General features: G+C 32.5%; 5 protein-coding genes across 12 annotated transcripts; 1 reads left to right on the top strand and 4 right to left on the bottom strand.

Annotated features, from left to right (window-relative positions):
- Window positions 1–25,150: 25,150 nt before the first annotated feature.
- On the bottom strand, window positions 25,151–27,480 carry LOC112772458 (superoxide dismutase [Cu-Zn], chloroplastic). Of its 2 annotated transcripts, XM_025817407.3 has the most exons (8): window positions 27,147–27,480; window positions 27,007–27,068; window positions 26,881–26,920; window positions 26,422–26,517; window positions 26,306–26,337; window positions 26,152–26,227; window positions 25,807–25,860; window positions 25,151–25,305 (listed from the first exon to the last, which is right to left on the bottom strand). In XM_025817407.3, the coding sequence occupies exons 1-8, from the start codon at window positions 27,334–27,336 to the stop codon at window positions 25,280–25,282; spliced, it is 576 nt and encodes a 191-aa protein (XP_025673192.1). In that variant the 5' UTR covers window positions 27,337–27,480; the 3' UTR covers window positions 25,151–25,279. The 2 variants fall into 2 exon arrangements, with proteins under 2 accessions (XP_025673192.1, XP_072082091.1); XM_072225990.1 differs by lacking the exons at window positions 26,881–26,920; window positions 27,007–27,068 and having other exon boundaries at window positions 27,147–27,460.
- Window positions 27,481–28,142: 662 nt separating this feature from the next.
- On the top strand, window positions 28,143–34,478 carry LOC112769323 (uncharacterized). 6 transcript variants are annotated; one of them, XM_029294990.2, is made up of 7 exons: window positions 28,177–28,978; window positions 29,268–32,165; window positions 32,363–32,416; window positions 32,878–33,209; window positions 33,466–33,563; window positions 33,668–33,762; window positions 34,041–34,478. In XM_029294990.2, exons 1-4 carry the CDS (start codon window positions 28,526–28,528, stop codon window positions 33,133–33,135), a joined length of 3,663 nt encoding a protein of 1,220 aa, XP_029150823.1. In that variant the 5' UTR covers window positions 28,177–28,525; the 3' UTR covers window positions 33,136–33,209; window positions 33,466–33,563; window positions 33,668–33,762; window positions 34,041–34,478. The 6 variants fall into 6 exon arrangements, with proteins under 6 accessions (XP_025669588.1, XP_029150823.1, XP_029150821.1 ...); XM_029294988.2 differs by having other exon boundaries at window positions 34,030–34,478; XM_072224494.1 differs by having other exon boundaries at window positions 28,311–28,978; window positions 29,268–29,487; window positions 29,572–32,165; window positions 33,466–33,762.
- Window positions 34,469–36,801, bottom strand: LOC112771854 (transcription factor FER-LIKE IRON DEFICIENCY-INDUCED TRANSCRIPTION FACTOR). The gene is made up of 4 exons (XM_025816671.3): window positions 36,159–36,801; window positions 35,607–35,810; window positions 35,340–35,513; window positions 34,469–35,232 (listed from the first exon to the last, which is right to left on the bottom strand). The coding sequence occupies exons 1-4, from the start codon at window positions 36,690–36,692 to the stop codon at window positions 35,128–35,130; spliced, it is 1,017 nt and encodes a 338-aa protein (XP_025672456.1). The 5' UTR covers window positions 36,693–36,801; the 3' UTR covers window positions 34,469–35,127.
- Window positions 36,802–43,767: 6,966 nt separating this feature from the next.
- Window positions 43,768–49,192, bottom strand: LOC112771907 (protein SOSEKI 3). 2 transcript variants are annotated; one of them, XM_072225522.1, is made up of 7 exons: window positions 48,402–49,192; window positions 48,214–48,283; window positions 47,803–47,918; window positions 46,825–47,701; window positions 45,394–45,682; window positions 45,216–45,301; window positions 43,768–44,282 (listed from the first exon to the last, which is right to left on the bottom strand). In XM_072225522.1, exons 1-6 carry the CDS (start codon window positions 48,628–48,630, stop codon window positions 45,233–45,235), a joined length of 1,650 nt encoding a protein of 549 aa, XP_072081623.1. In that variant the 5' UTR covers window positions 48,631–49,192; the 3' UTR covers window positions 43,768–44,282; window positions 45,216–45,232. The 2 variants fall into 2 exon arrangements, with proteins under 2 accessions (XP_072081623.1, XP_072081624.1); XM_072225523.1 differs by lacking the exon at window positions 43,768–44,282 and having other exon boundaries at window positions 44,313–45,299; window positions 45,393–45,682.
- Window positions 49,193–56,641: 7,449 nt separating this feature from the next.
- LOC112772940 (uncharacterized) lies at window positions 56,642–57,966 on the bottom strand. Its single transcript, XM_025817964.3, has one exon. The coding sequence runs from the start codon at window positions 57,784–57,786 to the stop codon at window positions 57,118–57,120; it is 669 nt and encodes a 222-aa protein (XP_025673749.1). The 5' UTR covers window positions 57,787–57,966; the 3' UTR covers window positions 56,642–57,117.
- Window positions 57,967–72,089: the final 14,123 nt, after the last annotated feature.

Here is a 72,089-nt window from a genome sequence, read left to right as displayed (position 1 = left end):
TAAGGACCATGGAATAACAAGAGTATATGTAGCATACAAGTATATGACATAAGCACTTTAATTAATTAGGATGTTTCCTATGCTTTGAATATTGTTTTCCTTATTAGCTTAGTTTAGTGGTTAGACTTAATCTTCTTCATAAAGGTATTTTTAGGTGATGGCTAATCTCTCATAATAACCAATTATTGCTAAACCATGTTAATGTTAATGATTAATAATATTATTGCTCATTAATTATGTAGAGTTTTGAAAGCTAGCGCGTGCTATACTACATAGTAAATTAAAGAAATGAAATAAAAACAAAAAATCACCGTACTGCATGCATGTAAATCTAAGATACACCTAAACCACAACTAACTAAACCCTTTACCTGTACCCAACCTTCTGAAAATTAGCCTAATTCATATGTATATGTCAATGAAAGTGAACCAAATCACACTGCCATGTGATGCTTATTCCAGTTATCTAACGAAAACATCTCAGCAGTTATATGGTATATGAGAAAATTAAAGGATAATTATATGGTAAAGATATAATATATATATATATATATTATGGAATGAAATAGTATTTGAGAAAATTATGACCTACATTTTGAACGATAATAATATGATAAAAGGACAAATAGGTCCTGATCTTTTGTCCTGCGAATATTTTCGTCCCTGACCATTGAAAAATACTTTTAAGTTTATGACCTTCACAAAATTTGGACGGATCAGTCCCTCCGTCCAAATGCCTCCGTCAGGGACTGATCCGTCCAAGTTTTGTGAAGGTTAGGGACTTAAAAGTATTTTTTAATAGTAAGGAACAAAAATGTCCGTAAGACAAAAAGATCAGGAATCTATTTATTATTTTCTCTAAAAAATAACTACAAAAAAAATTTATACTCTCTATACAATTTTAATATGTATAATAGAGTGTCCATAAAAAAAAATACTATATTAATATAAAAAATTCGCTGCTAAATAAATTATTATACATTTATATAAATATATAATTTAATTTATTTTTAATATATATTTTATATATTTTAAGTATTTTTTTATACAGTTCAGATTGAATATATGGTATATATATAGATCCTTCGAAAAAATATATTTGAAATATATATTTTGGGGATATAATAAAATATTAATTAATTAAATTATTCAAATTATATTACAGGGTAAAAATACTTTGTGAATCATTGAATATTCAAAATATATGTAAACTTATAAGGAAAAAAATGTTTAATTAATTTGTTTAAAAATTTCCCATTATTAAATATATAGCTAATGAAATCTGTATGGATTATGTTAAGCAACTTATGATCCATATGATTATGAGGATAAGTGGGTATGAATATTGTACATATATTGTTCTGATGATATCATTATTAATTAGTACATATGAGTTATCGAGATGAAGAAAGTCTTCTCCTTCTCATGCATGAAGTGGTCCAGAATGAATTTGATTAATAAAAAAATGTTAGTTACTGATTATAATTAGATCTCAAATCACTGAAATAATTGTCTCTACTAAAAGATGGTCCACTAGTAGGTGAGCAATATGTTACCCATTAATAAGTAATACCATTCGAAAGCAGAACATGCAACACAGACCACTATCAGTGAAAGAATAATAGCTCTTGGTCGGCAGCTCTATAGGGTTATCTCATCTGCTTCACTCAAACCAATAATAGTATTCAAATTTTAACAATATTATTTGTTAAATAAAAAAAATTAAATAAATATTTTTATAACTAAAGAAATTCGATAAAAAGAAAATTAAAGTATATTGAATAATAAAAATATTATCTGCAAACAAAAAATAAGTTATATATATATTATTTCACAAATTATTATATATTTTATATTTTAATATATATTCTATATGATGAGTTACTGATTTTTATATTGATGTATAGTAACATGTTGAATAATAAGTGGAATAAAAGTATTTTATAGAAATTATTGGCACTGTAATTTACAATCCCTTTATATTTTATTAGTACGTAGGTAGTAAATACCTATTTTATTTATTGACTTTAGATTTAGTGACATTTATGTTTTGGGGATCATCATTTGAACAATTTTAAAATATGTAAGAGATAATATATATAGATAACCAGGGACGGATGCATTCATTGAGTAGTGGGGGCAACTGCCCCAGTGGAATTTTAGAAATTACTTAATACTTCATAGTAAAATGTCTTAAATGCCCCCACTATATAATTTATTTTGACCCCACAACCCCAAATCAAATCCCTAACCCTTCTTTTCCCAATCTTCTTCATCTGCTCCAAGCCTCCAAGCTTCGCAGCCTCCAACCTTCGCACTTCGCAGCCCGCACAGCCGCACTCGACAGTCGGCACTCTTGTCTCCAGATATCAGAGCCACTCCGCCGCTCCGCGTCTCATCCAGTGTCACGGCTGACGTTTCTGGCTCTCCGGCCTCCGCCCTCCTGTCTCCAGAGTCACTGCCGTGTCTCCACATCTCCGCGTCTCCTTTTGCCTTCTTCTTCATCGATCGGTTCCGATCCGTTCGTCCTTCTTCTTCGAATACTGCAAATCTGCTATCTTCTTCTCTCTTTGGTTTTCAATCTTCAGTCTTCACTCTTCAGGCTTCAGCAGAGAACGCCTGGCTTTTGTCATGCTGCCGCTGAACGCCGCATAGATCTGTCACTGGCTACTGTTTACTGTGTTTTACACTTTTGCTTCCTAAAGTTCAACTGTTCAGATTCAATCTTGGATTTTTTTTGGTACAGTCATGAATCATGATTTACAGATCTACAATTCTGCTTATTCACTTATTTGCTTCATTGTTGTTTGATAACTGATTTAGTTGTTAATTGTGAATTTGTATTGAATATTTGATTTTGTTCTGATGTAATGCAAGTTTAGTTTGATTAATTTATTTGTTAATTATTTTTGTGCATTGATTTAATTATTTTTGAAGACTTAATTTGTTCTGATGTATAAATACGAGAAAACAATATAAATCAGTCAATAATCAACTAATAGTCTAATATTGATTTTGAATTTTTGGATGTCGAAAGTAGAAATCTTTTGATGATTCCTTTTAATGATCTGATATATATTTGTTGTCTTGTTGATTAAGATGAAGCATTCTATTTGTTGCATCAGATTGGGAATTTTTAATTCTTTCTTAGCAGCTTGATTACCTAATACGTTCCTCTTGATTGGAATTCACAAGCATGAAGCATCCTCTTTAAGCAATGATAAGGCAAAGAAATGAGTGGCTAACAAGAGAGACTGAAAATTATTTTCTTGTTGTTTTATTTAAATTATTTTGTTGGAATTCACAAATCACAAGCATTCTCTTTAAGCAATGATAAAGCAAATTCTCTTTAAGCAATGATAAGGCAAAGAAATGAGTGGCTGACAAGAGAGGCTAAATATTATTTTGTTGTTGTTTTATTTAAATTATTTTGTTGTATACTTGTATTTATAATTTTATATTGTAATTTTTAATTTGTGTAGAATTGTGTATTTATAATTTTATACTTGTATTTATAATTTTGTATTTATAATTTTATCTTATTAGTAATGGAGAAATATTTCAAAAGAACCTCATCATTGGAGATTGGATCCCAAAACAATTCATCGACATCTTCTAATAAAAGGAGGTTTTTAGAATTCGAAGTAGATAATCTTATAGCAGATCCAGGACAACGACCAAAGATTTCAAGTTATCACCCGAATGACAGAGACAAAGTTAGATGTGCATATTTACAAAAAGGTCCTTGTCAACCAAGGACTCATGATTTTCCGCAAACTGCTTGTGGTTCTTCTTTTCGAAGATTTAATCCTAATTGGTTTGATGACTATGGCAACTGGTTAGAGTATAGTATATCAAAAGATGCTGTTTTTTGTCTTTGTTGTTATCTTATGAAACCTGAGACTGAAGGTGGTGATGCTTTTGTAACTACTGGCTTTTCAAATTGGAAAAAAAAGGAGAGACTACAAATTCATGTTGGGATTCATGATAGCGCTCATAATCAAGCTTGGAGAAAATGTGAAGCACTTATGAGACCAAAACAACACATCACTGCTGCTATTGAAAAACAATCTGAGCAAGCTAAAAAGAATTATCAAATTCACTTGACAGCAACAATTGATTGTATTAGATTTCTTTTGCGACAAGGATTGGCCTTTCGTGGTAATGATGAGACAGATGATTCTGTTAACCAAGGAAATTTTTTGGAACTTCTAAACTTTCTTGCGCAACATAATGAAGAGATTGGTCGTGCTTTCAAAAATGCTCGTGGGAATCTTAAACTAATAGCACCCTCAATTCAAAAAGATATTGTAAGAGCTGCTGCAAGGGAAACGACAAAAGTTATTGTAGATGATCTTGGGGATGAATTATTTGCTGTATTGGTTGATGAAGCCCGTGACATTTCTATTAAGGAGCAAATGTCAGTTTGCTTAAGGTATGTGAACAAAGAAGGACAAGTTAGGGAGCATTTTCTTGGTCTTGTTCATGTTTCTAATACTAATGCTTTATCTCTAAAATTAGCATTGGAGTCATTATTAGAAACATATAATTTAAGTTTATCAAGAGTACGTGGACAAGGATATGATGGTGCAAGTAACATGCAAGGAGAATTTAATGGTTTGAAAACTTTGATATTGAAAGAAAATTCTTATGCTTTCTATGTACATTGCTTTGCTCACCAACTTCAGTTAGCTCTTGTAACGGTTGCAAAAAAACAAGTTGAAATTGCTTTGCTTTTTAATTTGTTAACTAATTTGTGCAATGTTGTTGGAGCTTCGTGTAAACGAAGAGATATGCTTCGTGATAGTCAAATGACTAAGACAATTGAAGCACTAAAAAGTGGAGAAATTTCTAGTGGGCGTGGTTTGAATCAAGAAACAGCTTTAAAAAGAGCTGGAGACACTAGATGGGGTTCACACTATGGAACTATACTTAGATTAATTTCTTTATTTCCTTCTGTGGTTAATGTTCTTGAATATGTTGAGGAAGATGGAAATAATTCAGAACAAAGAGCTGAAGCATGTCATTTATTGAATGTCATTCAATCCTTTGAATTCATTTTCAACTTGCACTTGATGAAAAATATCTTGGGAGTTACTAATGAGTTATCTCAAGCGTTACAAAGGAATGATCAAGACATTGTAAATGCTATGGCATTAGTCAAAGTGTCTAAGCAACGGTTGCAAAATATAAGAGATGATGGCTGGTCTCTTTTACTTGACGAAGTCTCACTGTTTTGTGACAAACATGATATTACTGTTCCAATCATGGATGATATATTTGTGTCACAAGGAAGATCAAGACGCAAAGCTCAAAAGATATCAAATTTGCATCATTTTCAAGTTGAGATATTCTATCAAGTAGTTGATAGACAACTTCAAGAACTCAATAATCGTTTTACAGAGGTGAATACTGAATTGCTTCTTTGCATAGCTTGTTTGAATCCAAGACACTCATTTTTTGCATTTGATAAGGAGAAGTTGATCCAGTTAGCTCAATTCTATCCATTAGAATTTTCTTCCACTCAACTTTTGGCACTTGACAGTCAACTTGAGAACTTCATACTAGATGTGCGTTCTGATGATCAATTCTCAGACTTAAATGGAATTGGTGCTCTTTCTCAGAAGTTGGTTGAGACTCGAAAAAATATTGTTTATCCATTAGTGTTTCTTCTTTTGAAGTTAGCTTTAGTTTTGCCCGTAGCAACTGCATCAGTTGAAAGAACTTTTTCTGCTATGAACATCATAAAGAGTCGACTTCGGAACCGTATAGGAGACGAATTTTTAAATGATTGTTTAGTGACATACATAGAAAGAGAGACATTTGATTGTATTGACAATGAAAAGATTATTCAATCTTTTCAAAATATGAAACCTAGAAGAATGGAATTCTAAATTATGTGTTATTATTTTGAATTATTATTTTATTTTAATTTATTGGTTAAATAATTTAAAAAATATTCCTATTTTATAACATTAATTATAAAAATTATTATTATATTATATATATTTTGCCCCCACTGAACAAATTTTCTAGATCCGTCACTGTAGATAACTGTTAATCCGAAATAACCAAATTTTATTTTACCAAATAAGTTAAATACCTTAATATGTTGCCTATTTTTTTTGTTGTACAAACAACACTAATTTTCATTTAAGAAACAACAACGTTGCTTACATACACCCAAATAATAACTACATTTAGTCACCAAAAAAAAATAATAACTACATTTGTTGTTTATATCATCAACTAAGTCAATAATTATGTTTGAGAAATACTAGGTTAATACGTTATTTTTATAAGGATTAAATTAATTTATTAGTTATTAGACTTAATTACCAAAATTAAATAATTTGATCATATAACATCACCGATTATATATATATATACACACACATAGCACTTGTACTATGATAAATTATTGGTGGATCTTATGGAGATGACCCATTTCACTACTCTTACATTATTGTTACCACACAAGAAGTAGCCAGTAGTCACCACCCACCATGGATGATGGATCTTTAAATTCATTTGGTGACAGGATTGTGTTTTGCTGGCTTAGATCTAAAGTAGTCCATTATCTTGTTCATGCACCGTTGACCAACATCTTATGATGCTTATAGCTTAGCGATCATATATATAGTACTAATTAATAAACTAGCAGTTGCTCAAACATCAACCAAATTGGTAATCGGTCCATGTAATTAGACAGTATAGCATAGAAATAATTGTGCATCTTTAAAAAATTGTCTTGTCCAAGACATAATACACTAACAGTATAAGTTTGACCAACATATATATGGCAGTAATTTTGCGACAATTTTTATATGCGAAATGCACCACTAAATTTTAGGACAATTTACCAAAATAAATAATTTGATTTTTAATTTTATCAGAATACACATTTTATAAAATAGATACTAAAATGTATTTTTTTCATAAACTATGTAAACTGCGATAGGAGACCCACGGTTTACAAATAATAAACGTAAATCACTACAGGAGTTTCGTGGATTACGTTTGAAGTCAAATTGCACATGATCTGCTGTAGAGAAAAATGCATTTTGGTATCCATTTTGCAAGATGTGTATTTTGATAAAATTAAAGTTAAATTATTTATTTTAGTAAATTGCCTTAAAATTTATTGTTTTTATCACAATTTTTAGTCATTAATTTAATTTTTTTAGTTTAATAATTTAACAATATATTTTAGCTTACAGGTTTTAACATTAATAACTAATTAATTAATGGCCAAAAATAATAAATTCGATGACCTATTCTAGCATATTTTTTATATAATAGTCTAATATTAAAAATATAACTTAACTTAATCTAATATGACATTGTAATTCAGATAATTTTTTAAAAGATAAATTTAAAAATTAGTTAGTTTTACTGACGTGATAATAATATACAATTGACTGTATATGTAAATTTTTTTTTATATTTATCGTACAGGAAATTTTTTTTTTTTTAAATAAGTTTTTGGTGAACCTTTTTTATGATATAGACATTTGTAAGTAGTACCAAGCATTTGGCAGGGGATGAAGGTTGAATTCAATGTACTGTGAAGTTTGGTTAAAAAAAAGTAGAGCAGGAATGAAAGGAAAAAGGTATATAAGCTAAGGTGGTGATGGTTCAAAAAAGTAACATGGCCTTAGCTTCTTCCTTATCCCTTTTGGCCTCAACTTGAGACTTGAGATGAGAGAAATAATGTGACTACGCAGCTTTTTTCAACCAAGACCATGCTGGAACTTTTTCTTTTTAATATTGTATTATTAGAGGTGAAATCCTTCATCATGAATTAAACTGTGTGTTGAACACAACTATGGCCATTTACAAAACGTCAATGACGTTTTGTGTTTCTTCAATTAAAATAATATTTTTCTAACAAAACGTCAGTAATGTTTTGTGTTTTAATAATTAAAATAATATTTTTTATTACAAAACGTTAGTGACGTTTTGTTCTTTGATGATTAAAAAAAAAATTTTATTGCAAAACGTCAGTGACGTTTTGTACTACTACCACAACCCTGTAGAACACCAAAATCATCAAATATTTTTGCATTTCACATTAAAATTATCCATATATAAAAATTTTAGCCGACCATGCTGCACCTCCATTATTATTATTTTCACTTTTTCAACGTAGCTTCTCATGTCATCATGAATCATTTTAGGTGGTGCACAAATTAAATTAAATAATTCACACCACCCATTATTTGTTTAGAGGATTAACAAAATTAAAATAGTTAAAAGTTACTTCACATATATATATATATGTTGGGCGAAAAGTTCTCGACTACAGGAAAAATTTTGGGGAGGAATCAAGTGAGAAAACATAAGATGAGAAGACACCACATTCAATTCAAAATTTTAAAATGTCAAGTTAATGAATTTCTCATATTGTAAACTCCTCACTCTTCCTTAATTTTTTTTATGTGAGACTAATTTTACTTACAACACTAACAATATGCATGTGATCGAGAACCTTATACCAAGTAATAAGACAAATATAGAGGCTCAAAATTAATTCCATCTTGTATATATGCATGATTTTCATGGTGTCCATGATATCCTCCTATTTCTATTTGCCTAATGAGATGATGACAAGGACTGCTCAATTGTACTTGGACACTGTTTTATTCAATATTTTATTTAATTTATTTATGACAAAATAGACAACAATATAGTTGGTGGAACACGCTCCTAAGACGGAAGTGGGGAGTGAATACAAGTGTATATGCATATATAAGAATTTGTGTATTTATTTATTTATATATTGAGTGATATATATACTAACTTGATACACTACACACTTTACGTGAATCTGCAGATAATGTTAAAAGGATAAAAAATAGTCTAAATTTATTTTATTTAATATTTATTAATTTTAATAATAATTAGTAAATATTAAATAAAATAATTTTTTTATTTTTTATTAATTTTTTGGTTATTAAACAATTCCAACCTAAATCAACATTACAGAAAACAAAAATATAATAAAGAGAGTGAAAGTAGTGGACTTAATACTCCAACTCCACTTTATAACACTTACTTCTTGACACGTCACCTTACCCAACGAGCTAGTGAACCACTCATCAATCATCATTAAAACAAAACTTACATGCATGTGTTGGTTCTATCTAAAGCACCCTCACATAAACTATATTAAAAAAATATATATTAAAAATTAATTTTTAATTAATTAATATTTTAATTGTAAAAAATCTCTCTTTTTTTTTGGATAATTTAAAATTAAAAATTAAAAAAATAATTTAGACTTATAAAAAGTCATATCCTCAGACTTTATTATTTCGAGATACAATTGTATATTAGTAAAATCTATAATTGACTAATACATTTTAACTCGAATAAAATAAGTGTGTTTGTTTTTACTCTAAGTATATTTTAAAATAAAGAGTTATTATGTATTTATAAAAAAATAAAAAAATAGTATATATAGTATATACACAAAAAATTAATTAACATATATATTTAAAGGATAATATTAGAAAGACAAAAAATACAGCCAGAATTTGTCTTATTTAGCATTCATTAATTGTCGCAATAATTAATAAATATTAAATAAGACAAGTTATGACTGTTTTTCTCTATTTTTTTTTTGTTAACAAACATTTTCGATATTTAAAAAATATTTCATATTCGGCCATATATTTTATACGATTATTTTTAATTAAAGTACATGATAAAAAGATTTGTAAATTTCAGATTATCCATACAGCATTAATTAACATCGCAAACGCATGCCATTGAAGGATATAGATAGTGACAGGACCAAAACAAGACACCTTATTTTATTTAATTTTAATTCTTCTTTTGTTGTTAAGCGAAATTCCCACTTCACTAGCTAGCATATATAGTTTTCTCTTTTTTTCTTTTCTTCTTTTTTTTTTTTTTTTTTTTTTCCGTGGGATAACGAGAAAGATGCTTGTTGCTAGTTGCAGAATGGTATTATTGAAGTAATTCAGAGAGCATTCTGTTCCCTCACGCATGATATGCTTCAATTTTATATCTGTAATTTTTTTTTTTCTTCCTCATTTTAGTTATTGTTGTTTCATAACATTATTCATGAAAAAAAATTCCTATCAATTGGGAAAATAATAGTCAAGCCACCTTCTTGCCTTTTTTAGGACTGCATTTAGCTCTCAAAACAGGAAAAAAATAGAACATTATTGAGAGCAAGAACAAAAAATAAAGATACAAATATTAGTGGTTTTGTATTTGTTTGATAATAAATTAAAATAAATTATAAAAATTTAATTTATTTTTATTTTTTTCATAAAAAAGAATTAGGAATTGAAAAAAAATATAACGATAAAAAATATAATTATAAAAATTTGATAAAAATAATAAAAAATAAAAAATAAATTGTATCTCTTGTTAATATTTTCGTTTTTTTTTATTAAAAAAAATACAAAATATACTAATTCAATATTTTTAGACATAATATTTATTCATATTTTATCCATTAAATATAATTTTATGTCTTTGTATTTCTATTTTAGTATCTCGTAGTTATAAACAAAGACAATCTAATGACCAAAAAAATATAAGCACATATACATATGTTACACAAGAGAAAAAAGACCTTACGTATATAACAAAAATTGCAGCCCTAACCTCTAACCGCTGCTATATGTGCCGCAGTTTGTCTTTTTGCGGCGCATTTACAAAACCGCCGCAAAAAAACCATTGCTATCTTAAAAAATTGTTGTAGTATACGAAAATATAAGCTACCAAAATTAATGTCTCTCTTTATTATCATTATGAGGATGAAATACTTGAGAATTGAAGGTCAACTTCTCTCTCTCTCTCTCACACAAAAGAAAGTCAACTTTGAAATTAAAGAATAATACTAATAATTAAGCTAGTGTATGGAGTTAATAAGTTAACTAATAAGGTGTGCAAACTATAGTATAATAAAAATTTTATGTAAGCTAGCACTAGTTGAAACTTTCTCAAGTGTAACCATTGCTTATGTACAAAGTCATGTATATGTGGAATGGCGCAAATAAATTAAAACTGGTAAACCTAATACTCACTCCACCTCAATTCTCCTGACACTAAAGACAAGGTTGTTTGTTGCAACTAAGCATATGAACCATTCACATTATAAGTTTATCAAGGACCATATCTTCTCTGTCTTTTTTTATTCAATTCATTATATTATATGGTGGCTTTAATAACACATACAACTTGTATTTCCTTTATCTAAAAAAAAAAAAAGATTCTATATATGTACATACGCATGTCCATGGAATATTATCTCATAATCTGCCTAAAACAATATTATAAAGCTAGAAGCAAATAAAAAGAACCAAAAAAAAGGTACACATGTAATCTCTATATATTGATAATAAAATGGTTTGTGAAATTTCATAACCTCTTTTAGTTGCCTGTGAATTTACAAGTAAAAGATTTTCTAAATGAAAGTAACGAAGTTAACTTTATAATTATAAAAAATATTATCTACATCCACATAAAAAAATCAATTATTAAATTAATCATGATGTATTTATATATAAATATATATATTAATTAATTTATTTTTAATATATATTTTATATTTAACATATATTTTATATTGATTGATGACCTAAATTGTATTTATTTACAGAGATATGACATTGAAATAGGGACACAGAAATACAAAATCGTGTTTGACAGAGGAGATATAGACAGAAACAATATGTCCAAAGACACTGATTTAGCGTATTTTGTTTTAATCCTGACAGAAATGACACAGAAATACTAACAAGAGATACAACTTATTTTTTATTTTTTTCTTTCATTATTCTTGTTAATTTTTTATAATTATATTTTTTATTTATATTTTTCGTCTCAAATTTTTTGAAAGAAAAAAAAAAAGAATAAATTGAATTTTCATAATTTATTCTAGTTTATCACCAAACAGAATATAAGAACATAAAATTTTGTACCTCTCTCCTTTATGTCTTGTTTTCAATGCCTTATTTTATTATGTTCTCAGAAACAACTGCAGTATTAATGACTGATTTTTGTGTATTTATAATATAGTTGATAATATAAATTATAGAATCCTTCTATTTTATATATTTAATTTGGTTTCTTGATTTTCTATGGCTTTCGCACTTTGCATTTCCTTTCCCTTTATTCATGTGTATTACAATGTAAAAATAATATATTTAAAAACTCATCATGATAAAAAAAAATGTTTATTCACACACCACACACACAACTGACATGAGTACCTTTTACATTTATATAATGATTTATATATATATATATATATAATAAATGAGTTTAATTTTGATAGACTAATAGTGTAAAACATTTTAAATAATCATTCACACGGTCAGTATAAAATATAGTTATTTTTGCTAGTGTAATATTACGTAATTAGATGCACTCACAGTGTATCAAAATTAAATTCATAATAAATACATAATTGTAAAATTCACTCATTAATTATATGATACGATCTTTTCATTTATTTTGTCACATACACAACCAGTTAAGGTAGTTTGGCGCTCAACAGTTAACAATTAAAGCAAATATATATATAACATGAACAAATAAATTAGTGAAGAAACTCTGGTTGTCTCTGGTAAATTCAGTAAATTCAGTGTTGGATTAAATGTGGAGGTTATAATAAGAGTATAGTAACAATAATATAAGATGATGGTAGCTAGCTTTAGTGATGTATACGTTGGAGTGGCACTTAAATGGTTAACTTAGTTGAGTGGATGGAGAAGTTTGGAGAGAGTGGAGACAAATTAAAGTTGGTATGGTCACGGCTCAGCAAAAAACAAAATAAAATAACTAAAATGACTTGGTGCCTCATCTACCTTTTCTTAAGTTTACTGCTTCCGCAAAACTATATCTATATGCATATATATTTCATGTTTCACTACATATGCTCCCTACTATACATTTCTTCAATGTAGTAACCCCTTTAATCTCAATTCTCACGCCAACCTCGTGACAAAAAAAAAAAAAAAAAAAACTAGTTTGAATTTGGCATCAAAATTCCACCACATCCTCTAACTGCAAATGCTAACCATCTACTTAGATATGCCGTCATGCAAATGCTTAATATTAATTTGCAACGTGTGCACTTTATTTTGTTGCTGTAGCTAGTTAAGAATCATACACGTGTATTAGCATCTTTGGGTGGCCCTTATCACATGAACTTGTTTGTTTCTTTCGTACTTGGAGGATCTAATTACCTCAATGCAAGTATATTTATCGTTGCTTTTAACAAATTAATATTTAAATTATTCGTGATGACATGGTTATACCTTTTTTTAATTGGTTAGTATGGTAGAGTGTAGTCACTCTGTTGAATACCTAATTGTTGGTTGTTGCTTCCATTCTAAGCCCAACCTCTAACTAGAGACAGGTTGCATATTGAGAAAGTAGCTTTGATGTATTATTGATAACGGATAAGGGGGTTAGCTAAGTTGAGTTTCTTAAAAGTTAGATACCTGTCTTACACAATATAGTGTCTACATACATCGGCAACACTATCCAAATTCGCGGGTATCCGTTCTACCTCGCACGAGAGCGGGTTGTCAATACCGCAGATAAGTACCATGAATGTTGAGTAAAATAAGATAGGACAAGATGAAGTTGAATAGTGCCAAAATTCGTCCCTACTCCAATCATTTTCATCCATAAATTCATATGAATCATTCTATAGTGCATTGCTGTCATGCTGAACTTACTGTACAATTGTATTTATAGTTGTATACTTATACATATGAATAATGAAATTCAAAAAAAAGGAAAAAAAAAAATAAACTTTTTATTTTTTTCAGGAGTTACCTGAACCTTTCAAATCCACATAAGATACTTTTTTTTTTGAAAGAGAAATCCACATAAGATACTAACATAGAAACAAGTTGTTTTCTTAAGGGCTTAGGCGAACTATTAGTTTGGTTGGGGCCTGGTTGTTCCTCTACCCACTCTTGATTACCATTGTTGGGCCTTTCATATCCTACTTCAATAATATTTGGTATAACATAATTCATCAATGTATCTTGATACGAAATTCTATCCAGCTTATACCTTAATAGTCAATACAATTAAGCTTAGTTTGGTAAAACTTTTAAAAAAAATGCTTATGCTGTGATTAGAATATGAGGTGGATACCTATTTATGATATGGGCGACTAAAGTTTTTAAGAGAGATTTGGGATTATTACGAAGACCAACCTTTAATAAAGGTTGAATTTGTACACATATAAATAAGACTTCATAGCCTGAGATACAACATACAACAATTAATAAAAATATTTTCTCTCTCTACATACAATATAAAGCTCTTCTTTTCTTTCTCTCTTCATACACTACAAATACAATATTAATATATATAAATTATTGTTATTATGGTTAGATATTAATATTAGTGAATATTAATATTAGAGTCTTCTTCTTATACTTTTTTATTTTATATTTATCTTCTTTATTTATTTATTTTACAACACGTTATTAGCACGAGACTCTAATCAAATTTTTAGGAAGACTCAGGTAACAAATTTTTATTATGTCGAATCTCTCTCATCTTAAATTTAATGCTCTTAATATATTTGGAAATAATTATTTATCATGGATACTAGATGCTGAAATCCATCTTGATTCAATGGATCTTGGAGATACCATTAAAGCTGAAAATAATGCATCCCAAAAGGATAAAGTCAAAGCCATGATTTTCCTTCGTCGTCATCTTGGCGAAGGATTGAAAAATGAATATCTCATATTAAAAGATCCTGCAGATCTGTGGAAAGGTCTTGAAGAAAGGGACAATCATCAAAAGACGGTGATACTTCCTCAAGCTCGATATGAATGGACGCACTTGCGCCTACAGGATTTTAAATCCATAAATGAATAAAATTCTGCAATGTTTTAAATCACCTCACGAATGAAATTATGTGGGGAAAAGATATCTGATAATGATATGTTAGAGAAAACTTTCTTAACTTTTCATGCCTCGAATGTGCTTTTTCAGCAGCAGTATCGAGAAAAATGATTTAAAAAGTATTCTGAGTTAATTTCTTATCTTCTTGTTGCTGAACGCAACAATGAGTTGCTCTTAAAGAATCACGAAGCGCGCCGCCCCATTTCCTGAAGTAAATGCAGCAAATCATTACCCAGGAAGAGGTAAATGGCAAGATTTTAGTAACAAGAAAAATTATGAAAGGAAAAGGAATTATGTTCACAAGAAAGGATCTCACCAGAAGTGGGATAAAGAAAAAAACTTTGGGCAAAATAAATCAACAGAGGATAAGTGTTTCCGTTGTGGTGGAAAGGGCCATTGGTCACGTACCTGTCGTACCTCAAGACACCTAGTCGATCTTTATCAAGTATCTTTGAAAAAGGACGACAAAGGAAAAGAGTCGAATTTTATTTCAAATGATGCTGAAAATTCCACCACTCATTATGATGTATCTGATTTCTTTGAAGATCTTGAAGAAAATATTGGTTATTTGATCAATGATGGAATAGTTTAATATGTGAGATTGTTAAGTATTCATGTAAATAAATAATGTAAGAAACTTATTGTTAAAATTTATTTTCTATATATTTAAGTTTCAAATATGATGTATATAAATAATGAAATATTAATGTTTATGTTTAAGAATTTTAAAATCATTAAATGTGTCAAATTTTAAAAATAATAATAATAATAGTGATAATAATAAAATTATAGTATATGGCATTATGTACCGTGTTTCTTAATAAAAAACATTCCAATCAAGAATTCAATTTGACTGCGCATGTATTACTACTCATTTTATTATTATTTATCTTTAAAGAAAATGATAAGGATATATAATGAAGATGTATGCCTTGCGAATAGTGCAAGTTCGCACACTATTCTTAAAAGCGATATATATTTTACCAATCTTGTGCCAAAATAAGAATATGTTAATACTATATTGGCTCAAACAATGTGATAGAAGGCTCCGGAAGAGCTATAATTTTGTTTCCCAGAGGAACAAAATTCATAATAAATAATGCACTATTATCTACGAAGTCTCTAAGAAATTTGTTGAGTTTCAAAGATATTCGTCGAAATGGATATCATATTGAGACAATGAATGAGGAAAATCATGAGTACTTATGTATCACAACTTGTAACAGCCTAGACCACCCGCTAGCACGATATTGTCCGTTTTGGCACACAAGGCCTCACGATTTTGCCTTTGACGGTAGGGATGATAGCCGAAACCCCCCACACTCACTCGTCAAAACGCGTCATGCTAGGGAGATGTATCCACACCCTTATAAGGCATGCTTCGTTCCCCTCCCCAACCGATGTGGGACCTTACAATCCACTCCCCTAAGGGAGCCCAGCGCCCTCGCTGGCACATCGATCTGGGCTCCGGCTCTGATAACATCTGTAACAGTCCAGACCACCCGCTAGCACATATTGTCCGCTTTGGCACACAAGGTCTCACGGTTTTACCTTTAACGATAGGGATGATAGCCGAAACCCACCACACTCACTCGTCAAAATGCGTCATGCTAGGGAGAGGTATCCACACCCTTATAAAGCATGCTTCGTTCCCCTCCCCAACCGATATGGGACCTTACACAACTCATGGTTTAAATAAAAAGGATATATTAAAAAATTTACCCTCACTTTCATCTGGGTTATACTATACCAAAATTAGTGCAATTGAATCACATGTCATTGTAAACCAGAAGTTTACTAACCCAAATGAATTCAAACTTGGCACGACCGATTGGGTCATCCGGGGAACAACCATGATGCGAAGAATTATTGAAAACTCCCATGGACATTCACTAAAGAATCAGAAGATTCTTAAATCTAGTAAAATTTGTTGTGCTGCATGTTCTCAGGGGAAGTTAATTTTAAGGCCATCACCAGTAAATATTGGATTTGAGTTCCCTGAATTCCTAGAAAGGATTCAAGGTAATATATGTGGACCTATTCATCCATCATGTGGATCTTTTAGATATTTTATGGTCCTAATAGATGCATCTTCGAGATGGTCACATGTGTGCTTATTGTCTTCTCGCAACCTGGCATTTGCGAGATTACTTGCTCAAATTATTCGATTAAAAACACAATTTTCAGAAAATCTAATCAAAGCAATTCGTCGTGATAATGCTGGTGAATTTACTTCCCAAGCTTTTGATGCTTATTGTATGGCTAATGGAATAAGTGTTGAATATCCAGTAGTTCATGTTCACACACAAAATGAGTTAGCTGAATCACTTGTTAAATGCCTCCAATTAATTGCTAGACCCTTACTTATGAGAACAAATCTTCCAACCTCAGTTTGGGGCATGCTATTTTACATGCCGCAACACTAATTCGTTTGAGGTCAACAATTTATCATCAGTTCTCTCCTATGCAATTAGTTTTTGGCCAGCAGCCAAATGTCTCCCAATTAAGAATATTCGGTTGTGCGATATATGTTTTCATTGCACCACCTTCTCACATCAAAATGGGACCCAAAGAAAATTGGGGATATATGTTGGATATGATTCTCCCTCTATAATAAGGTATCTTGAGATACAAACTGGGAATGTATTTAAAGTCCGATTTGCGGATTGTCATTTTGATGAATCAAAATTTTTAACATTAGGGGGAGAGAATAAGCTTCTTAAAAAGGAACTTAATTGGAATGCACCATCCTTAATGCATTTGGATCCTCGATCAGAGCAATGTGAACTAGAAGTTCAAAAGATTATATGTGCAAAAAATAGCAAATAAATTGCCTGATATATTTTCCAATACAAAGAGGATAACTAAATCTTATATACCAGTGGAAAATGCCCCAATTCGAATTGATGTCCCAGTTGGACAAATTGCCACTGAAACAAATTCACGCCAGAAGCATGGCAGGCCTGTCGATTCCAAAGACAAAAATTCTCGAAAAAGAAAAGAGGTAAATACTATTTCTGTTGAAAAAAACATAGTAAAGACACATGCAGTTATCCAAAATTCTGATATGATTTTAACGTCAGAAGACGTTCAGGTATCTGAAAATTATGAAAATGATGAGATCTCGATAAATTATGTCTTTACAGAAGAAAAATGGGACCGAAATAAAACAATTGTCAATGAAATATTTGTATATAATGTGGCATTGAATATCATACATGAAAGTAAGGATCTTGAGACAAGATCAGTAGAAGAATGTCGATAAAGGAATGATTGGCCAAAATGGGAAGAAGTCATGAAGGCTGAGTTAGACTCACTTGCAAAACGTGAAGTCTTTGGACCTGTAGTCCGTACACTAGAAGATGTAAAACATGTTGGATACTAATGAGTATTTGTGAGAAAACGAAATGAGAAAAATGAAGTTATACACTACAAAGCTCGACTTGTAGCACAAGGTTTTTCACAAAGGCCCGATATAGATTATGAAGAAACATATTTCCCTGTAGTGGATGCAATAACATTGCGTTATTTGGTCAGTTTATCCGCATATCATAAACTACATATGCATTTAATGGATGTGGTAACAGCTTATTTATACGGATCATTTGATCGTGATATCTATATGAAAGTCCCTGAAGGACTAAAGAATCTAAACCATCAAATGAATATTCCCAGGGATTATACTCAATTAAATTGCAAAGATCTTTATATGGTCTGAAGCAATTTGGACGAATGTGGTATAATCGTTTTACTGAGTATCTCACCAAAAACGGATTCAAGAATGATGATATATGCTCATGTGTTTTCATAAAAAAATATGCACTTGGGTTCATTATAATTGCTATATATGTTGATAATTTAAATATTATTGGGACTCCTGAAAAGATTCCAATAATTATAAAAACTCTAAAGGAAGATTTTGAGATGAAAGATCTTGGAAAGACTAAATTTTATCTCAGCCTACAGATCGAGCATACAAAAAATGGGATATTTATTCATCAAACAACATATACAGAAAAGATCTTGAAGAGATTTTATATGGATAAGTCACATCTATTAAGTACCCCAATAGTTGTAAGGTATTTGGATGTGAAAAAAGATCAATTTCGTCCTAAAGAGGTAAATGAAGATATCCTTGGTCCTGAAGTACCATATCTTAGTGCCATTTGAGTGCTAATGTATCTTGCTAACAATACACAACCTGATATATCATTTACTGTGAATTTACTTGCAAGGTATAGTTCCTCTCCAACCAAAAGACATTGGGATGAAATCAAACAAATCTTTCGATATCTTCATGGAGCGGTTGATATGGGATTGTTTTATCCATATGGATCCAAGTCACAATTAGTTGGCTATGCTGATACTAGATACTTGTCTGATCCACACAAAGGAATATCTCAAAAAGGATATCTGTTTACATATGGTGGTACAACTGTATCATGGAGGTCCACGAAACAGACGATTGCAGTAACATTCTCTAATCATGCTGAAATACTAGTGATACATGAATCGAGTCGCGAGTGTTTTTGGCTCAAGAGTTTGATCCAATATATTCTGTCATCATGTGGACTGATTGATCATAAGATAGCCCCACCTGTCCTGTTTGAAGATAATACAGCATGCATTGCTCAACTTAAAGGCGGATACATCAAAAGTGATAGAACAAAGCATATTTCTCCCAAATTCTTCTTCACTTATGACCTTCAAAATCAAGGGACAATCGATATCCAACAGATTCGCTCAAGTGACAATCTGGCAGATTTATTTACAAAGTCACTCCTAAAATCCTCCTTTAAAAGATTAGTACATGAGATTGGGATGCGCCGATTTCGAGACATTAAATGATGTCGGCAAGAGGGAGAGACTTACTCTTTTTTCCTTAATAAGGTTTTTTCCCATTAGGTTTTTCTTGACAAGGTTTTTAATGAGGCAGTCCCCATCACAAAGGATTTTGTACTCTTTTTCCTTCACTAAAGTTTTTTTTTCCCATTGGGTTTTTCTTTAGTAAGGTTTTAACAAGGCATAATCCTAAATGGTCATCCAAGGGGGAGTGTTGTGATAAGAATATGAGGTGGATGCCCATTTATGATATGGGCGGCTGAAGTTTTCAGGAGAGAGATTTGAGATTATTACGAAGACGAATCTTTAATAAAGGTTGAATTTGTACACATATAAATAAGGTTTCATAGCCTGAGATACAACACACAACAATCAATAAAAATATTTCCTCTCTCTAGGTACAATATAAATCTCTTATTTTCTTTCTCTCTTCATACACTACAAATACAATATTAATATATATAAATTATTGTTATTATGGTAGGATATTAATATTAGTGAATATTAATATTAGAGTCTTCTTCTTATACTTCTTTATTTTATATTTATCTTCTTTATTTATTTATTTTACAACAGCTTATACTTTTTAAAAACTCAAGTTCCTCATTTTGTATTTGGTAAATCAAAAGAATCATGTTCATGTGCTTGCAGCTTTTAAAAAATCAAAATACTTTTGAAAGCACCTAAGCAAAATTTAAAAGTCTAATATAACCTCATATGTTAACTAATTTTCAAATTTAATACTTACATTTATGTCTATTATAGTATTTTTATATTTTAAAAATTATTTTATTAAACGTAATTGTTGTTATTTGTATTTATTGAAAGCTATTTTTAATTTGATTTACCAAACATAAATGCTACAATTTTTAAAAAGTCATCTTTTAAAATTAATTTTTATAAACTACTTTTAAAAAATAAAAACTTTACCAAACTAAGTCTTTAATCTAACTATCTAAGGATGGAGTAATATTATGGAAAAATTATTATAAAGGACCATTAGGAAGATTTAATTATTAAAAAGGACCTTTAATTTTAAAATTATTTAGAAAGACTTATTTTTTAATATTTAAAAAAAAGGACCAAATCTTTTTTGTGAAGAGACAAATATATCCTTACATTATTTTTTTCATTTATTTCTTTTTCTTAACATAATTTTTTTTCTAATTATCTATGACACTCAAATCCTTATTCTTCATCTATAACTCATAGAGACATTTGTTGCTGCCAATCATAAAACTTAAGACTTGGGAGTACCTATGAGTATACTCCTGGCAGGTAAGTTGATTTTCTGGTATATCCTTGCAGAAACATTACTATTGAGTAATATATTTCTTTCAAACTCGTTTTTAGATTTTAATGTCTCTCCCCTCATTATTGGTTATTTATTGTTTTATATTTTTGCATAGACATGACAAATTTTTTGTTATTTTCACATTGGAGGTAATATTGAAGTTGTACCTAACCAGAAAATTATTTATCATGGAGGAAAAATCATAGGAGAGCTAATTGAAGAAGGATGCACGCATTCAAATTTAATGCATAAGATATGGCTTCGAACCAAGGAAAATATGCAGAATAAACGCATTACCTAGTCAAGTTTAACCAATCTCAACTCATAGATCTCATTGATACTGATAGTGTTAACCAATTGATCACATTCAATGATGATACAGCTCATGTATATATCATGGAGGTAGAAAAGACTAACCATGATATTGCACCTCATGAGGACAATGACGATAACGTTCATGACAGGTATGTATTCCAACTGGGTTATCTTTTTATAAATTTTCTTATATTAGTGATTAGTGAATTGTTATGAAATTAATTTAATTTTTTTTATGATTAGTACACTATCAAGTAATTCAACTCAAGAGTCGACGTCGTTACTAATATTGATGGTCAAAATCCATTAACACCAATTCTATGTACAACCCAACTTGTCCCTACACCTCAGATTATCAATGGCTCTGCTAAGTGAAATGATCTTATAAAGGAAGAAGGACAGATTTTTCAAAATGCAAGTAAGCTGAGGAAAGCATTGTTTGAATATGGTATTGCTCATAAGTTTACATACAAGTTCTTAAAGAACAGTCCGGATAAAATAATTTGTGTTTGCAAGGTTGAAGGTTGTCCGTGGAAATTGTCGGCTTATGCTATGGAAAAAAATACTTCGTTCCTCATGGTGACACATTTTATCAAGAATCATAAGCACTCAGCTCAAGATGTATTGGAGAGTACTCACTCTTTCAGATCTAATTTGGTGTCTTCAATTATTGTCGACAAGTTGAGATTAACTCCTGACAAGTTGCCTAATGACATACGAAATGATATTTTCAAGGAATACGGATTTTCACTAACATATTACCAAGCTTGGGCTGCAAAGGAGAAAGTATTAGCTGAAATTAATGGCGTACCTAAAGATTCATATATGCTAATTCCTTGGATATGTAATCGTTTAGTGAAAACTGATCCACAAACAGTTGCAAAATGGATATGCTCTCCTAGTTATCAATTTGAAAAGCTTTTTGTTGCATATGGGTGTTGTGTGACAGGTTTTCTTCGTGGAGCAAGGCCTATATTATTTATTGATGGTTGCCACTTAAGTGGTCCATACAAGGGAACTCTTCTAGCTGCCTTTACATGCGATGCAAATAATGATTTATTTCCGATTGCGTATGCAATTGTTAGTGCTGAAAATAATGAGAATTGGCTTTGGTTCCTATCTAATTTGAAAGAACTAACTGGGTCAATTCCAGTTACGTTAATATCTAATAGGCATCCATCAATTATTGCAGTTGTGGAGCAAGTATATGATAGGGATAGACATGCTTATTGTTATCGACATGTGAAAGAAAATTTTTGTGCAGAAACTAAAAAGTTACAGAGGGGAATACGCAGTGAAGTAAAAGAAGATGCAAAAAAATTACTAGACGCAGTTTGTTATACCCATTTTAGCACAGAATTTATAGAAGCTGTGGAACAACTTCGTGCATTTTCACCAGAACTTGCAAATTGGTTAGAGACTAAAGGAGATATTAACAAATGGACAAAGTCTCAATTCCCTCATCGACGATGGGATCTCATAACTACCAATGTAGTTGAATCATTTAATTCATGGATAAGAAAAGAGAGGACTCATAGTATTTGTGCTTTAATAACAGAGCATAGAGACAAACTTGCAAATCTGTTATATACTGCAAAGTTAGAGATGATTAAATGGAAGAATGAAGTTGGGCCAAAGATTGATAAAATATTGATGGAGCATGTAGTTAGAAGTGAGTTTCTTAAAGCAGTGAGATATGGAGATCATAATGTTATGGTTAGAGGGTCAAATGTTGATGTATGTGTGAATCTACTATGCAAAGAATGTACATGTCTTGAATGGCAAATGACTGGAATTCTATGTCCACATGCTTGTGCTGCAATTAAATTATTACATGGCAACATCTACACCTATGTAGAGGAGTGCTATCTGAAAAGTTCACAAGAAAAGATTTATGCGAGCAGTATGATCCCAATTGAAACTCATGACATGCCTGATGTCAACAACCTGACCCTAACAGACTGGGAGAATAATATTTTTCTTATGCCACCTACAACAACTCGTCCTCCGGGAAGACCATGCAAGAAGCGCCGAGAGTCATAATTTCAAGATGTGCATGTTTACAAATGTAGCCGATGTGATCAGAGTGGTCATAATCGTTCTAAATGTAGAAATCCTAATCCAGAAAAAATATGAATTTTTTTCAGGTAGTTCTAACTTTATAGATTGTCACATTTAGAATTGCAATATTGGTTTTTCTTAAGTTATGCATATTAGGTGATTCTGCTGAGTTTCTTAATTGTATCTGCACTTAAACTTTATAGTTTTACTTTGATTTTTAAGTAAATTTGTGTAATCTTACACTTGAATTTTGTAGTTTTACGTTGATTTAATAACGTTTCTGCAAATATGCACTTGAATTATGCAACAGGTTTGGCTGTAGTTCTATTGTGCAATTCTGCATTAAAGTTGCTGCACTTAGTAAATAAAAATTTGCAATTTAATTTTTTCTATGATTTTGCACTAATGTTCTGTAATTTTCTGCACAAACTCTGCAATTTTACACTAAAATTGTGTAACTCTGCTCATAATTAAACAAAACAATCTTTAAGAGTTGTGTAAACATAATTAAGAGTCATGACATATAATCAGGTTCTTCTAATTAGACAAATAGAAAGAAATGCTACAATCATAAGCAACGCCAAAGCATTGTGTTTAAAGTCCATGAACAGTTTTAGAACACAAGTTTAGAAACAAAAACTGATCCATCTTTATTTTCAGCCTCATACCAAACACACCTTGAATATAAATCCTTCAAATTCAGATTCATTCATTCATTAATGTATTTTTCAATATAGACAACAAGTGTTATTAGAGTTCTTACTGGGGCCAAAGATAACGCTCTTAACATCAATAATGCACTACTATATTCATTAAAAAAACTGTAACTTAGATTTTGTTTAATGCATATGCCCTTATAACTTGAAAGAAACAAAATTGAAAATCACATAATCAGTAAAACAAAACAGTGACTAATAGCATCATCAGGTTTGAATTAAGGCATTTCCAGATCACACTAAAATCTTATTCATGAATTGAAAATGTTCAAACTTCATCATGTATTGCAGTTTTCACCTTAAAAGCTATACAATTTTTAATTTCAGGGATACTAATATAGCTCAAAAGCTTAAGGCAGGGACTTGAACCTAAAATAAGCGTGTGGCTTTGGAGAGCTTCAGGTGGGGCTTGCTGCTGAGAGCGATTGGAGGAGTCAAAGGAGCGATGGTCGACGTGGGACGAATGAGTTTCACCGCCGGCGACGAGCTTCAGAAGACGATTCTGTCCGAAGATGACGATTTTGCCTCTGACAACTTTGTTGGATGGTGATGAAGACGAATCTCTTTTGACGCGACGAAGACGGCATCGATTCCACCTCTGATACGACGATTCTACCTTTGGCGAATCTTCTCAAGCGCGCGCCACCGACGTTTCCCTTAGGTTGGGTATGGAGTGGGTTTGAGAACGGGTGAAGAAGATGGGGAAAGAAAACAAGGGGAAGGAGAAGAAAAATTATTGGATATTATTGTCTTTTCATTTTTTATTTTTTATTTTTATTTTTAATAATATATAAATTAGTCCTTTTTAATAATTTTAAAATTAATAATCCTTTTTATTAATTAAGTTTTATTAATGGTCCTTTATATTAATTTTCCCTAATATTATTCAATTCTATTATAATAAATACGGGAGTAACGGACTATCTAAGCATAGAATCCATTTCAAGCAGGCTAATAAAAAGAGCTACATAATATAGTATGCGGAGTCTCTTGGATTCTTGTTTTGGAAGGATATAGTATGCGGAGTCTCTTGTATTCTTGTTTTGGAAGGACATCATGCATTCATGTTTCATAGTTTACATGGGTAATTCAACAACGCTAATAACTGATATGCTAACATAGAGTTGCATTCACTCTGGAGTCAGACCAACAACCCCTGAAAACAAGGAAGCAAAAGACACAAACATCAGGTTTATGATACAGATATATTGAAGTATAAGTACTGTGAACATTGTGAAATTAAAGGAGCACTGATTAAGGATTCAAAAAAAAAAAAAGGAAGCTTTATGTTGGAGATGTGAAATAGATAAGTTTTCAATGCATTGGAAAAAGGCAAAAAAAGAAAAAACTTCTGAAAATATACTCTTTTTAGTATCTTTAACTAGTACTCTTAGAACAATGGAGACACTGGTCAGCAAAACCTGAATTCAAAAATCTTATGTTACAAGTGAAACTTAGTTTAACATGATTAGTTGATTATGTATATGGACCAATGGGGATTTTATCAAAGAAACGCAATTAATCACAGATATTGAGAATCCTTCATCTTTCAACAACAAAGCTAAAAGAGCATCAAACAATATATAATCAGATGGAATGGATTGATTGATGTATTTGAAAAGGATAGAACTACTATTGTTCATAAAATTCTTCATACCACATGCCAATCTTCCACCAGCATTTCCAGTGCTCAAGCTGAGTTCCTTCCCACCTGCAAAAGCAGAAGTAAAGTAAAATGCAAATTAGACTAAAGTAAATAATGCTCTAGTTATGAGTAAGCAAGGAACTCATGATGTAAGTCCACAGTTACATGGCAACATAAAAAACATTAGCATGAAGAGAATAAGCCAATTCCATTTTCATGATTTCCCTCCTCTGAACATTCATCTACTGTTTACTTGGATCAGACAACAATGAAGAAGCTTTTAAGAAATTTCTTGTGCAGCAGCAAGAGTTGTAAGGCAGAGATGTATATAAAAATGTATAACAAGGAAATGCCAACCTTTTCCAAGGTCATCCTCAAGCTCATGAACCACCAAGGCTCTTCCAACTACTGAATTGGGGCCAATCAGTGGTATCTACAGAGAGAAAAGAAACACAAAATGATTGGGAATTCAAATTAACACACGGAAATGAAACTGAACGAAAGAAGGCACCTGATTGTCGACAATTGTTGCTTCTGCAACTCCTGCATTTCAAACATGATGTACAGATTAGTTCAAAAAGCAGTCCAAAGCAACCAAAGATGAAAGATAAGAGAAAGATGGATTACCATCTGCATTAGCAACTATGTTTCCCAGGTCACCCGCATGGCGAATTTGATCTCCCGGAGCACCATGTTTCATCTTATTAGGATTAAAATGTGGTCCTAAATATGCCATTGAAGAAGCAAACACTTAAAAATTCATCAAATAAGAACCACATAGCAAAAGATAGAAGGGGAAAACAAAGGAATAAATGACCATTTGTACCTATAAAAGATGAAAACGCTGACATATGCACCCACACTAGATCGAAACTAAACTTGTATCCACGCAAGATGCCCTCCGTGCGACAGAAGTACCCTACCTGGCCCTCAAACTCTCTAAAGATAGGGTACTTTTGTCACACGGAGGGCATCTTGCGTGGGTACAAGTTTAGTTTCGATTTAGTATGGGTACATATGTTTTCATTTTTTATGGGTACAAATGGTCATTTATTTGAAAACAAAGGCTATAATTATAGGCAATACCAGTTGATACACAACCTTTGGTGGTATCACCATACTCATGCTGCAACAAAGAATAGCACAAAAGAAAATGACTTCAATTAAAGGACTTGCAAGCAAAAACCCTAAAGACTAAAGGAGAACGCTCACTAGGTGAAAACCATGAGGCCCAGGAGTAAGGCCAGTAACACGAACATTAACAGTTGTTGAACCTACAAGAAAGGAAGTTGCAGGATTCATCGAATTTATTGTTATCAATTATGATTGCGTAGAAGAAAAGGAAGGAATACCATTGAATTGTTGAGTGAGGGTGACAATGCCTTCGACGGGGGAAGTGCCCCTGAGGACGGCAACGGCTTTCTTGGTGTTGGCGGCGATGGCGGTGATGGAGTTGGTAGGAAAGAGAGGAAGCTGGAGTGGGGAGGAAGCAGCTGAGAGAACAGTGTGGGCGGCCATGGCGGCCAATGCAGCCTCTTGCATTGTGTGATTGGAGGAGAAGAGTGAGTCAATGGCGGAGAAGTTTCTTTATCTTCTTCAATCCACATGCCACACATTCCACGTGCTCTTCATTTCCTTTCAGTTTTTCCTTCAAAATCAAATTAAATATTTTGAAAACATTTTCTCTCTTTGTATTAAAAGTTATTTTATTTATTTTTACAAAATTTATGTAAAATTAAATGGATAAAAAATAATTTATTTTTAGTCTATACTATAATATAATTTTTGAACAACTATTTTAAGGGCTTGTTTGGTAAACTTCTAGAAAAATATATTTTTTTGAGTTATCTTTTTTTAAAAATCTTATAGAAAAGTAGAAGTAATTTTATGTTTAGTATCTCATGTAAAAAGATGTTTTTATTTATCAATTATGTTTGGGTATAATAATATAAAAATATTTTTTTTGTTTATTTATTACATAAAAAACATCTTTTTTTAAGGAAAAAAGATATTTTAAAAAAAGATGTAAATTACAGCTTCTCAAAAGAGATGTTTTTTTATTTTTCTAGTGCTTTTATTTTTACTATTAGAAATTTATCAAATACACTAAAAAATAAAAAAAAATCTTTTTTGATTAATCTTTTTTTATCAAAATAATGACGCCAAAATAAAAACTCTAAATAGATTAATTTTAATATTTTTAATAAGATTCGTTTAAATCATTTAAAAGATTTGTAATTTTTATTTATGTGATAATATAAGATAAGTATACATTTTTTTATATTAATAATATAGTATTTAATTTTAAAATCAATTTCAAATTACTTTCGAAGTTTTAACGCATTTTTAATATTTAGCACTTTAGCTTGCATCTTACAAAACGAAAAACAAAGGTTTAAGATGTTCTGAAAAAAGTTTTTGTTTACTTTAATTTTGATGAACAACAAAAGTTTAAACATACACGTTATAAATTTTCAATAAATTTAAAGTGTAGTACAATTTTAGTAATAAAACTTGTTTTGAGTTGAATCGTTGAGAGTTGAGACCGTACACGAACTAAGAAGTCCACGTTACAAAAGGGGTAGAAAGAAAAGTAGTGAATAGTGATTAGCGAACTGCAACATTAAAAGGAAGAAATTATAAATCAAAACAAAATAATTAGGGGGATGAAGATGAAGATGTTAAAGGAAGAAGAGCATTGCCGAAGCTCCCAATCTTGAAGAACCACGCTATGGACGCGCGAAAACGGAACCCTTCTCCCTCTCCAGTTCGTGTTCTCATCCGCCCTCCTCATTCCCCTTCACCGCCGCCGCTGCCTCCGCCTTCCTCCTCCGACCACCAACCTCCAGCTCCCCCTCGCTCCGACGGAGTCGTCGTCGTCGGCGTCATCGCCCGCCGCCACGATGACTCCGCCCAACTCCTCAACCGCCTCGTCGACTCTAACGTCTTCGGCTCCGGCAGCCTCGACGAGCCGCTGCTCCTCCACGATGACGACGCCAGGGAGTGGTTTAAAAGCAGGAGAATCAGTTATTTCCGCGACCGCGATAACGGGATTCTGTTCCTGCAGTTCTGCTCCACGCGCTGCCCCGTGATTCATGGATTCGAAGACCCCGCGCCGGGATTTGATTCTGTTGCGGAGGAGCACGAGTTCGGCGACCTCCAGGGAACGCTTTTCATGTTCTCTGTAAGACATTTTGATTCTCTCCAAGTATCTTATTTGCAAATGCTACAACACTAATATTAATGAGTTTTGTTTTCCTAATCTAATCCTATTGTTGTTTCAAAACTTTAAAGAAGTGAATTTGCCATGGTGTTGAGCGTTCCAAACTTGAAGAATTAGAGTAGGGTTTTTCAATTATAGTTATACTGTTATCGATTGGAGTTGTGAGCTTAAGAAATTTGTACGGATGAGATTTAGATGATAATATTTGAAGTTGTGTAGAGTTGTTTTAATTAACAATCTAGAAATGCAGGTTTGCCATGTTATCGTATATATTCAGGAGGGGTCACATTTTAATACTAAGATTTTGAGGAATTTTCGTGTACTACAAGCAGCCAAGCATGCTATGGTTCCGTTCGTAAGATCCCAAGCTACACTATCGCAGGCTACTACGCCGCCATTACCGTCCCGCTCACATTCGATGTCATCCCCTTTGCAACCTTCCACGTCGGGAAACAGTTCTTCTTCTCCAGGTAGAGGTGGTGGTAACTTGAGTCGCAATGCTTCGGCCATATCTCTCATGTCAGGATTAGGTTCTTATCCTTCTTTGTTTCCAGGACAGTGCATACCTGTCATACTGTTTGTATTTGTGGATGATTTCTCTAGTTTATCCAATTCAAGCACAAATGGGGAGGACACTTCTGATGCCTCTTCTCTTAGTCAGTCTTCAAGTTTGAATACAGTGGCCAAAACAAACTTGCCTGCAAAAGGTTCTGGTTCAGTAGTTGTGCTGGCACGCCCCGCAAGTCGATCTGAAGGTGGATTTAGGAAGAAACTACAGTCTTCACTTGAAGCACAAATTCGTTTTCTGATTAAGAAATGCCGTACCTTATCAGGTTCTGAAATAAATCACTCTGGTGTGAGAGGGGCTACCCCAGTCTCTGCACCTTTGTTCTCACTTGATGCATCGAGAGCAGTTATATTGTTAGATCAGTTTTCTAATAAAAAAGGTGAATCTCTTGACTTTGCCAGTGGACTTGTTGAAGATGTGTTAAATGGGAAAGCAACATCCGATTCCCTCCTGTTGGAAACCCATGGGCAAAGTTCAAGCAAAGAAGATTTAATATCTCTTAAAGAGTTCATTTACAGGCAAGCTGATATTTTGAGAGGGAGAGGGGGACCAGTCAATACCAACAGTGGCTCAGCTGCAGGTGTTGGTATGGTTGCAGTCGCTGCTGCTGCAGCTGCTGCCTCAGCTGCATCAGGGAAAACATACACTACTCCGGATCTTCCAAATTTTGAAGTTTGGTTAACTTCTAGTAATCATATTTTGAGCAGAGTTCTCTGTGCAAAAGGGGGTTGCTTGGATGAATTGGAAATGATTAAAAGAAAACCCCGTCCAAGGAACACTGCCTTACCAGCGGCAGAAGGATTTTTGAAGGGCACAAATACTTTTGATGTTGCAGTATCTTGGTTGCAAAGTGGTAGAGGGCTGAACACTAAATTTTCGACTTCATGGTGCCAAAAAGCCATTCCAACTGCAAAGGAGATTTATTTGAAGGACTTACCTCCTTGTTATCCTACTTCACAACATGAAGCCCATTTAGAGAAGGCTTTACATGCGTTTCACGCAATGGTCAAAGGACCTGCAGTGCAACACTTTGCAAAAAATTTGGAAGAGGAGTGCACCTCCATTTGGAAATCCGGAAGGCAATTGTGTGATGCTGTTAGTTTGACAGGCAAACCATGCATGCACCAAAGACATGATGTTGAGATTGGTAATTTAGATTCAGGAGATTCACACAAGCCACATTCCAGTGGCTATTTTTTCCTTCATGCGTGTGCTTGTGGACGTTCTCGACAGTTACGTCCTGATCCCTTTGATTTTGAATCAGCTGATGCTATTTGCTTTTCTGACTGTGATGAGCTACTTCCTGCAGTCAAACTACCAGAAGTAAAATCTGTGGGACCTATTCAATCTTCTTCTTGGAGTTTGCTTCGTATTGGGGGTGCAAGATACTATGAACCTTCTAAAGGCTTAATTCAGAGTGGGTTTTGTGCCACTCAAAAGTTTCTTTTGAAGTGGACAGTATACCTAGAGAAACAGAAAAGACCAAATGGTTTGACAGAGAGCACAGGAAAGCAAGATTCTGTAATTCTGCCACCCAAGGTTGAACATATTGCAGATGCAAAGAAAACTGGAGTCAGACAACCCTATCCAGCTGTCCTGAATGGAGCAGAAGATCATAAAACATCGTTAGAAAATATAAAGCCTGATGATAAAAAGATAAGTTTTGGTAGAGGAATTCCTATGCCCAAAATGAGAAAACCTTTTTCTGAGGTTGTTGCTGGATCAGTGGCTGCTGATTCAGGATTCCCTCCTCTCCAGCAAAAGAAATTGCCTATATCAGGTTCAGAGAAGGGTACAAAGCAAAGTAATCCCAGTAATCAGATCGCAGAACGAGTTAATACAGCTACTGATCATCAGTTATCTCAAAAATCTCAAGATATATCATTTACTCAGGGACCCGTTGATAGTAATGGCAATAATAGCAACAGAGGTAGTGATCCATTCTTAAAGATAGGTAGCAACGTGGTGCCTGTACACATGAACGGTGGTGAGAGGAGCCAATCACATTCTTATGCAAAGAATGTGATGGTGTATGTTGGCTTTGAGCATGAGTGCCCCCATGGGCATCGTTTCCTGTTAAATGCAGACCATCTAACCGAACTTGGATCTTTATATTCTTTCTCCGAAGAATCTCGCAGATCTTCTTCTATGGACCCTACTGGCAGAAATCAGGTTTATCATGCTAAAGTCAGCAAGAATGCTTCCTGGGGCAAAGTGCATCGACGCTCAAATGAAATTCATGGTGCTTTCATAAATAAGGAAAGAGATGTGGCCAAATCAAGTGAAATGATTGCTAACGGTGATTTGACTTCAGATGGACTAATATATACTTCCATTCCACCAAATGAACACAATTTGGCATCCGTGGCTGAGTTGGCAAAGGCCCCAAATCATGCAAAAGAATTTGGGAGGGATCTTCAAGCTATTAATATGGATGGTGATGATCTTGCATTCTCGATGTTGAACCGCAACTTGCCTATCTACATGATCTGTCCGCACTGCAGGAATTCTAGGAATAAGAAAGATACACCAAAGGTTAAGTTTGCCAGTGGTATCTCACAGCTTAAGAGAATATTCATGGTATGGTTTGCTGCTCATTTAAGCATTTTTGAGTTTCACTTAGCATCATTGATTTTTGTTTCCCCCCTTTTAATTTAATGCATATTAATACTTAAACATCAATGCTGGTTCCGATAAATTTCTCTCCATGCTGAGCCTCTTTTTGGGTGTAATTCTTATTTTACAAATCAGGATCCTGATCTATGTTATTGCTGTAGGTTACACCTCCATTTCCTGTGATCCTAGCAACATGCCCTAACATACAATTCGAGGTATGTCTTTATCGTTTCAGTATGCATGTCTTGAAATCGTTAATGTAACTGTATAATATTTTGCATATTTTAGATGGTAGGCTTTTGGTAGATAAGAGTGAAATATGTCGAGAAATGAGTTTAGTGACTGGCGGTAACAACCTTCTGTTGTGTAGTTATAGATTCCAGTGGCCTTGATATATGTAGTATTTTCCATGGTCTCATTTTTGCAATTGGTAGGAACCACCAAAACATTATTCAGTCAGCAGAGGACCAGAAAACCTTTAGAGTTACTTGTTTCTTTTTAGTATACTATCCCTGAAATGCTGCATTGGTGGAGTTAGATTAATAAGGTGATGGTGTTTGATTAAATCCAGTTGTGCATTGTCATTACCTCTTTGCCCAGCATTTTTTATAGGACTTCTATTATTATGTTGTGATCGTTGTACATTCTGCTAAATTCGATATTATTCTCCTTGTAGACATCATGCCTACCTATGTCAGTTCCAGATCGTGAACGGAAATTGCAGTTCAGCCTTGGATGTCAAGTGATCTTACCACCAGAGAGTTTCCTTACCCTTAAATTACCATTTGTGTATGGTGTGCAGCTTGATAATGGAAACAAGCATCCTCTTAACCCCTTTGAAATACAACCAGAAATGACTGCCTGGATTACCAAGGGTACAGTACTGCAGATCTTGTCCAAGGGGATAAATGATGAGGGCTATCAAACACAGTAAAAGCTTGTTAAAATCTTTGGGTGGCATTGCTAGAGTGAAAAGGGAACGATGTCCATAGCTTCTCCAAAACTCAGGTGAAGTTCAACTCCCATTTTATCTGACAGAAAAATTTATGGGCAAAGTATACTGAGTTTGGCATCAAATATTAAGCCATTAATGCAGTTTTTGCATTGATAAAATTAATTGCTGTTTCAAATGAAATTATTGTCTGTGACTTTGCCAGGATATTGTTTATATTCTGGTGCGCCTTGAATTAATATTTCATGTATACTTTACAATATACTTGCTACATGATATGCATACCAAGTTATGATGGAAATGTCCTTGCAGGACAAGAGACTTTGTGGATGATGAGTGTGGTCCAGGTGGATGAAAGTTCTTAGCTGCTCACATAGTATGTACATCATTATTCAGGCTCTCTCATCTAGGTGCTGTGAATTGGACCTACTGAATGCTTATATCCCTGTGGGTGGCTTTATAGCTTGTTCATCCATTCTTATATAATCTCACGTGGATTAATGCAAATGAACAGCGCAAATATTGGTGTCTCCGCAAAATGAGTACTCAATCATTGGGGGTGTCTGTATAAGCATCAATAAGCAGGGAATCAGAACAGTCCATCGAATGGTACTTGTTTTATGCAATCTTATCTTTTATATATATTTAATATCTCAATTTATTTGTTATAATAGTAATTTACTCTTCATTCTCTTGATTCTTGAACCTCCTTACTAACTATTGTCCCAAATTTCAATAGTAAATAGGAGGCTTCAGCCTATCAGAGACCTCATTAATGCCAATTTTAACCGTGCTATGTGTTTACGTTCATGTGAATGCCACTAAACATTCCTTGTAATGAACTTCATCTGCTACAAACTGATTATAGAGCTGAAGGTTGATTGCAGGAGATACCCTCAAATTTGTACTTGATGCGACGATTGATGGCATCATCAACAAAGATCTTGTACTTCAAGTCTTCAACATGAAGCATTGCAACTAATGATCAGAGACCTCGATCCTTGTTCATTTCATTAATGAAGCTGGAGAATGGAGATCAACAATAAAATACAGAGCGCATTGCTGTTTGTTGATTTTCATGGTGATTAAGGCGTTGAAGTTGGCCATTTACTGCCATAATTATATTCATGTGTCTCCTTATTGGTTTAGGTTTAGTTTAAGGTTGTGAAAATCAGGATGCCACAAATATAGTTTGACTGGAACATGTGGTGCCCTTCGTGAAAGCTTTACAGTTTACACATAATGTATTGCAATTTAGATAATGTTGAAACACCGTTGTACGTGAATTATTTCAGTATTTCTAACTCGATGGGTTGAAATTTAAATAGCTTCTTCTGCCTTCTATAATACCTTTTCTGAAATAATAGGTTGTAACAGCCAAAAAAGAAAATGAAATGGTACATTATAATTACTTAGACAACTGAAGCCTGTCCAAAAACTTAATTGTCCTAAGTAACAGCATTGCTGTTTTTTAATGTAGAAATTGCAAAACTACATAGAACGAAGTTATGAAGCAACTAACGGTAGAGTGGTAATAAGAGTCATCATATCAGGGTCAATTTAGATTGGTTTTTGAAAAAGTATTTTTTAAAAAAATAAAATATTTTTTTTTACTGAAAAAGAATATTTTATATTTGGATAGATTTTTTTAAAAAAAAATTAAATATTAAAAACGTCTTTTATTTTTGTTTTATTTAAAGTAAAATATTGTTAATTTTTAGAAAAAGTAAATAATTTTTTTTAATAAAAATAATTTTTTAAAAAAACATATTCAAATAGATTTTAAATTAAATAAAAATATTTTATTTTTTTAAAAAATACTTTTTTAATAAAAAAAAACCAATCCAAACTACCACTTAATCTTGCAGTTACACTAATGAGTGATGACTATAAAGGGTTACATTTGAAAAGTTGTTTTGATTTGGAATCATAGAAGTCAAAAACATGGTTTGAACAAACGTCTATAGTGAAATGTCAATAATGAAAATTTCCCATGAATTCAAAGCCTTGGTTGAGAAGAGCGCCTGTCACCCATAGCTTCAAGTTTGGCAGGTTAACTTCTGGTTCAAAGCCTTTAACCTGTTTTCCAACAACACATAGTAGTGATTAAATTAATTATTCTTAAGCAAATTCTTGACTCACTAAAACAAAACAAAGATTCATTAGACTGAAGTAGAGTAACCCACATTCAATGTAAATGTAAGTAGTATAGTGTCACAAACAGTTTCAAAGTTCGAATTCCGAACACTGAAACCCACAAGAGACTCGAGAGCCCTGTAGAGTGATGCAGCAACTCCTCCTCCTTTGTTGCACACTATCTTCACATAATACCCTCTTTCTTCCACTTGAACCATCTCTATCTACAAAGCACACATCATAATATGTTAGTCACATGCAAAATCCAACTAGAAACTTATGGAAAATGATCAAGAACATTATCAAATCATATAAACCTGCACTATCTTCTTGTTGATCGGGTGGCTATTGTGTGTGACTTGAACAGTTTTTATGTAATTGTCATCAAAGGATGCTTTATAATTCTCTGACACAAACAGAGATGCTTCAAGTCCTGCAACCTCAGCCTTGAGCTTCTTAGCTTGTGCTTGAAGCTCATGCACGTACGATAATGCATCTCCAATGATCGATGCCTTATCCATCTGACACATGTATGTATAGTTTGCATTTAATTAATTTCCAAATCAATGTAATACATTTGAGTTGAGGAACAAGCATATAAAACTGTTAGAAACAAGAGAGTAAACTGTAGTAAGGATTTGTATATTATTGAATGTAATCAAGTTGTCTATTCAAGTTGTCTAGAATGATACACTATAAAAGAGTATTTATAGGTACTAAGAGAATCATAATAATAAAGACGTAATCTCTTATAATAAATATTCAGATATACTAAATAATTCTATTTGATCCTAATTGATTCTAATTATATTCTAACAAAAACAATAACCAAACATAACTTAAGAAAAGATTGAGACATGATGACACACCTTTGTTATGTTAGGGACCAAAGAGCGGAGTGCATAAAGCTTCTCCTTCATTCTGCTTCTCCTCCTCCTCTCAGAGATGAGAGTCTTGGACCTATCAGCTTTCACCCTTGGTTTACCACTAAGATTAGCCTCATCAGTTGCAGTTGTGGTTGCAGAAGAATACTCTCCTTCATTTTCTCTATTAACCACCCCTTCATCAAAGCAAGAGAAGGAGCTAATAAGATTAGTATCACACACATTATTCATCATCACTTCATTGCTACTATTGTTGTTATGGCTCTGATGAATCTGATCATATGGGTTATGGGCAGTAGTAGGGCATGGAAGAAGTAAATCATTCTGATTCTGATTATCATCAAGGAAGCAATCATTGATGATAATGTCTGAACCATAGTTAAAGAACACAGCAGCATCATCTTCATTATTATTATCCCCTCTAATTAAATTGATGAGCTGATCAAAGTTGGGGTCCTCAGTGAAATCATGCACCTCATAATCATTGTTGAATATCAGTGTTTCTTGGTGAGCATCCATTGTAATTAAGTGAGAGTTAGAGGGTCTAATGATATCTGTTTATTTCTTTGAGCTGAGGTACGTACATGACCAGGTTTAAAGGTTGTTACATATATATATAGAAGTTGGCATAACCATATAATTATTATAATGTTAATTTGTGGTGTGTGAATGGAATAAGATTCAGGGTTTCTTTAATTTGAGTGCCAATGAAGGATACTAACTTTTTAAATTATGGAATGTTAATTAACTATAGAGATGTATGGAGGTTTAATTGTATTTTATTTTTCTAATACCACAACTTTTATTTTAAGCATGAAATTCAATGAGATATAAGTTATAATGGTAATAAACAAAGAGTACCAAATCAGCACTATACCTGTAAGAATAAAATATATGTTCAATTAGAGATGTAGAAGTCAGTTTTGATACTCCTTATCCAGAGAAGCAGTTAATGGTTAGGAATGGTTAAAATTTGACCGACTTATAAATACATAATATATGGAGAGTAGTATACAGGTTGTTAGTAAGTTTGATCACATTATTTGTTAGAAATTATTGTAGAATAAAGTAGTGGGGCTTTTATGTGAAGAAAAAAAAAATTATTTAGTAGGTAACACTAAATACTGAAAACTATTAAATGCTGTCTTATCCATATAGCAACTTATTGAAAGATACCATCGGATTGGTATCTTTCAATAAAAAATAAAACTTCTTACAACTTCTTAATTATTAATTTATTATTTATTATCTATTATATCTATTATATATTACTAATTTTACAACTAAAATATGTCACATGTCACTCATTACAATTGAAATTCAATATTTCCCTCTAAAATTAAAGCGTCATCTCCTCTCCAAAGATTCAATTATTTAAAAAAAATAATTTTTAAAGTAAGAGATATAAAATTAATTAATAGTTATATTGATAGTTATAAAATTAATTCAAAATTAATTTTTTAAATAATTAAATTTTTATTCTAATTAATTAATTATTAATCACAATATTAGTATTCTCTCCAAATTATATATAATAAATATTTAAAGAAAGAAATACGAAAATATATATTAAAAAGATAAATAGTAAAAATTTAAAACTAATAATAATAATAATAATAATAATAATAATAATAATAATAATAATAATAATAATAACATATTTTTTATGTAAATAATATTATAGGATTATTTTTTAATTATATTTAATTATAAATTTAATGTATTTTTTATAATTTTATGAGTTTATTTGAATTATATTATTTTATTAATTTAAGTTTTTATAAAACACAAATGTAGAGAAAATAGAAATAGAGAATGAGAGAAAAGAGAAAAAGATAAAAAAGAAGGAGAGAGAGAGAGAGTTTGTTAATTTTTGAAAAAAATATTTTATTTTAATTGTAATAAAAAAATATCTTGTGACATATTTTAGTTTGTCAAATTATTAATATATATTATAAGTTATATATAGAATGGAAGGATAGAGAGAAATAGAGAAGGAGAGAGAAGTAAATAAGAGGATGGAAGAAGGAAGTTTATTATTTTTGAAAAAAATATTTTATCTCAATTTTAATGAAAAAATGTCATGTAATATATTGGTTGTTAATTTAGTAATATAATATAGTTATGTTTTAATTTCAATATTTCAATTTTAATTTTAATTATAATTATAATTAGAGAATGCGATATTGTACATTTTGATTATCAAATTTGTAATTAGTCATTGATAATAATATATAAGAGAAATAGAGTGAGTAAAGAAATGAAAGAAATAAAGAAAAAAAAGAAAGGAGGAGATAACACTCTAATTTTAAAGAAAAGATTAAATTTCAATTACAATGAAAGTAACATGTGGTATATTTTAATTATAAAATTATAAATATATAATAAATAATAGATAATAGATTAATAATTAAGGAGTTTTTATTGATCCAATATTGTAATGAATTTTTAACTTTTTAATGTTACCCACACAATATGCACATAATTTTGGTCAACTCATTTCTTACTTTACGTAATCGGTAATCCCTAACATATAACGTGATCAAACTCACTAACTAACAACCTGCATGCTACTCTCCATATTTTATGTGTTTATAAGTTAATCCATTCTTAGTCATTTTTAACCATTATAACCTTAGTCATCAGAAACCTCTATATATATATATATATATATATATATATATATATATATATATATATATATATATATATATATATATATATATTTTGAATTTTATGATGTCTTTATTATGATGTACTCTCCATATTTTATGTGTTTATAAGTTAATCCATTCTTAGTCATTTTTAACCATTATAACCTTAGTCATCAGAAACCTCTATATATATATATATATATATATTGAATTTTATGATGTCTTTATTATGATGTTTAAATTGTCTAACTTACTTTAAAAATAAAATATAAGATATTTAAAATTTATTAAATTATCTATTTACCTTTTTTTAGTAAGTTAAGCATCATGTTAAAGATACACTACAAGGGAGACACAAATTGGCAGCGGTTTTTTTTTTGATTAGCGGCGATTTTAAACCGTCGCAAAATCAAATGCCAGTGATTAACCGGACCGCCATGGATATAGACGCCGCGGCACACCAATAGAAAACCGCCGCTAAATGAGACTGACACACTTTGCTTCATATTTACCGGCAGTTTCCAAACCGCCGCTATGTTTTAGTTGTTTTCGAGTGGACGCGATTCTTGCGGCAATTCTAAAACCGCTGCAATTTAGCACACGGGTTAAAAAAAATAAGCGGTTTAAACCGCCGCAATCTACCGTGAAATTAAAAAATTGGTAACATTACACGCTCTTGACCCTTTTTCTTGTCATACTCCTATTTCCTTTTACATAATGATTGATCAAATTTAAGATATTTATATTAGAAAATACACTTAATATTATTAATATACATGCGATGAACTTAACTAATATAAGAAGATAAACATAATCATCAATAATTGATCATAAAATCTAATTACAATGTTTGAGTACAAAATGAATCCATTTGAGGTTATAGTAATATTCACTTTTAAACTAACAATAAAATAATCTTGTATTGATGTATTAATTACTTCTACAAATCAATAAATAAGCTCCTTCTTCATATTCATTAGGCTAATTAATTAGGCCGCAGTGAAAGACAACGGATTGGTAAGGGTTTGTGGGAGAAAGAGGATTTGTGGATTAGGGTGTTTGAAAGAAGTTCAAATGTTCAGGTTTTGGAAAAGTCCCAAATTAAAATGGTCTTTTAGGCTTTAGCAGGTATTAAGCTAATTTATCAAATGTTGCTGCGGTTAATAAAATCGCCGATCAAACAGCCGCAATCTTTCAACTTAGTGGTGGTTACATGAACCGACGTTAACTAGCCACCGCAATTCTCTGTTTGTGTTGTAGTGATACTATAATACATATATGCTATGTTTATTATGAATTTTTTATAATAAATATTGTTTTGATATTAGTATTTTTTTAACAATTAAATTTATACTTTTGTTGTTTCATTAATTAAAAAAATTAAAATATATAATTAATTAATAATAATTATATTTTTAATTTTTTATACAGATATTAAGGGTGTTCGATCGGTGTATGTACCTGAACGGTAGCTATCATCAAATCATGCAGGTTATATAGCATCATTGTTGCTACTCCGCATGCAGTTTTTTAGAATAAATAGGCATCTTATAATTAAAGGCATCAATAGTTGAATATGCCATGTTGTTGCATTAGTATGTATGTACTATGCGGATTAAGCAAATTGTGTTATTATTATTATCCCAATTAAGAAGGGTCACTTTCTAATTCTGGTGGCTGGACACTACAACCTTAGCTGCTAGTTCTGGATATATTATATTAATGAAAAAATTTCAAGTGTAGCGAAAATACCGGTATTCTAGTTATTTTAATCGTTGATTTCAATTAATATATATTATATATATTTTTTATAATTCAGATCAACGGTTAAAATAACTAGAACACCGATATTTTCAGTACACTTGAAACTCTTCCTATATTATATATATTGTATACAAGTTTCATTGTGTGAACAGAATCAAGAGGGAACACAATGACGTTTCTCAAATATATTTTTAAAACTTCATCAAATAAATGTTGCACACCCTTCTTTTATTTGGTGTCCAAATGTTACACACCCTTACTATATATAATCTTACCCTAAATAAATACATCCTAAATAATCAAATGCAACTTGCTGATTTTTTTTTTTTGGTATAAATGTGCAACTTGCTGATGACTTTACAATATTGCAATAACCAGGACCAAACATTTTCAGCCAGGCCTTTTATGAAGGAAACAGATGTGTCTAGTTTATGAATAAGTCTTCCAATGTTGAAGTGTGAGTAAACAATATCTGCAATTCTGGATTCTTTGACTTTTTTTAGGCGAATAATAATGCATTTATTTTTAATTGTATTTTAGATTAACTATCATAATTGCATTCGAAAGATCAAACTAAAAAGAATTGTTTCATAAAATACAAATAACAAATAAGGTTACTGATTTAAAAACATGACAAAAATAATAAAAGAATATCATATATTTTTATAAGTGACAAATAAATTTTAAATTTAGTAAATAATTTATGTATTTGATTCAAGTTTTCAAAAAATATTTAAATAACTATTTAAAAAATAGTACAAATAACTAGAATAAAATTTGACTTTTAGATTTTTTTTTAATTTTTTTAAAAAATGTGCTCATTTAAAAGAAAATTACTTATATACAATCACCAAATTTTTAAAATATAAAATTTTTTTTTTTAAGTCCTTTCTTAAAATATATATCTAATATTTAATTGTTCTTATTATATTTTAAATATTTCAAGAATTCTTTTAAAATCAATATAAATTTTTAAATATCATTTTAGTAGTATTTTTGTAAAATAGCTAATAATATAAGAATACGAATGGCAGTATGGCACATGATGGCAGGAGTTTGAAGTAAGACTTGCACGTGCCATGGCCCTTCATACAAATTATAATATTTTCTATTCACAGATACCAAGGCCATGGATCTGATCCTGGCACGGGTATACCATAAGCTTCGTATATAATCCAACGTTTTCAACTAAAAATGTGATAAGTATAGATAGGAATCACAGCTCTTCTATTTCTAGAATTATTAAGCTCTGCGGACATAAATTGTTGTTTTTTTATATATTTTTTATGTTTATATCCAAGGTTATTATTTTCATGTGACGTGGGTGGGGTGCAGCATGAACCATTCTATTATTTGTATAAAAAATCACATGACTAAGTCAACATTGCACTGTTTTGCAGTCTCAAGTGCTTAATATAAATTATTAATTAAATAGAGATATAATTATTTAATATAATTAATTATTAATAAATTAATTATAATTTATTATTTAATATATATATATATATATATATCTAATATGTTTTTTAATTTGTTTTATTAATTTACTACATAGCAAAAAATTATTAACTGTTACAGTATACATGATATCTAATAGATTGAATTAGTCATTGAATAAATATATTTATGAAAATCTATCAAATTAGTCTATTTTTTTAATTATATAAATTCTAATCCTAATATAACTTAATGACATTAAATTAATATATTTTTATAAATATATTTGTTTACTAATTGAGTATGTTATATGTTATGTATGATATAAGTTAACTTTTTATATTATTAATTATAGAAAAAAATTGTTAATTAAGTGACTAAAAGATAAATAATAATTTATAATATTTAAAAAAGTAATTTGATTAATAAAATTTTTAAAAGATAAAATTATTTTTTAAAGACTAATTTGACTATTAACCGTAATATACACGAAACAATGTAAGTGTATAATTTTCATGAATGATATGTAATATTCCTTTGAAAGAAGAACACGTCAGTAGAACAATGATGTAAAAACTTAAAACAATGATGTATAATTTCTCTCTCTCTCTCTCTCTCATAATTTTGCTGCCAGTAAACTCAAACATGCTTCTTAAATTACCCTGTGTGCCGTTTGCTCTGAGGTAAACTAAACTGCTATTTTATTATAGTACGATGTTCATCAGAAATTTTTTTTTTTTTTGTGACATGATTTCATTTGTTTCTTTCTTCTTTTAGTATCTATTATTCATTTATTTGATACATTGATAGATATTAGTTATTAACGTCTTACCTTGCGGCCATAAATGCATTTCAACTGTGCCAAAGAGATGGAACAAGATTATTCATCTTATGCTGCATGCAATAATCTCATTGTTTTTTAGCCAAACTTAAAATTTGTTAATTCATTGCTTGAAAATGCAGTTATTCAAGTGGTATGTAAATAATCTTGTTCAGAACTCAAAACTTGTCATACATTTGTAACTAAGATCCTGTTTGAAATCAAGGTATGGATACTGTGCAAATGATTATGGAGTAAACTCACAAGTAAAATTCAGTTAAGGCAATCAAGTGAAGTATAGATTTTTTTTTTTTTTTTTTGGTCAGGGTGTAGATAACTTATTCAAGAAAAGTAGTCAAAATCCAAATTTTGTACAATCCCCACATAACATAAGGGAATGACTTGGGCCACCCCAGTACAAATATATCAGGCATTATTTGGGCCAGATTAGCCCAACTAAACTGGCTTTTAACATGCTCTTGAGGGCTGAGGCAAAAGTACAAGTTGTCTAACCAACTTGGGATTAGCCGAATAATCAGTTCATTTGTTCGTTTAAACAAGTGTTAGGAATTTAAATTCCATCTTATATATGCAACATTCCATTGACTTACAAACACTTAAATAGAGCTCAAATCCATGGTGGATTAATACTTGACCTGTCAAACTAAGAGATAAAGTAGGAAAAGAAAGTACAAGTTGTCTTATTACTTATTACAGTAATTTGTACTCACTTTACTTCACACATTAAGTTATACATAAGATAAAATAAGTACTAAATTATTTCTGTAGAAGTATATGTTTGACCTTGAAAAAGGAATTGATAGAAGCATACAATACTGGAATCAAAGAAGGCCCATTTTTACCACATGAACAAAAAATCTAAATTAGTAATTAATTGGATAAAAGATGGAAGCATAGATTATGCATGGAATGTGGAAAACCTTAATCATGGGGAAAAAAACCCAGGATGTGTCAATATACATTCAGTTAGGTACAATATACACTTTTCTTTTCTATCATTGCACACTAACACTGTCATACATCATTTAAAAATTCCCACTATCACTCCAAAAAGAGAAAAATTAAGAGAGTGCAGACTGGAGAGCAAACAGAATTTCTTCATGCTTTATGTGAAAGCTGATACCATGATTTATTAATTCATTTTTCCCAGTTTCTGAAGATCTCAAAGGCCAAACCATCATACATCTTTCCAGACAAAAAAGCATTCTGACAAATATTAAATTCCCTCTGCATGAAAGTCTTAGAATAAGGCTGTCTTACACGTGAATCTATTTAAGAAGCACATACCTTTTGTTTTCTTTTGTAATAAAATAATTGTCTTCAATAGCAATAAGAATGTCTTTTCTTCAAAAGAAGTACCCTACCTTGTTACACAGAAATAACAAGTTTGAACGGTATACTTCCAATTTACAGCTGCATTGTTTCCAAAAGGGTCTATCAATAATTCAATACCAAACAAAGAGCATTTTTCTTCATTTTAACTTCAAGAATTAATATTGTTATTGATGATAAAGACAACAATACAATACAATGGCAACTTCAATCTCACATGTTCTAGCAGCAAAACCAGCAGGAATGCCAAGGAAAAATGAAATAGAATACGACCCTACTACTGTTTTTGACAGAAACAAGTGCATGGTTGCAAAAGAGATAGATCTCAATATCTATATTTACAATATAAAAAACCTTGTGGAGTCAATTCATTTTTAGATAGCAGTCCCTATGAACAGGAAGGTTTAAGGACCACTGAGACAGGGACTAAACCTGCACTATTACCCAACCCCTTGCAGTGTTTCAGTCATATGTTTAATGCTTAAGGTCCAACTTCCTTGCCGTTACCCAGGCACGCCGTCATTCGCCCCGAATCATTTACTCCTTAAAATTTCATAGTGTCTCATTTGAAACATGCAGCAAAAGGCAATAATCACCCAAGTTTGAGGATGTCTTGGTTATGATTTTTGTGGTCATTGCATTAACTTATATGAAAAACCTATTAAACCCAATAACATGCCACTAAGGTCCATGCAATAAGCACAAAGATCATAACTAGGATGCTCTTAGGAACATTGGTGGGTTTTTTTTTTTTTTTTCATTGTTGCATGTTTCTGATGTGGTAGCTTGACTAGCAGTGGCAAGTGTGGACAGAGGGGAAAAAAAAGAAAAAAAAATTCATACACTATACCACTGAGTCTTATACAATGTAACAATACTATATAATACCAGACTCTGGGTTCTTACACTATTATATGTCACAACTCACAACATGTCTTCATTTTTCAGATTTACAAATTTCATGTGTACCTACATACCTATACCTATATATATTGTATTTACTAGTGGCCTAACCTCTGAAAGAAAAGGTTTTAAGAGCTAGATGCTGTGTGGCGAGATGGTTTAGATTCGATTATAACCCGAGCTCCTGAAGCAAGCCTGTTGATTAAAATTAAACTTGTCAATCAATGATTGAAGACTATAAGCACATAGTGTGAATCATTAGTAACGAAGATAATGTCAACACTTAACTTTCTTCAATTTTGATCACCTTCTCCTCCTCAAAAGACTCTATCATCTTTGATTGCTTTTTTGCTGATGAAGGTTCGGTGATTCTTTTGCTGCTACCATAGGATGGTACTGGGGATACGCCTGAGCCATCAACTCTATCCATGGATTTTCTTGGTCCATCAGAAACTGTGTATCTCATGGATTCGCTTCGTGGCTGCTTGGTCAATGAAGCCTTAACCGACTGCAAAATGCATTTGGAATGTCCTGAGGATGATTCCTCTATGTCTTGTGATTTCAGCTCTTCACTTGACCTGCACATTTGTTCATAGGTTTCATACATATGAAAAACTGCTCAGGTTGTTAAGCCTATATGTTCCTATCAGATGTCAATCAAAATCAATTACAAAAAGAAACATTAATCCAAAAATCAAGCCACAAAAGAATTCCTAGAGTTACTACTTTTCAATTTAATTTTACCTTATCATTAAATCCTGATTTCATCCCAAACTTTGTTTCAAAAGTATAGTTATTAGACCTTATTATAAATGCCAAAACTTTATTGTGCCTTGAATCCATTTTGTGGGATTCTAGTATTTCATAGGAGACAATAAAAGAAGCTCACAAGAGAGAATTGTAATCTCCATTTGTCTGGTATTTTGCTTTTCTTTTTTATTTTGTTTTCTTTTTATTTTTCCTTAATTTGTGGATGATGCCAGGTAATGAAAGAACTAATATAGATGTTAATTCCTTAGTATGATAACTTTATAAAGCAATGAAGCCCCTATCTTTGAAGACTCCATTTACATGACCATGAGACTTGATACTATATAATATTAACTAAATGAAGATCTAACATGCGAATGCATTTGCACTTCAGTGAATATTGTTTTGACTTTTTAAAAGCAACTGGCAAAAGAAACACAAAGAAAATTAGCCGCACAAACATTTTAGAATCTGATGCCCTGAACAAATTCAGAACTGATAAAGTGATTGGAGGGCTAAAAGATGTTGAATTGACCTTTTCTTTTCTTACTATTCAATGTTAAAATGATGTTTAAATTTGAAATTTAAAGAACAAAAGCACAAGTAAAATACAGTAGTACTGCAGAATTTGATCACGATTGCATCTGCATGAATGTTGAATTGGTAATAATGAGAAGATCAGTGAACTTTTTTGTGTTTATACTTTATATAATAGTAGTGAAATATCCACTGAATAAGAAAATAATTACTATATGCCAAAAATGAGTCAAATTCCTTAGTAATAAGACCCCAGATACTCCTTATGTCATTTGCTCAGTGTTTCTCTTACAATATCACTAATGCAGTCCTTGTGAAACCAACCAAAAGGCATGTGATGCACCATCCAGTGTTGAAAATGATTTGCCAAACCATGATTCTTGCCAATGCTAATTTGTAAAGTTGCAAGAGAAGAATTGAAAGTAGAACCTACCTCTCAGCATTGTAGGAAGAAGAGCGTTTCAGAACATTAGGTCCATCTCCTTGTTCATTTGATAATTTAGAATCAACTATGCTCCCACTAAAGTACTCTTTGTCTTCCAATCTGAGACCCATAACCTTTGGATTCTCAGCTAGGCAATCGAATTCCCCCAACATGACAGAAGTCGAGAACAATGGGGAAGGGAATTTTCCATTGGAAAACTTGGCCTTATAGGAAGGAATAAGGCCAAGACTGTGGTTTTTCACCGATATTGATCCACACGAGATCAGTTGCATCAGCAGATTTGAGGCTTTCAGCCTTGTGTTGGTTGGCATTCGTCCCTCCTCATCCATGATCCTAAATCTGTTCATTTTACTCAAATCAGCTCTAATCAAGGATTCCAAAGTTTCAATCTTCCCTCCAGAAGATGAGGGACTAGAAGTCGAAGGAGGAGGAGAAATGGTTTCCCTACAGATTTCTGAATTTTCAGTCACATGTGGCACTTCATCTTGATGTATCTCATGGCATTCAGATTCCATTGATGCATCTTCTGTTGATACGCCCCTGGTACAAGTTTTCTGTGTTTTGGTTATACTCTTAGGTTCTTCTGTCTGAGTTGAAGCATCTGACAACTTTTCACTCTTGTAGATTTTGTACTCTGGCAATGACAAGTTAGTAGAATCACTTTTTCCAGCTGTAGACTCTGGAGAAACATCAGAGGAACCGCTGCGTTGTCCTGTGGAAAGCTCATCATCATCTTGAGAGTTTCTTGCTTCTTTTCCATTCAGGCTAGAAGAAGTGGAAGCTCCATCATGGCTCCTACAAGAGACTGGCTCTGGTAACTGCTTCAGGCTTTGTATTTTGACATTGTTAATCGGGCTAAATCGATCTGTAGACACAATTTCACAATGACTTAAGTTTTCAATCAGGACCTAGGAAAATACCACATTGTGGAAATAAACAAAACCGAAGCATGATATTGTACTTAACCTGAATTTGATTCATCAAAGAGTTCAGAACCTTTGAGGACATACTCATTCCCATGGGCAGGTAGAATTAGATCATCCTGACAGAGATCATGCCACACAAAACCATTCTTGTAGCTTCTGAAAAGCATAATAAAACACAATATACATGGTGAATACTGAATATAAACAATTTGATCACAACATGAATCAACTCATAGCTAAACAATCTTGATTGCTTCATCTAAAACTATAATTTTAAGTTGCATTGACTTGGCCAAAATTTAAAAGAGAATATCAAGGACAAGTACAGAATGCAGATACTTCCAAAATTCAAAATTCCTGTTATTCTTGTACTTTTATTTCCCTGTATGTTTCACAAACATACAAATTTAAAAGCAAATAAAGGAGAGAGTAAATGCAATAACTAGCTAACCTCTTACAAGACCATGAATACAAGGAAGCCATGCCTCTACCTCTCAATGCATTAAGTCTATCAATCACATCTGCACACAAAAAAACACATTCCATAAATGGGGGGAAATACATTAAGAACATAATTACTATTAAGGTAAAAATTAAAAAAAAAATGTTTTTTTTTTTGCCTCCCATATATTTTGATACCTCTCAGGTATAGGCCTTCAGGGGATGTAAGAGGAACCTCCATGAAATGAGGGTGTTCTAGCTGCCTGTTCCTGCAAAGATAGTAAATGACAGGAACCTTCCTATTCTGGTGATACTTTGGTGACTTCTCTGTCCACACTTTGGCCCTTTCAGGACTCACTTGTCGGTATTTCTTCATCCTTGCTTCCATCATTCCCACGTTCACAACAACCCCACCACCCCCACTCATAAAAATGGAAACTTTATTACCACCTGGTTACTGGGTGGAACTCCCTGCCACCGTTACTGCAGAACCAGATCTAAACCAGCTCATAATACAATCATTGTAGCTACGGAAGGTGCAAGCTTTAATAGTAGAAATGCAATCATAGATAATAAAGTGAATAACTTTGACGAAAAAGGAAGAAGATGGTTAGGAGAATCTGTGTGGGCATTTGTTGGTTTGGACTTTGAGCTTCGGAGAACGTGAAGAAAGGAAGAAGAAAGTTATGAACAAGAGGGAAAATAAACGCATGCCCCCAGCAATCAATGGCTGAGAGAGAGAGAGAGAGAGAGAGGTGTTGAGTGAGGGGGTGAAACTTGAAAGAGTGGCGGAGAGTGATGAAACAGGAACAGAGACAAGACAGGAGGGAAGCTGAGTTGTGTTGGAACCTTATTATGATTTTCTGATAATAATCTTTTGTTTGATTTGATGGAAGGATTGATAATGATGCTGCTGCTGCTTCTGCTTCTCCTCCTTCTTATGTTTGTGTTGTTAACTTGTTGCGTTCATCTTTTTCACTCTTTTTTATAATAATAAATCCAATTTCCAATATAAATAATGATGATACAATAATATTTTGTGTACTGTTATCCTTCTGTCTTTTCTTCAAATTCCATCTTTGCCCTTCTGAAACAAAGGCGGTAAAATTCAAAGAATGTGTTCTTGCCCTCATTTTTTGGGCATGTTTGTAAAGTTTCTTATAAACAATGGCCTTGGATGGATTAATTTAAATATTTATATCCATTTAAATTTTGTAAATATAATTAAAAATTAAATAAAATTATATAAAATTTTCAAGTAGTTAAACTTTCACTTTAAGTTTATATTTATTTTTAGTTGTTTATTTTTAATAATTCAGTACCAGACTTATTTTATATGTCATGTTAATGTATCTAAGTTTTATTAGTAAAATAAAAATATATAGATATTTTTATTCTTATATTTTTTTCATAAAAGAAATTCTTATGATATTTGTGATCAAAAGACAAAATTGATAACAAAAAAAGTTTAAGACGAGCAAAATTTATTATTTCTATCACACTTTTAATTATTAATTTAATTCTTTTAATTTAATTAATTAATAATATATTTTTTCTTACACTTTTAAAAATTATTAATCTTCTAGTATTCCTTATTGATAATAACTATTGCAAAATATTCTGAAAACTTCTTTAATTTTCAAAATTTTCAATTTCTAAATGCTAGATTAATTAATAATTAGCATGATCATTTTTGTTATTCAAGTTTCATATGTATACTCTAAACTTTCCTGGATCTTGCTTAACAGAATAAGAAACTATATAATTATGATGTTTTCATTTTTTTTAATTTTAATTAGCTGTTGGTGGCCTAGATACTATAGAGTTATTTATATGTCATTATCTTCATAACTTCATTTTTGTCAACTCCAGTGTTATTACTTACTAGCTTATAGGTTAACCATTATATGTTGTTACCTTCCCAAACATCAGGTTGTGTTTTTCATACAATTGAGTTGATTAATTTTGAATCAATTCAATCTTACCAGGCACTCACCTATTAGTTATGCATTGCATATATAGTCAAAGCATAGACATTGCTTTTAACAGCTATAAATTAGAAATCAGAACTCAGAGAACAGAGATTGAATGCATAAGAGAAGACAACCCTCTTTTATAGCTTTTGCAAAGCTGCACGTGCTACAGATCTGATATATGAAACTTATATTCATTTCTTTCTCTGTAAGCAAACCATTTTTTATTGCTATGGTTAGCTAAAAAGATTATTTGCAATAGGGGTGTGCATGGGCCGGGTGAAACCGGGTTTGATGTGACCCAGACCCGACCCGAAATATATTCCGGGCCCATTTATGAGACCCGAACCCGACCCTAGACCCGATGAAACCTATACCCTTTCGGACTACAACTATACCGGGTGAAAACCGGGTGAAAACCGGGCCGTTAACATTATGTTACCTTGATACCTTCTTGTAAGTTAGTATGTAAAAATATCCAAATTTGCAAGACTCCAACCATTATTTGACATGGTAAAATTCACTTAGAAAAATATAACAAGAACCAACTCTTCTCTAAAATTAAAGCATAACCATAATCAATAATATTAATATTGCCTAATAACACCAAATATTTAAATAAATACAAATAACACAATATTATGCATTAGTCTAAAGTCTTATGCATTTTAAATATAAAACATTAACTTACAGTCTTATATATAATGACTAATAACACAAAATATTAAGGTTTACAATACTTAAATTCTACATAATAATAGCCATCATCCATCACTAATAATACAAAATATTTATTGTGTATGGTGACCGGGCCACCGGGCCGATTTCGGGTGACCCGAGCTATGGCCCGGACCCGACCCGAAATAATGACCGGGTCTATTTTTGAGACCCTTACCCAGCCCTAGACCCGATGAAATCACACCAAATTAGCCCCTAAAGTGTTCGGGACCGGACCGGGCCTTCGAGCCGGACCGGACCATGCACACCCCTAATTTGCAATATTTCCATGTAGCTAGCTAGCTAGAAAGGGTCAAAATCATATCAAATTCTCACACTTTTTAACATAAAGACAAATTGGAAAAGATAGGGTTTCCATGTTATGAAATAAGACACTTTCAATAAGGGTGAACGCCAATAAAATTAGATAGAATCAAAATTTCGATTCGTAATAAAATTATCTCCTCAGATCTAATATCTGCAGTTTTAAGTTTGAATTGGATATATTAGCAAAACACAAAAATATTTTTGAAAGTTTATTTTTATTAAAAAATATTAATAAAATTTAATTTTTTTATATGTTTATTCTTAAAATAATATTAAACATATTTTTTTTAAAATAATAAAATTAAAATAATACAGTATATATGATAATTATTATTTGAAATAAAATATAGAAAGAATATTTACTTATTTATTTATTTATTTTTGCGGATCCACGAATATGTGAATACCTACATAAAATCCACAATTCGATATTATTAGTGTGCGAATCGGATCCGATAGCCTTGCGAATCAAATCCATATCCGCAACTTTTTTTTGAGTTCAGATGAACACCGTGCGAATGGAATCCGATGCATAAACACTCCTACTTGTCAAGGACTTAGATATCTTATTTCTTTTTCAACATAAAGAAAAAACACAGTTGAAATATCTTTATGCATATTACTTAGTTAGTGGGCCATCCATGTTAATATTTATAATTGTTTTGGAGATTATTGCATTTTGGATGTGGATTAAACCTTGCTAATTTTGGTAGATTTTTTATGAGGCAGTTGATTTAATTTCACTTTGCTGGTTAATAAATGTTTCCTTGGTTGGAAGCATATATAGTCACTTTATGATGCAGCATTATGCAGAGGCCAAATTGCAGATAAGATTTTACTGTATTCTACTATTAATCAGTTATGATTTATAAAGCTAGGAAGCAAGAAAGTGGAAAAGGAGTAATAAGCATTAATATGCTGTCACAGCCAATGAATATGTGGATATTAAAAGTTTAAAGTGCGTGGCATAGATCTATGAAATTAAAGCTACCACTAGAGGTAATACCGTTGAGCAGTTGCTGTATCTTAATTTTGAGAGGCATTGTAAGGTTTAGATCTATCATTTATCTCAGGCTAATTAAGGATTCAGATTTTAATATTTTAAAGTGTAATTAAGGAAGCAATATTTTTCCAAGATTGAAGATTTCAGATAATGTACGAAGCAATATTATTTATTATGAATAGAAAAAAGCAATTCCAAGTTGACAACCAAAGAGGTGTATGGAGGAAGGTTTATAAAGTAGTTCTATTTGGAGGTTGTTGGTAGTTTCTGATAATAGTTGTGTCAATTAATTCATGTTTTGATATAAATATTATGGAATTTAGATTTATTTAGTTACAAACAAGAATTGGTATACACATAGTTTGATTGTAAAACAGATATATTACGTACGTGTGCACATTTTTTTTTGTTTTTGTTTTAGAGAATAGATTACTAAAAATGTTTTTAATGGAATCTAATTTAATTTAAATTAGTGCGATTTTGATCTGTTTTTGGTTTGGATTGAATTGAATACTTTTAATTTGAGTATTAGTCCAATCCTATTCACCTAATTTACACTCTTAATATATATGCTGCACATGTTTAAGGAAAGAGTAAACATTTGAACCCAAGTTCATTTCGATTGCACGAGTATTTAGTGCCACCAAATTATGCATTCAAGTTGGTTATAATATATTAATAATATTTGATATTATAAAATGTGAAAAGATTAAATGTTATGTTTAATTAACAAATAAATTTGTGTGCGGAAGTAGGATGGATAGAATCGAGTAGAAAGGTTAAGAAGGTAGGTAAGATTTAAGTTTAAGGTTTTAAAACAGTGAACAACATTGGAGTGGAATTTATTAAACTCTAACCTACCTTGTTTATTCTCAGCCCTAATCCCACTAATATTATTGATGGTTGTTGCTCACTTGCTTGGCTATTTCCCAAATGTATATGTGATTTATAACAAGGATGTGGTAGTAGGTTTCTTGCATTAAGTGATGCTGATTGGAAGACATAAACGGGGGATTACCAGATTAGTGGTTGTAAATTGCTCTTAATTTGTTCACTCATTTTGAACTATTTGATTGATTATTCTACCAACAACAACACACTTAGCTTATACACAAGATTACATTCAACTTAGCTTGTTAATAATGAAATGGAACAATTAATACGTGTATCGCATGCATGCCCACTTCATCAAGGCATATAAAAAGCTTGAAATGAAATGTAGTCATAATAATGGAGATGTGATCCACAATTCATGAATTGAAGCAATTATTCGGTTTTAGTTGAATAATGGGACATGCATATGAATCAGATAGGCTATGGCATTGAACACAATTGAGGAAAATGACCTAGTGGCTAATATATATATATTTTCATTTTCATTATCATTATGTCCTACCTTTCTTACCTAAATTGGGTTTGTAAGTCATAAAAATAATGGGGTATACTTTTTGAAATAGTGCAACAAATAAACATGGCAGGGTGTTGTGTAACATCATTCCAGTTGCCCACGTTTAAGGGGAAACTAAAACCAAACATGTTCACCAGTGTGTGTTTATGTCTCATGGAAAAAATTGCCAGGGTAGCCACTAATGTCTAATGCCCTTCTCTAAGGGTAACACTAACTTTGACTACTACTCGAATACGACTATTATCCTTCCCGCAATTAAGGAATACACCCAACAATAAAACTTAATTAGGAAATTAACTGCCAATTAGTTGCATGCATAAGACAATATTCGAATCTCTAACATTTACTTAAATTGACGAGTGAATTGACTACGAGCCAACCCAAGTTGGTTAAGATATATGTACGTTAATTAATTAATTTTTTTTTGTTTACCGTTGATGGTTTTTTTTTTTTTTTTTTTTTGGTATTGCCGTTGATGGTTATTTTTATCTACATGCAATAGTCTTAATTTTTTTCTCTTTTTTTCTACAACAGCCGTGGTAAAAAAAAACTTTTTGATACATGACCCTGTAATTTGCAACCCAAAAAGTTTCCTCTGGCCCACTTATTTTTCAACTGGGCTAACATGTGGCCTACTTAAAGCATGACGTTATTGGGCTCTGGCCTAGTTTCAATACCCAAAAACATGTTTGTCCAAATAAGAGTTAATTGCACTTTTTTGTTTCTGAATTGGAAGGCCCAATTTCGTAGTACGGAAGCCCATATACTCCCATTCCTAATGTCACTATTAGAGATCATTTTTATTTCCACATGGATATGATTATGATGTCATACATTGATTTTTCAATAATAAGATTTGTATTTTTGGCCCTTAGTTTCTTATTCTAGAATAATAGATTGTCACTGACTCACTGTTTCAATTCCACTGAATGTGATGCCCAAAAGGCAAGTTAGAAATAACGCCTACCATGTATTATTCTCTAAAGTCATGGCCAAGCCATAGATGGATCTTACATTTTTGAAAGGTTTGGAGAGAAAATGACTGCTCTTAATGATTGACTTGAAGCAGACACTTAGGGAGGGGTCTGCCTAATGTTTTGAACTAACAAGCTTCTTAGTCAAGCCAGTAATCATAATTCATATATAATCCTCTTGCATCCCTCAGCTTCCTCGAAACCGCTCTTAACTTGTAATTCCACTTGTTAATTATAGTGTCGTTTGATTTCTCTTGTGAGATCAAAATTGAGCATTTTCCAATGTGAAAAGAAAAATGTGACATTCTTTTTTATGTCTACTTTGGTAACCAGTTGCATTCTTGATTTAGGGTTAATTTGTAGCTTAATTAGCCTACTATGCTATATATATATTGTGATTGACCAAAGAGACTTGATAATAATAAAAATAAAAATAGTTTCAAAAATGCAATGCATGAGGTGCGTCATTCGCGGCCTATATCGCTGTCTAAAATGTGTCTTAGCGTGTTTTCCAGGACTTTGATGCCGTCCCTCCCAAGCTTCCATTGACGTTAATCTATATCTACATTATAATTATAATTATAATTATAATTATAATTATATATACAGCTACCTATATGAAAATAACTACTATTTTGTTCTTATTAAAGAAATTTTGCAATAACAATAATCTTGAGGTCAAAGTAGCAATAGAGCTTTGAGGTTGTTTCGTACTATATATGAACAATTAGAAAATCAATGAGAATATAATGAATTAAATTAACGTTATTGTGGTATAACATTTTGGAAAATCGTTGCACTAGGTACTACCATTCTTGAGCATAGCCTTGGCATTACTGATGTCTACTTTGTCCCCTCTAGAGAAGACTATCCATGTGACTACTTTCTAACCTTACCTGCCCTTAGACCGTATCAATTTTGAGTTAGTGCACCATGCCATAGTTCCCACACTTCTCTAACTTGGCTAAGCTTTTGTGAATACTAAGGTTTACATCCTTGTACGGAGTGGATGATGTAAATTACTAACATGTATGATGACGGATCTAACTAGTATAAATTGAAGAGTTAGTAATTATTAATTATGATAGATCATTATGTGAATGGTAAAGGAATCTAGTATTGGAACCAACTTGGGTTGGTCGAGTGGTCAGTTTACTCGTCCGCTTAAGATCGAGGGTTCGAATCCTGCCTTGTGCATGCAGCAACTCATTCGCTAGTGGCAGACCCTTAAATTGAGCTCAGATTCGCGACAGATTAGTCATTCACCTGTCGAATGGGAGGATACCGTGGGAAACAAAAAAAGGAATGTTTTTTTTTTGTTTAATTATTCTGTTGGTCTCTATAGTTTTGTGAAATTTTCAATTAAGTCCCTATACTTTTTTTCTTTTTAATTGGATCTCTACACTAATTTTTTTTTCAATTAAGTCACTCTTAATAGTAATTGGCTTAATTTTATAGGAACCCAACTAAATAAAAGAATTGGTATAGGGACCTAAATAAAAGAAAAAAAAAAGTTTAGGGACCCAATTAAAAAAAATTGATGCAAAGACTCAATTAAAAGAAAAAAAGTATAGGGACCTAATTGAAAATTTCGCGAAACTATAAGGACCAACAGAGTAATTAAACATTTTTTTTAGTATAGCAAGTGAATAACTAATTCGTTAAGAATTATAATTCTATTTAAAAATTAATCACTAATTAATAAATTGATGTATAAGCAAAATAAAATTTAAATTTTTTGATACTTATTTAACCAGATAAATAAATTAATTACTCAACTAACAAATTATTAATCACAAATAGTTAAACCATTTAGAAACCATAATCTTGATATCATGTTTCATTTGTCAATAGAATCTTATGTGGTTTAATTTATTTATTACCAATTCCCACTTCCATTGAAGAACATGTAGGATGGCATGGAAACACTAGTCAACTAAGATTATTCCACTATTGGCTTGGCGCACTCTTAGTGGGAGCAGATACCAAGAAAAAATGTTAGTTAGTCTTAGTAAATAGTAACAGAACAAAAAAGGTGAGGGAAATCAGAAATCTATATAAATATTTTTGATAACTAAAATCATAATAATTAGCTAGGGATGCATAATGCATAGTCATAAGTTCCCTAACAAATTAAAAGGTACATTCACACCGGTAACAGAATCTAATTAACCCAATTAATTTTTTGTTGGGTCCCCCAAAGGCGACAAGAAGAGGCTGAAAGAGCTTCCCTTTGGTATTGTTTGTTGGTAGCAGTAACAGTAACACACTCAACTTCCAATCCAACCACTCCACCATTCATTACAATCTCAAAAGAAAAATGAAGGGCTTAATTCAGTAAAACCCTGAATCAAGCACTTTCCTGAACCAGTTAACTTAAAATCCTGAAACCTCTGTACAGATAAGTAGATGAATTTTGAGTTGCTTGCTGCTACTCAAAAAAAGTCTCTAACTTTAGAACTCTAAGAACCTGCAAAATCTATATATGTAATAATTTAAGGCTGACTATAAGTCAGTGAAGTGCAACCCTTTGGTACTTGGTCTCAATTGGAGAAGACTCAGAGGCATCACAAAATTCTCTTTTTCTGCTGTTGTTGTTGTTGTTGTTAACATCTTGATGGAGTAGTGGTGGTGAAGGAATAGTGACAGGTGGAATCTCAAAGGACTCAAGGGGCGGTGGAGGGTGTCTCCATTGAGGGAGTGGGCCTGCAAGAAGCAGGGTTTGAAGCAGAGGACCTGCTTTCATGACTGCCTGCAACAGCTTACCCTTTTCTGGAAGTGGCCCTGTTGGTGTCACTGCTTCAATCATGGCAGATTCTGTTGCTGACAAGTGGTGCTCAATCACTGGTGATGACACAATGCTTTCTTCACAGTCTGATGAGGTGGTGTTGATGTTGTTGTTGTTGTTGTTGTTTCTTCTGTGGTCATCTTCAATGCTTGAGATTCCAGAGACAGGATTATTCTGTTGCTGAAGAAGAAGCTTCTCCAAGAGAAGTCTCTGGCATTTGTCATTGGCTTCATCTCTTTCTCTTATGGTCTTGTTGAGCAGATCCTTGAGGATGAGGAGTTGTTCATCTCTCTTCTTGAGTTCCTCGTGGACTGCAGCTCTAGTTTGTTGAAGCTCCAGAGTGGTATATAGAAGAGACTGTTTGAGGTCCTCCATTGAATTGAAAAGGATCATGAATTCTGAAAAGAAGAGGAAAGAGGAAACAGAGAATGAAGAGAAAGAAAAAGGGTATAGTTTAGTTACTAGTTAATGTGTTGGCGCATGCTCTTTTATAACAACAACAACTAGTCCAACTTACTGTTCCCCAATCTTCCTAATTTTACTTCTTATGTTATGTATATAACCAAATTTATTCAATTCTCGCTAAATTTGGAGAAAATGTGCGTACCCTTTATTTATATAATCCCTCATTACTGATGTCTAGCTAAGGAAGCAGAGTTTTTCTTTTATATTTAATTAATTCTTTTATAGTTGTCATATGGAGGGGTATGTTTCATTTTAGGGCGATAAAAGTGAGGGCAACAATATCCGGAACAAGTCCTTATAACATCATTGTAATCCCTTACTATGATCATGTTGTGGAGAAAATTTTCTAAGAAAGTGACAGTGAGAAAAACACGAGGAAAGTGTTACATCCCCTTTCAGGAATAATTGCTACCATGCATTCAGAGGAAGGGTAAAATATAATACAGTAATTTTTACGTGAAGTTAATAGTTAATAATTATTAAATAATTTAATATTAATTTTATTTAAAAAAACTGTATATAAAATTTTTACTTTAAAATAATGTTCAATAATTATTTGTTGAATTGATAGTGAATAATGTTTAATGTTGTTTTTGAAAGGCGATACATCTTAAATTAATCTCTAAAAAATATAACTGTGAACTAAACTGAGACTGACTACTACAATTATTAAATGATAATATCATCGTTTAAGTAACAAAATAATTAATTTAATTTATTATTGTATTCTTGAAATACCAATTTAGAATGTCTCATCGAACGTTAACACATTATTGAGGAAGCAAACGCATCATTTTCTGAAGCAGAAAAATACTGGTTACGTCACACGTGGGCTGCGCAAATCAGTGAAGCCAACAGTTATTTTGTTTTGTACTGAGAGCAATTCCAATTGGTTAAATTGACATGAGTGCCACTTTGATTTCCTTCTTTCTCGTAATTTATTATACTTTTTTTTTTAGTTTAACTAATATTATTTTTTATAAAAGCTGACATTTTATTTACTGTTTTAGAATAATAAAATTACATATACAAAAACATACATATAGATGTAGATTTTTTTTTAAAGTCAGATAATTCTATTCATAAAATGAAAGAAACATATAAATATTTATATATAAAATAAATAAAAAATTAAGAATTTTTAACGTTTTATTATAGAAATAACATTATATAATAATTTAATAAGAGAGATAAAAAAGTAAAATATTCATCAATTAGAAAGTAGAAATTTTTGAAGTTCTTTCTGTAATTTTAAAACCAACACCATTATCTCTTCTACACTAGTTGATACATTATCAATAATGAACATATTCTTAGCCTTCCATAAGGACAAGCTCAAAATCACCATTATCATTCTCTAATAGGAGCTATTGGATTGGGTACGCAAGACTTCCATTCTCAAGTTCCACTCAACATAGAAATTAGAGTCTTCGGTGCTCTTTCTAGTCTGATAAACTCATTTTTGACCAAATTTCTTTTGATTTTACACAATAAAAGATGCAATGATTGATTGTTTCTGGAAATTGTAGGCATCTTCGACAGATAGGTTGAATCAACGGGATGCGATGATGAAGCTTTTGTAGCACTGGAAGCTTTTTATGGAAGCCCCTCTAGAGAAAAATCTTAATCTTCCTTAGGATTTTCAGCTTCCACAGTTCTCACCACAAATTTCGTTGTCTCATAATCTCTGGGCAAAATTCAATGGGAGGATACGAGAACCCATAAGCCACACGGTACCCAGTACTCACTTCACACAAACCACTTTTATTAAGGGTCCAATAAATTTTATCTTCTCCACCCCTAATTGTTGTTGCTAGCACACGCTAACTAGTACCCTCGAAAAAAATACTTCTAATTAGAGTTTGATTCTACTGACCATTAGAAAGTATTAAGTCTTTGACTATCAATAATGGTTGATTTTGTAGATTGGAAGTTTCAGATGAAGAAACAACATAAGGATGTGGAGGAGCAAGTCAAGGATCACTGAAGATTCGAATACTGGACCCATTGCCAACTCGCCAAACTAGCCATTTTCAACAACTTTACGCTCTTCCAATATGTTACGCCACCTCAGGAAGGTACTGTTCCAATTTGTATTCATTATAGAACTGTATCAAAAATATTTACCTTTGAAAAGTCTAGATAAGAGTGATTGTGGCTGAAAAAAAAAACTTTTTAAAAGGTAAAATTTTAAAATATTTACATTTGAAGAGTCTAGATAGAAGTATAGATGTAGATTATATTACCTATTTAGTGGTTATGATATTAATAACAACAAAAGATAAAATTTTAAAATAACAAAATTATAATAAAAATGTATACCTCATATTTAATATTTTTATTTTTATTTTTTTAAGATATTTTTTTTGTGACTATTTTTTTAAGATATTAAATGTATAAATTTTGTATATCGTTAAATGTCATTAATATATATTTTTTTTAAATTTAATTTATCATTTTTTTTAAAGAAGAACAATCTTCATACACAAAAACGTCATATGACACTTACAAATCAACGTCATATGACACTTACAAATCAGGGTAAAAAACCCAAATAAACCAAGCTGAAAAGTTTATTACCCAAATCAGCCAAAACAAAATTTATTTCAACAATCTACCAATGGCCATTTATATATAATTCGAATCAATATGATTCGAACTACAAATACTTGTAATTCGAAATAACTTGCTTCGAATTACGTTTGAATGGATATGCATGTAATTCGAATCAAGTAGATTCGAATTAGAGAAGGGTAAATCGAATTGACTCGATTCGAATTAGTAGGCTCATGTGATTCTATGGAGTTCGAATCATATTGATTCGAATTATTCAATGTTGGTGACACTAGGTAGTTCGAATTAAGTTGATTCGAATTACTAGTGAGTTGCCTATATAATGCCACGTTAGTTGGATATATATCAATTTTTTTTTTCATATTCTTACTTGGATAGTTGGATATATATCTTATAGTTGATACAAAAGATATTTACTATATAATTTTATTTTTCTAAATATATATATATATATATATATTTATTTATTTTGATGATTACACAATTTTAGAAATATTTAAAAAGTATTATTAAAATTAAAATTATATTTTTTATTATTTGACAATAAAATTAAAAATTAAAAATTAGGGATTAATATTGCTAGGTAGCCAGTAGTTGTGGTGGCAAATTTGTACCCTAACAAAAATATTAGAGATTAATATTGCTAGGTAGACAAAAAAAAAACAGTCAGAACTTGCCTTATTTAGCATTAATTATATAAATTTGGTTACAGAATATTAATCCCTAATTTTTAATTTTTAATTTTATTGTCAAATAATAAAAAATATAATTTTAATTTTAATAATACTTTTTAAATATTTCTAAAATTGTGTAATCATCAATATATATATATATATATATATATATATATATATATATATATATATATATATAATATTTTTAGAAAAATAAAATTATACAGTAAATATCTTTTGTATCAACTATAAGATATATATCCAACTATCCAAGTAAGAATGTGAAAATTTTTTTTTGATATATATCCAACTAACGTAGCATTATATAGGCAACTCACTAATAATTCGAATCAACTTAGTTCGAACTACCTAGTGTCACCAACATTGAATAATTCGAATCAATATTATTCGAACTCCATAGAGTCACGTGAGCCTACTAATTCGAATCGAGTCAATTCGATTTACCCTTCTCTAATTCGAATCTACTTGATTCGAATTACATACATATCTATTCAAACGTAATTCGAAGCAAGTTGTTTCGAATTACATGCATTTGTAGTTCGAATCAATATGATTCGAATTATATTTAAATGGTCATTGGTGGATTGCTGAAAAATTTTTTGTTTTGGCTGATTTGGGTAATAAACTTCTCAGCTTACTTTATTTGAGTTTTTTACCCTACAAATCATAGCAAAAATATTAAATCTATATCTAAATCAGAAGATAAATATTTTATATATTAAACTATAAATGGAGAGGAGTTGTAATATTCGATTACAACAAATTTTAATAAACAAAAGTAGAGACAATACTAAGTTTTTTTTATTTTCAAATCTACGCAAATGTATCCCAATACATTAGGATATTTTTTCTCTACTCCAAATAGATTCAATCACTTCTAAAATTTATAAAGAGTTTCATAAATATTCATCTTTTTTCAAAATGTCTTTCTCCTATATTTAAACCTACATCATAGAAGATAAAATACCCATAAAAAAGAGTCATTAAACTATGAAAAGAAATTATTATACCACAAAAAGAAAAAAATAACCATAAAAAAATTATTATCGTACTAGATTTACGAACTAAAACTTAAAAAGATAAAAAAAAAAACTAGAAATAAAAAACAGAAATAGAAATTAGAACCCAAAACATCAGAAGAGAAGTAAGAGAGAGTGAAAGAAAAAGAAAAAAAAAAGAAGAAGAGAGAAAGAAAGAATTTTATCCAAATCTAAAACTAGAAAAAAAAATCGAAAAAAAAAATAAAAAGTTTAAAAAAGTTTTATTTATAATAATCTTAACATAATAACATGTAAAAGCATATGTTAATTAATAAATAATCTACATGCATAATTTTATTAACAAATAAAGTTATTAACAGTGTTTTAATTACCTCTAAAAGAGACTAAATCCCCATTTTGGTCCCCCAGATTCAGCCCGTGCACCAATTTTGCCCCTGAGATTCCAATTGCACTGTTTATGTCCCCCAGATTCCGATTCGAGCACCTTAATGGTCCTTCGAAGATTTTCCGGCGTGACTCAGCGACGGCGTTGCTTATGTGGCACAGCCAGTGCCACGTTGGACGCCGTAGTGTACATATGACGTGGAATGTGTGATAAAATTCCCTAATGTAGTCCCTGTCCTCATTTTTAAACCCTAAAATTTCGTTGGCCTTCCCATTGAGGTTCTCTCCATCAACGTCTTCTTCTGCATCTCTTCTGTACACCGATAGCTGTCCACCATGAGAGGAAGTGGGAGCCATGTTGCAGGAAGTTCCAACCGGTCATCGTCGACGGAGAACTGGAGAAGAAGCACGACGCGAAACAGGCTTGGACGGGTTCCGGACTGGTGCGGCTGTGGTTGTCGCCCGGTGCTAAGGTGGTCTGGGACGGAGTCGCATCCTAACAAGCCCTTCTTTGGTTGCCCCAACTATAATGTGAGTAAAGTTTAATAATTTGTAGCAGATTGAAATTTTTTTTTTCGGTTGATTATTTTGGTTGGTTGCAGACAAGTGGGAAAACATGGTGTGGGTTATTCGTCTGGGCTGATTCTGTGCAAGAGGAGTTGTCTGAAGGAGCTGTTGCAGGAGATGATGATGGTGACAGGAAGATGAACTTTGCATGGCGGATGGGCAATATGGAGGCAGAGATTAGGAATCTGAAATTCATAACTCATGTTCTTGGATTTGGGTTCTTAGTAATTGTTGTTTTTGTAGGATTGGTGCTATTAAAGGGTTGAGAACATGTCAATGTAATGCAGTTCCCAAATTAATGAATGAAACTGTTATGTGGTAACATAACAAGGTTTGTGTAAATCATCTTACTTTGATATAATATAATATCCTGTTGGATGAAGTAAAAGAAGTTGTAAATAAGTAACAGCAAGATTGATCCAAACCATGGACAGTATTAATTGATCAATACCAAAATATGGCAAACCATTCATAGTTTTAACACATTACAACCATAAGTAATTGAACAAGTAGCATGACATACTTGATTAGTAATCAACAAAATAAACCATTGTTTAGAGTGAGCGCAGTCACTGTATCTTTTAACAAAAAACTAACACTTGACAAGCAAAATGTCCTAATCTCCTAATATGAAAGTTCACTTCTTTCGGGGGTGCTTAAATCCAGGAGTCGGCACAAACTTCAGAAAATTTGTGAATCGTGAAGCAGTGGCAGAACTCGCACCCTTCATTGGGTCCAGTGCTGTAGAAGGGGTTGTTGGAGGTGACCTTCTTCTAGTAGGCAGTTTGGCAGGTCTTGTGGCTGGTTCTCTGGTTACTTCAGTGAACTACACAAATTTCAAACCAGAAATAAATACCAAACATTGTCACTCAGTAAACCTTTTTCAGAGTTTTTACTCCATTAATTACAAAGGCTTATTATAGAATTAAAATTGTACCTTTTGAGAGTCTTCTGGTTCAGAACAAATTGGCTGTGACAGATCAATTTCTGATGCTTGACCAATAGGAGCAGAATTGATGGTAATATTAGCATTAGCCGTAGCTGTAGCAGTAGTAGTTGCATTTGGAGTAGCAGTTGCAGTGGCACTGGCAGATGCAGAGGCAGATGCAGTGTCAGTTGTGGTGGCCTGGGCAGTTGTAGTTGCTTGTGCACTAGCATTTTTAGGGTCTTTAGCAGCCTCTGCTGCCTTTGCAGCAGCCGCAGCATCAGCTGCAGCTTGAGCAGCATCAGCTGCTCTTTTCTTTTCACATCCTCTCTTGGTGTGACCCTTTTGCAAGCAGTACTTACATGTGAAAGGTCGAAGCTGTCTTTTCAAGGCTGTTACTGGCTTAGATTTCTTGCTAGAACTTGAGACTTCATCTGAGTCCTTCCTCCTCTTTGTTTGAAGATTCCCTGGCTTCCTCTTGATTGGTGGTGCCAATGGCTTGTTAAACTGACTTTGTTCCCAGAAGGCTTGGCCAGGTATAGGATTGATGTGGTACTTGTATGTTTCCTTGTAAGACTCCATGGTTATCAACTTATGGCAGAAATCCTCTGGGTGCTTGTTGACTCTGGCCAGTGCTGCACAAGCATGAACGCATGGAATCCCTACAAGTCCAGTTTACTTCCAGCTTAGGTTAAATAAAAAATTATTTATAACACTACTTTAAAATTAAATGAGCAAAGGTAAGTGGATGGGAGAGAATAACCTGTTAACATCCAGAACTGGCAGGTACATAATCTTTTCCCCAGGTCTACCACATGGTTTGTTGGACGCCCATGGACCTCAAACTTCTCATATCCAGTATCTCCAGACCATATAGCATGCCAATGTCTGGACTCTTTCCTCACCTTTTCTAACCTACTTTTGATTACGGGTGGTAACAGCCCCATGTGATTGTCCAACTTAACCTTGTTCTTAGCCATAGTCCGCATGACAAACATTCTCACCTCTTCTAGAAGAGTAAGTATAGGCTTGCCCCTTGCTTCTTTGATCTTTGAATTGAAAACCTCACAGGCGTTGTTGCAAATCGAGTCCAATTTCGGGTTGTGCCTGAACTGTGACCTCGTCCATGCCTCCCTTGGCCACTTGTCAAGATACTTCCATGCGTCCTCGTTCAGCCGCTTTATCCTATCCATGTATTCCTGAAATTCAACAGTTAATAGTTGGGAAAGAAGTCCATGTTAGATAACTCCAGTTTCAAAAAAAGTGGCTTTATGTACCTTAAACTCTTGAAATGTTGTAGCTCTAGCACACTCCCATAACAGTCCCCTAAGCTCCAGGTCCTTCCACTGCTTATTGAAATTTCGCCACAAGTGCCAGACACAGAATCGGTGTCCCACATTAGGCATCACGACTTTCATAGCAGGCAGTAATCCCTGAAGATATCAAGCATTATGTTACCATAATAGTCCCTAACTTTGAAAATCGATCACCATAATAGTCCCTAACTTTGCATAACTATAACCATAATAGTCCCTAACTTTGCCAATCTTTCACCATAATAGTCCCTAACTTTGAAAATCGATCACCATAATAGTACCTAACAGCACACCATCATGGTATAGTACGTAATCAAACAATTAGATCAGAGCAGTATTCACAGTATAGCAGCAGACACTAACAGCAAACCACAGTATATACCATAAAGTATCAAACAATTATATCTTAGGTATCATCACAATATGGCAGTATACTAACAGCACACCACAGTATATACCACATAGTTTTACACATTTAAACTTATGTGAGAGTAAGGATTAAGGTTTCAGTAAGAAATTACCTTTTGCATATCAGAGATGAAGTTCCACCCATGGGTCTTGTAGTCTCCAAGATCCTCATGTAGCAACTCTAGAAACCACTTCCAATTCTCAAAGTTCTCCACTTCCACAACTGCCCAGGCAATGACATAGACATGATGATTAGCATCTTGTCCAACAGCCGATAGAATTTGCCCCCCGAACACAGTTTTTAGAAAAGCCCCATCAAGTCCAATTAACGGACGACAGCCAGCCTTGAAACCTGACTTGCAGCCACTCAAGCAGACATACATCCTCTCAAATATGACCTCACCACTAGGCTGTGGCTTTGTGCATATCTGAACAGTTGATCCTGGGTTTGTTTTCAATAGTGTTTCACCATAGTCCCTAAGCATAGCATATTGCTCCTTGGCATCCCCATAGACTATGTTTCTAGCATCACACAGTGCCCGTGATATAGAGTTCCTATTGAGCGACAAGTCATATTTCGTCTTGAAATATGTTGTAGCCTCACAGTTCCTGAAATTGGGATATTTCCTTAGTTTTTTTACCAACTTACCTGCAACCCAATTTCTATTTGCTGCCCTGTTTTTATCCTCTCGTGGACAAGTGTGGTCATTGAAGAAAGTCTTAACTTGCCAGCAACTGTCTTCGTGGTCCCTTGATACGTATACAACCCACTTGCAATCCTTTACCTTACATACTGCCCTCACCCTTTTACCATCGTTCTTCCTAAATCTCATCCGTCTCCCTTCTTGTATAGTGAACTCCCTCACTGCCTCCTTGAACTCCCACTTAGTATTGAACTTCATCCCGACTTCTAAATGTAGTTCCCCAAACCTAGCACCCTGTCTAAACACCGGAAACACCTCCTCTGAACTTTCTTCTCCAACCAGCTCATCCTCTGAATTAGGTGGTGTTTTCATCTCCAAAGAGTGCCACGAATTGCCACCATCCGATTCTGACCCCGGATCAAAAGCATCATGGTTATCCCCCTTTATACCTCCCCCCACAAATCCAATGTCCACATCTTCATCAGAAACGTCTTCCACAAATCCATCATCATCAACACAGACCTTGGCCTTCCCTTTTTCCTTTCCACTCTCAGCCTGGACCTTCTTCCTTGCATTGGGTTTCTTGACTTTCTTCTTCTGTGAAGGAACAGTATATCCAATGCCCGATTCATCTGAGCTATCATCCGGCTCTTGTGGCTTATAGGCCTCGTCCTCAGCACTCTCGTAGCTGTCATGAGAGTCTGAGTCAGAGGATAAAAGAACATGATCACTAGCATTTTCCTTTGCTTTTGAAATACCTTTCCCTACAGACCTTAGACAATATCTCCTAGTCCTAGTTACATTGTTCTGTCTGGGCATGGGTTTGGGTTTGGGAACTGTCTTAGGCTTACAATTTGACTTAGGCTTAGGCTGGGACTCCATGTTAGAATTCACATTGCTCTTCTTCAGTAACGCTTCTTTAGCTTGGGGCTTGTATGTTACCATGCTTAAACTTCTAGGAGGGTCCTTCTCGGTGGTAGGTTTGACAGGGGGTCTTTCACCATTCTGGCATTTGACTTCGCTTGCTCTCCAAGATCCCTCACCTCGTCATCAACATGCACAACAACATCCTCTCCTTGTACTATTTCAGGTTCTGAAATGCCATGTTCAATGTAGACATCCACTACCCCATTGTTCTTTCCACCATGATTACACAGCTCTCTCAACTCATTATCAGAGTCTAAACGCCTCAAACCTACTTCCAGGCTCATCCCAGGGACCTGCCACCAAACCTCCTTCATGGTCTCATAGCCTATCTCTTTGAAGTAATTTCTCAGGTAGAATACATCCAACCTGTCCACATCCAGATCACCCAAACAATGCCTATTGTCAGGTGTGTATGTCCATCTCCCATCCTTCCCCCTCTCAAAATTTCCCCCATGATGAAACATTATGTCTAACAATTCGGCGTTCATCTGTAACATAACAGAGAAAATGCTTAAAATTCACCACGCATGCAACACATAAACAACAAATAACTTAGATATTACACACCACCAGAGATTAACCCCTGTTCTTTTCACAAGAAACAGAGCATGCATTACTGGTTTGAAGAAGGAAAACACTAAAACCCTAACAGGCAGTGGATTCTAACACAAACTACATGCATCATGTTCAAGTAACTTTAACAATCGGCCATATCAGGAATGAAACATGATCCAAAAAATTCAAAAAAATATAATAAAATTTGTACCTTGAAGCTAGCTTAAACGGTTCTTCAGTCAATGCTTCAATGGTGAACCACGAACCTTCCCCCAAGTTCAGTACAGCAATGTTAAGAAACCAGGCAGCAGTGCCCTTGCCTGTTGCTACTGCTTATGGAGGAGGAGACCAAGCGTTGAGAGAGGTGAGAAAATATGGAGGAGAAGACGTAACGAATACCAAACCCTTTGCCCAAGTTACTACTACTCTCACTGTGATCAAAACGGCGACGTGTGGGCTTTCATTCGTTTTGCCCCATGAAACGACGTCGTTCTGACTCTCCAACGTGGCAGTGGCTGTGCCACATAAGCAACGCCGTCGCTGAGTCACGCCGGAAAATCTTCGAAGGACCATTATGGTGCTCGAATCGGAATCTGGGGGACATAAACAGTGCAATTGGAATCTCAGGGGTAAAATTGGTGCACGGGCTGAATCTGGGGGACCACTATGTGGATTTAGTCTCTAAAAGAAGATTAAAGGCCTTTATACAAGTTTAATTGAGGAAGGCATGTGTTACCTGCACTGCATTTCAGAGACATGAAAGAATGTTAATATTAAGAGTTAAATTTTATTTATCGATACTTTATTTGATACCTTAACCATATTAATTAATTAAATTTAGAGAATTTTCCTAACTTACACTTGGAATTCCAAGAGAATTTTTGTTTGCTAGTTCATATGACAAACTAATCGTTTTCCCGTTGAAAATATTTACACGCTGCTTTGTCTTTACACAATTAAGTTCTTTGATAATTGGAATGACTCTTTGACTTGATGAGTTTTTTTGTTGTTTTCTTTTTCTTAAAAAAAAAAAACATTTTGTATAGTACCCAACAAAAAGAGGTTGTTGAAGACAAGTTTTTTTAGGGTAGAATTTCCCTTCTTCAATAATAATCTTGGATTGAATTCTCTTATATATATAAAGTTGATTGAAGAAATTGATGGATTCTTTTTGTTTCCTCAATTTTATGTATATGTCTAGCTATGTTAACCATCTCTACAATTTTGTAGAAAAATAAAAATAAAGAAAAAGATAGAGAAATTAACCACATAGCTGAATCTACATAGAATTGCATGTGATTAAGCGTATGAAAATTATATTATTAACTTCAATGGATTTTTTTTTAATCAAAATTAAGGAGACTCGAACCAACGACCACTTAATTATAAAGAAGTTATGTCATTTGAGTTATAATTCATCTTGCACTTTAAAAAGTAACATTATTAATATTATTATGCAATTTATCTCAGCATGTCATTTTTGACAAATATATACATGTAATCAATATCAAACATTTAATTGCACTCTTGTGTTGACTTGAGTATGTAGCATTTCCTACACATGTCACATAATGTTACAGATTTCAATCTTCATGTGTGTCTCACTGGGGATGACAAGGGATATAATTAGTTTTAGTGGTCAGAAAAATGTAGCTAGTAACCAAACTTTCTCACCAATATTTTGCCCAAAGAAAGCTGATGGACCCCTCTTTGAGACTATAAAAATCCTAGCTAGCTTGTTTAAGGAAATAATTAAGCATATGGGGCTTCCATTTGACTTAATCAAGACCCCTAATACTCTAGTTTTTGTACCAACATTAATGACATTTTCATTAATTAAGGAGAAGTGATAGGGATCAGTAGATTTTGTAATTTGTAGTCATTAATTCATTAATATTTTTAATAATATGAGATTATATCTAATGATGTGAGATGACTCACTTTTTTTTTACTGATTAAGTACTAGTCAGATTTTACTAAAAATACTAGTTTCCTAAACTTTCTCTTAATTAATTACCAAGCTACATCTTCTCAATGTTTTTATCTTCTGTGCAGTGACGAGACACGTGTATGGTTTCAACTAATGTACAAGAAGATATTTATTGTTAATTTTTAAGGGTTTAGTTAAGGTATATGTTAAAATTATTAAATAAAAAATTATTATAAATATTTTTTGTAAAGTTTAATTTTTAATATAATTATTGTGTATTTATTAAAATAAATTTTAATTTTTTTTATTAATAGTAATTTTAATTTGTATTTTTAAAATACATGTTAATTAAACTTAATTTTTAATAATACAATAAAAAAATAATAGCTACCAAGAGAGTACCTGTCAATTTTTTACAATTATTATTAATTATTACTCTAATTAATAATTATTAATTTAACATTAAAAAATATGAATAATCAGCATTTATTTACCTTTAAAATTATAAGGATTAGTTAACAAATCCCTCTAATGCACGTATCGTATTATCCCTCCCTCGTTGTGAATACGTTACGCATTCGGATTCCTCCATAATAGAACGATTTGTCGCCATCCTTGTCTATATCGAGCATCGGTCATTGGCGTTGTCCTTCTAGTTGTTGTCGGCATCAACGTGTTGATGCGCAGACCAACCACATCGCAGCGTGCAACCAATCTCCACCCCCCACCCCGAACGCGAAGCCCCCTACCCAAACCTCAGTCAACCTGGATCGTTGCGTCGAACACCAACATCCATCCTGCCTGCATCTCCAACCGTTTTACCGACTGGAAGATGCCCCTAACGCCTACCATAATGCATTCGGAAGAAGCACCCGACGCCTTCCATAACGCCATTGACGCCGTCATCAACCAACAACGGAAGTTTGCGCGCAATAGGATTGTCATCGAGATCGCACGCACCTTCACCCCGCAAGTTCGGTCGTATCCCCAAGCTGCGAACAAAAACTCTGCATTCCCAAAGACACCTCTATTAAAAAATACAGGTATATTTTCTAAAGACACTTTTATTAGAAGACACACGCATAAGAAGACACGTCTGACGTATTAGGAAGACACATCTAGAGACCAATTAGGTGGTAGTAGAGCAGGAGCATGCAAAGATAAAACGGTGATTTTTGAATTGATCAGGGTAATTAGGGTAGAAGTTGGAAAATTGGTTAGATGATTTTTTGGTAATTTGGACTTTTGGATCCAGTCCATTAAGAGTTAGCAGGACCCTTGTTGGTTGCGTAGTGGAGTTGTAATACAATTTTTTATTTCCGTTAGATAAACAATGAAAAATGTGAACAACGTGAACAACGAACTGCATTTCAAACCCACTAAACATCCAATTTTACTTTCACCTTTCACCCTCTCTTACCTAATTTCATCCCCTCCCAACCTTAGCACGCAGCCACCATCGCCGGCAACGAAGTTCCCTAGCGCTACCCTCACCCGCACGTCACTACCCCTGTGAGGAGAATCGTTGTTCCGTCGTCATCCCGACACCGCACCACTACCCCCTTTCTCAACGACGCGCTGTCGCGTTTCATCCTCAACTATCGCGCATTGTTGCTCTTCTCGCTAACCCGCTGAGGAGAATCGTCGTTCTCCTGTTGCTCGGACGCCATACCACTGTCATTGTGTTATTGCCGCACAGTCGCATCTTCTCCCCATCCTTCGCGCACCACTGCGAAGGGACATCGCACCGTCACTGAGCCAGAGGCTTTGTTTCGCCGCTGCTCCAATGTTGCACCTCTGTCCTTGCTTCCATGCCGCTACATCATGTCTTCGCCATTTCCATCGCGTGTCGCTTTTCTTCGTTCACACAAATGGTATGACCCAAATAAACATCCACATCTTAGTAAAAAAAAGAATCTGCATACATAGTAAAATGAACATCCAATGTTGCACCTCTGCCCTTGCTTCCATGTCGCTGCATCGTGTCTTCACCACTTCCATCATGTGTTGCTTTTCTTCATTCACACAAATGGTATGACCCAAATAAACATCCACATCTTAGTAAAAAAAAAGAATCTGCATACATAGTAAAATGAACATCTTGCAAAGCATGTGCATACAGAATCAAGCAAATCGAGTAAAATACAAATGGTATAAACTTTCTCTTAATTAAGTACTGGTCAGATTTTACTAAAAATACTAGTTTCCTAAACTTTCTCTTAATTAATTACCAAGCTACATCTTCTCAATGTTTTCATCTTCTGTGCGGTGACGAGACACGTGTATGGTTTCAACTAATGTGCAA

The sequence above is a fragment of the Arachis hypogaea genome, chromosome 18 (genome assembly GCF_003086295.3).
Source record: "Arachis hypogaea cultivar Tifrunner chromosome 18, arahy.Tifrunner.gnm2.J5K5, whole genome shotgun sequence".
Taxonomy (NCBI): domain Eukaryota; kingdom Viridiplantae; phylum Streptophyta; class Magnoliopsida; order Fabales; family Fabaceae; genus Arachis; species Arachis hypogaea.
Note: the sequence above shows the minus strand (reverse complement) of the source record. Positions and strands in the feature narration are given on the sequence as shown.

Excerpts from the sequence above, each read along its gene's own strand:
- LOC112771907 (XM_072225522.1), bottom strand. The coding sequence starts at position 48,630 with ATGAGTGGGGGTGGTGGGGTTGTTGTGAACGTGGGAATGATGGAAGCA. Across the intron at positions 47,919-48,213 it reads TATTCATGGTCTTGTAAGAG|AAGCTACAAGAATGGTTTTG; the intron begins GTTAGCTAGTTA and ends TATGCTTTTCAG. Across the intron at positions 45,302-45,393 it reads AGGTGATCAAAATTGAAGAA|AGGCTTGCTTCAGGAGCTCG; the intron begins AGTTAAGTGTTG and ends ATTTTAATCAAC.
- LOC112769323 (XM_025813803.3), top strand. The coding sequence starts at position 28,526 with ATGGACGCGCGAAAACGGAACCCTTCTCCCTCTCCAGTTCGTGTTCTC. Across the intron at positions 32,166-32,362 it reads AGCTTAAGAGAATATTCATG|GTTACACCTCCATTTCCTGT; the intron begins GTATGGTTTGCT and ends TTATTGCTGTAG. Across the intron at positions 32,417-32,877 it reads GCCCTAACATACAATTCGAG|ACATCATGCCTACCTATGTC; the intron begins GTATGTCTTTAT and ends TTCTCCTTGTAG.
- LOC112771854 (XM_025816671.3), bottom strand. The coding sequence starts at position 36,692 with ATGGATGCTCACCAAGAAACACTGATATTCAACAATGATTATGAGGTG. Across the intron at positions 35,811-36,158 it reads TGGTCCCTAACATAACAAAG|ATGGATAAGGCATCGATCAT; the intron begins GTGTGTCATCAT and ends TACATGTGTCAG. Across the intron at positions 35,233-35,339 it reads TACTTACATTTACATTGAAT|GTTAAAGGCTTTGAACCAGA; the intron begins GTGGGTTACTCT and ends GTTGGAAAACAG.
- LOC112772458 (XM_025817407.3), bottom strand. The coding sequence starts at position 27,336 with ATGCAAGAGGCTGCATTGGCCGCCATGGCCGCCCACACTGTTCTCTCA. Across the intron at positions 26,921-27,006 it reads GGCCTCATGGTTTTCACCTA|CATGAGTATGGTGATACCAC; the intron begins GTGAGCGTTCTC and ends TCTTTGTTGCAG. Across the intron at positions 26,338-26,421 it reads CATAGTTGCTAATGCAGATG|GAGTTGCAGAAGCAACAATT; the intron begins GTAATCCATCTT and ends TTTGAAATGCAG.
- LOC112772940 (XM_025817964.3), bottom strand. The coding sequence starts at position 57,786 with ATGATCCTTTTCAATTCAATGGAGGACCTCAAACAGTCTCTTCTATAT.